This window comes from Otolemur garnettii, unplaced genomic scaffold, assembly GCF_000181295.1.
Source record: "Otolemur garnettii isolate 467f Iridium unplaced genomic scaffold, OtoGar3 scaffold00037, whole genome shotgun sequence".
In the NCBI taxonomy this organism is placed as follows: Eukaryota; Metazoa; Chordata; class Mammalia; order Primates; family Galagidae; genus Otolemur; species Otolemur garnettii.
The window spans coordinates 1,677,451-1,747,626 of NW_003852432.1; the positions used below are offsets into that span (position 1 = coordinate 1,677,451).

The 70,176-nt window shown below is 44.4% G+C and overlaps 4 protein-coding genes across 4 annotated transcripts; 2 read left to right on the forward strand and 2 right to left on the reverse strand.

Annotated features, from left to right (window-relative positions):
* The first annotated feature begins 22,094 nt into the window (after positions 1 to 22,094).
* PAX4 (paired box 4) lies at positions 22,095 to 26,248 on the forward strand. The gene is made up of 10 exons (XM_023513205.1): positions 22,095 to 22,107; positions 22,443 to 22,573; positions 22,866 to 23,081; positions 23,387 to 23,462; positions 24,026 to 24,151; positions 24,342 to 24,424; positions 24,911 to 24,980; positions 25,312 to 25,367; positions 25,597 to 25,738; positions 26,073 to 26,248. Exons 1-10 carry the CDS (start codon positions 22,095 to 22,097, stop codon positions 26,246 to 26,248), a joined length of 1,089 nt encoding a protein of 362 aa, XP_023368973.1.
* A 7,055-nt stretch (positions 26,249 to 33,303) lies between these two features.
* On the reverse strand, positions 33,304 to 41,439 carry FSCN3 (fascin actin-bundling protein 3). The gene is made up of 7 exons (XM_003789764.1): positions 41,091 to 41,439; positions 39,377 to 40,073; positions 38,906 to 39,024; positions 35,805 to 35,964; positions 35,158 to 35,328; positions 34,680 to 34,885; positions 33,304 to 33,478 (listed from the first exon to the last, which is right to left on the reverse strand). The coding sequence occupies exons 1-6, from the start codon at positions 41,232 to 41,234 to the stop codon at positions 34,680 to 34,682; spliced, it is 1,497 nt and encodes a 498-aa protein (XP_003789812.1). The 5' UTR covers positions 41,235 to 41,439; the 3' UTR covers positions 33,304 to 33,478.
* A 1,534-nt stretch (positions 41,440 to 42,973) lies between these two features.
* Positions 42,974 to 46,033, reverse strand: ARF5 (ADP ribosylation factor 5). Its single transcript, XM_003789766.2, has 6 exons — positions 45,811 to 46,033; positions 45,211 to 45,291; positions 44,779 to 44,888; positions 44,240 to 44,311; positions 43,579 to 43,704; positions 42,974 to 43,455 (listed from the first exon to the last, which is right to left on the reverse strand). Exons 1-6 carry the CDS (start codon positions 45,875 to 45,877, stop codon positions 43,369 to 43,371), a joined length of 543 nt encoding a protein of 180 aa, XP_003789814.1. The 5' UTR covers positions 45,878 to 46,033; the 3' UTR covers positions 42,974 to 43,368.
* Positions 46,034 to 49,176: 3,143 nt separating this feature from the next.
* On the forward strand, positions 49,177 to 54,127 carry GCC1 (GRIP and coiled-coil domain containing 1). Its single transcript, XM_003789765.2, has 2 exons — positions 49,177 to 50,588; positions 51,442 to 54,127. The coding sequence occupies exons 1-2, from the start codon at positions 49,557 to 49,559 to the stop codon at positions 52,735 to 52,737; spliced, it is 2,328 nt and encodes a 775-aa protein (XP_003789813.1). The 5' UTR covers positions 49,177 to 49,556; the 3' UTR covers positions 52,738 to 54,127.
* Positions 54,128 to 70,176: the final 16,049 nt, after the last annotated feature.

A 70,176-nucleotide genomic window follows, 5' to 3' on the forward strand; every position in this document is an offset into this window, starting at 1 on the left:
CAAGAGAGATGGGAATCAGGAATGGGTGCTAGGGTGACCTGAGCATTGAACCCCTTCTTTGCTTCTGGGCCTGTTTTGCCCTCCTAGAGCTCTGTACTATTTATTCCCAAGCCCCATTCCTGGGGCTTTTATCAAGGCAAAATCCTGGTCCCTCATTCTCTCTAGACTAACAAAACCTAAAGCAGTCAGATTGAGTTTCTTCCCCGTCGTCTCCACTCCTAAAGGCCAGCCTCCTGAGTGTACGGGCCGGGGAGCATGGGCTTCCTCCACTTCTGTTTATGGGAAGGCTTCTGTCCGCTGGAGGACATAACCCTGTGTGCATTGCCCTCTGCTGCTCACCGTGGGTCCGGCAGCTCTAGCCATACTAGGAAAGTCACCCCAAACACACCTAAGGGCTTTCTGTCCCTCTGTTTTTTCCCTATCCATTTCCCTCCACATGAAATGCCCTTTCAGTTCAGACAGAGCTTTTCCCATGAAGTCTTCTGCAATACCTCCAACTAGAAGTGAGCCCTCTCTTCCCTGGATCCCCTTTGACTGATACTTTTCGCACGGTGTCTGCTGCCTTGTCCCTGTGTCACAGTTACTTGTATAACAGTTGAACTCACCTGAAATTTTTTGATAACAAGCTCCTATGAGTCTTGTTAATTTTTGTTCTCTGTAGGCCTGGTACTGCCTTATAAAGAATAGGCATTCCATAAGTATGTTTTGAATTCAATTGACATATTCAGTCTGTTTGAATGTCTGTGATGACTTATTTATCTACTCTTTGCATTCTGTATATATATCCTTTGTGTTTTCTGGAAATTGAACTAAGAATTTTGAGGGCATTCAGGTGAAAGTTGGGCTTTAGAGTAGAGATTATTGGTCATTGGACAGGTGCCAAAATAGGATACTTCATTGAGTGACAAATTTCATTTAACTTCTGCCAATAATAGATTGTGTCTCATCCCTCCCCCGTCCTGAACTGGAAACTACATATGCCTTAACTTTAGCTTGCCAACAACTATTCAGTGACTTAAATAATATAGATGTGTATTTCCCTCTCACATAACAGCCCAGGATGCTGACTTTCCTTTTGTAATCGTCCAAAGACAATAGCAGCTCTCCCATCCATTAACAGGGATTCTAATTTAAAAAAAAAAAAACTTTTCTCATTAAAGTCAAAAGCAAATGAAGAGGGATCTTGTGATGATGCAGAAACATTCTGAGGAGGAAAAGAAAGATGTTGAGATGGTCACACTGGATTTTCTCAATCTTCTAAGTAAAGTGGGAAGTCTGGGCAATCAGAAGACAGGATAAGTTTCTATAAAAGCAGTGACTCAGGATTAAAGACGAGGCCCTTTCCAGAGAAAACAGTGCCCTGGGGCTGATCCAAACCAAAGCCGGACTGACTTCTGGAGTGGATAGGCATGTTGTCAGCTGTCAGAGCTTGGGGACCTTTGGAGGAATAAAGACAAGTAAAGCAAGAGGTCAGGATCTGAGTGGTTGGTGAAGGTTGGGAGTGCAGGGACAAGCCCAGAAGTGGAAAAATAGGCCCCAGGTTTTGTGAACAGAAGCAGGGTGGGCTGGAGTGTTGGTTGTAGAGTAGCCATGGTGAATGACCAGAGTCCAGACAAACATGTCATTGCTGGGAGTTGAGGGGCAGAGTGGAGCTGAGGCAGAAGGCCAGGCTTCGGATAGCAGCTTGAGGGCACAGTCCACTCAGGGAAGTTTTCAGGAGCATTTGTGCATTTTTTTTTTTCAGGTACCCTTTTCTGAATCTCCTCCTAATTAATCCTCCCAAAGGATGACTATTTCAGGTGGAATAATACTCCATTCCAGCCACATTCCACATAAATATCACAGAGATACCAAAAAGCAGAAAATCACCTCTCTTTCCTCTTTAACCCAAGTCTCTGTTTCCATGTATTTGAGAGTGGCATAAATTTCAATAAGAAACAATTTTATGAAATGGCAAGATAATTCTAAAATTATACTACACCCTGTTGTTTAGTGGAGAACAGTTAATAGAGTTTGCACTCATAAGAGTGCTTCAGAGGATAGGATGTTATTTTATGCTGCAATTGAAACAGGCTAAACAACCAAAGAGTTATGTGATGTTTATATCCTTAAAAAAATAAGAAAGAAAGGAAGCTCTTTCCCAACACCACTGAGCTCTTGTGCTATTTCCCTCTGCCTACAGCCCTGTCCCTAGAACAGGGAAGAAAAATGGACAAAAATCTCTACCTCCCAGGAACTCACATTGTAATATCAGAAACTCAAGATGATTAAACTTTAAACTTGGATTAAAAGTACTTGCAACTAAGGCAAAGACAAAAAAGACACATTAAGGTTATATAATTCTCACTGTCTAATCAAAGAAAGCGTATTATTTAATGGGAAGAGAAACGTTTCCCTTGACATTGAATTCTAGAAGGCTTTCATTACATGACTCTTTATCTAAAGAGCAATGAGTAATAAAATGGGCACTGTTTTTAACAAAGTTTTATAAGAGAGGCAGAAATGTGGTTATTTCTTATAAAAGATCACATAAAACCTAAAGGAATCCCAGTAGATTATTTGATGAGAAAGCTCATGGTAGGAAATAGTGATCATGAAAGAAAAAAATCTGCTTATAAAAAATAGGGCCAAAATACCTACTTCTCTCTGACAGTCAACCAAAATATGTATTCTTATCCATCCAGTGACCTTGAAATTGCTCTCATTAAATGTCCCTTTCCCTTGATTCTGGGTGGGGCTTTGCTCTGCCTTAGCCAATAGAGTACAGCAAAATAGACTTCTGAGGGTATATGGTAAAAGTGGCATGTGCTTCTCCCTTGTTCCTCTAGGATGCTTGCACTTGGAACCTGCCAGTTTCCTTTGAGAAATCCCATAGCCATGTTCTGGCCAGTAGGTCCAGATGAGTTCTTAGACAATAGCTGGCATTAGCAGCCAGATAGACATGTGAATGAACACATCTTTAGCTGACTCCAGACCCTCACCACTGAGTCACAGCCTTTGAGTCTTCCCAGCAGAGGCGTTGTGGACTGAGACAAGCAATCCCTTGTAGGCCTTCTTTTAACTCTTGATCCACAGAATCCATAAGCATAATAAAATGGTGGTTGGTTTATATCACTAAGTTTGAAGTGGTTTAATACCCAGAAATAGTATCTGGGACAAGGTTGTATACAGAATTTAGTCACTACAAATAAAACGTTCATATTCATGCATTTCTTTTCTTTTTTTTTTTTTTTTTTGAGACAGAGCCTCAAGCTGAGCCCCTGGGTAGAGAGCTATGGCTTCACTGCTCACAGCAACCTCCAACTCCTGGGCTCAAGCGAGTCTCCTGCCTCAGCCTCCCAAGTAGCTGGGACCACAGGCGCCCGCCACAATGGGCTATTTTTTGGTTGCAGCTATTATTGTTATTTGGCGGGTCAGGCTGGATTCAAACCCACCACCTTGGGTGTATGTGGCTGGCGCCCATGCATTTCTTTTGGAAACATATAAGGGTCATAAGTTATGAAGATATTTAGCTTTGGCAGTTAATGCCAAACTTTTCCCAAAATTATTGTATCAAGTTTTACTTCCACCAGCAGTATATGAGAGTTCTAGTTCTGCATTCTCCCTAACATTTGATATTGTCAATCTTTTTAAATTTTGGCCATCCTGGTGGATGTGTAGCAGTATCTCATGGTCATCTTAATTTTCATTTCCCTGATTTCTAATGAGGTCAAGCATTTTATAATATGTGTATCTGGCACATGGTCATAAAGATATTTTCCTGTATTATTTTCTAGGAGCTTTATTATTTTGCCCTTCACATTAAAAGCAACAATTCTAGAAAATACTATAATAGATATAATTTCATTTATATTCCCTTCAATCTTTCTCTTATGGCCATCTTAGCCTAATCCAAAATGAGGTAATAGAGTGAAAAAGAATCTGACTGTGGGATAGTCTCCTATTTCCAGAGATTAGAATTTCTTAATTACAAACCAAATGATAAACTCAAATGCTGGCCAGAACTGGTGGCTCATACCTGTAATCCTAACACTCTGAGAAGCCAAGGCAGGAGAATTGCTTGAGGTCAAGGGTTTGAGAACAGCCTGAGCAAGATTGAGACCCCCATCTCTACTAAAAATAGAAACATTAGCAGGGTATTACTGCAGGAGCCTATAGTCCAGGCGTCCTCACACTATAGCCCATGGGCCACATGCGGCCCGCCTAGGACATTTATCCAGCCAGCCAGATGTTTTTGCCACCGCTGCCTGTCCTGCTTAGTAGCTGACTTGTCCCGGGGCCTGCAGTCCAGCCCTCCAATGGTCTAAGGGACAGTGAACTGACCCCCTGTTTAAAAAGTTTGAGGACCCCTGCTAGTCCCAGCTACTTGAGAAGCTGAGACAGGATAATTACTTGAGTCCAGGAGTCTGAGGTTGCTGTGAACTATGATGACACTATGGCACTCTAGCTAGGCAACAGAGTGACACTCTATCTAAAAAAAAAAAAAAAAAAGAAAGAAAATGAGAGTCCGTCTCATGTCACCATAGAAAGCAGCCCGGAAAAGCAGCCAAAGGCTCTTTCCTACTATGAGTTTTTGCTTAGCCTTGTTTTGTTGTGCACCATTTCTGTATACCTGTATGTTCCATATGCTCATAAGTTTTGGTAGCTAAACAGTCTCTTCTTGTCTTGTATTAGTGCTTAAGTAAATTATGAACACTACCATTTATTCAGTCTACTGAGCAGGCACAGTTACAGGTACTTTATATAGATTATCATATTATCTCATGAAACAGCTGTAATAACTCCATAGGGAATGTGTTATTTTCATTTTAATGGCGATAAAACTGAGGCTCAGGAGGACAAGATTCCAACTCAGTCTATTTGTCTTCTACATTCAAGCTGCTAGTCCTTCTACCAGTTAATCTATTCATGAGGCATCATTTATGGAAGCCTCAGAGAGCACCCAACCCTGCACAAAGGCTAGTGTGATTGGTGAAGATCTCTTCCATTTCATGATGTTCACCATGCATGCTCATTTTTTCTTATTGCCCACTCATCTTTATTTCCCAATCCCATGAGCCCTTTTTTCCTTCAGTCCTAGAAACAAAACACTAGGCTGGATGAATCATTGCTTCAAGTTACTGTGGCAATTCTCTGTGTTCCTCCTACAGAAACTTCTATCTAGAACCTTGAGTAATTCTTTCCATTTTATCCAGCTTGATTATCCTTTATTTATCTGCCAAGAAATTTTTAGTTCCTAAAAATCACAGATTAGATGGAATCTTCTCTAACCGCCTTTATTAGTTAAGACAGCACTGACAACATCTGAGAAGTTTCAGAAGACCTGGGAATGATTTTTAAGATAAGGATTTGCTTTTATAGTCCTTGATTATCTCAACCCCAGATTCATTTGCAGGGGTTTGCCCTCTTTTTAGGGATTTCTCTTTCCTAGGTCCTTAATAGCCAAACACCATCCTGAGGCTGCCCAGCAGACACTCTGTTGGGAGGTCATGCCTAGTACTCTGGCCAATGGCCTCACTCTCCTCTCTAACTCATATGTCCTGGTCCTATGGTCAGATATTTTCAGGAGACAGCAAGTAACTTGAGGACTTTGTTTATCAGATGAACCCTGGACACCTCTTGGTCTTCTATTTACCCTGGGGCCTAGAATTTTCAGGGGAAGACAGGATGAATCTAAATTGAGGTCTAAAAGTGCTGATAGCAATATGATGACCAACAGAAAGTGGTGTTGGCTCCATGGTCCCCAAAGAAGAACCTGCAGTGAGGGTAAAAGGAGAAATGGCACATTGGTGAGAGCCAGGGGAATTATTGCCTTGGTAGGCACTCACTCTACTATCCCTGCCCAGGAAGTAAGGTAGGACCTGATCCTGGGGGGCAGGCAGGTAAGGACAGAGCAGAAGGTGTTGGTTCTTGGGATGTGGCTTGGAAGGGGCCTCTCTCCTGGTCTCAATGCTTAGGGATTACCATACGAGAGGTCCTAATGAAAACAATAAAATCATTCATGTTAGGGGTTCAATGTCTCTTTCCAAAATTCATATGTTAACATCCTTATACCTTTGTTGCAAATGAATACAATTCCCTGCGATGAAAAGAAAAAAGTGAACTAGGATTAGTTTATTCATTAGACAGTTGAGATCTCACTGCAAAAACAACAGCAGTTTGTTCTAAATCTCAGTTTTTCTAGGCAATGTGCTCCCGCTCTACACACTGGATGGTAGTGTCTTCCCATTCTTTCTTGATGGGACAGGTGAGAAGAAGCCAGAAATCCAGAGGATGAAGTTTCCTGCACCTTCTCTTTCTCCATTCCCCTTCTACACACTCCTTCCTCCTACTTCAAAATTTCTTCCTTTGTCTCCTACTCCATGAATTTTTGAGAATACATCTTAACTGTCTTATAAAAGGTGAGAATGGATAAGGAGAGAAAGAACTTAGAAACTAGGACTTAGGACTCACTCTGGCATCTTAATTGCTGGTTTGCCCCTCTCTTTGTGGCCTCTCTGAGTGGATCAGAGCTCGGGGGTCTTTACTCCTCAGTTCAGAGAAGTCCAGGCATCTGGGATGTAGGGTCCCCCAGTTCACCCAACTTTCTTTCTGTGTTCTGACTGAGAATCATAAAGTGTCCTGACCACTCTTTGACTCAGCCAGCTGCAAGTTTTCCCAGAGGCTTGAGCCAAACCTGGATTCTTGAACATTCCCAAGTACTGATAAAGGTATCCAGGTTGTTGCCCAAAACATTGAAAGAAACTCCCCCTATCCGTGAGCCAAATTCCTTACACCTTTTCATATAAACTCTATGCCTTGACCCCTCACTGTGGAAGAACATGCCTTTTTTAGGAACAATATGCCTTTTTTCTTGCTGTCTGTCTGAAGGATACTCTGCAGTCCACTCTGTATGTATGTTCCCCTAATAAATGCTTTGAACTGGTCACTTTGGTGTTTAGTGCTTTTTTCTTTGGAACCCAGACTGGCCTCAGGACAGTCTCAGGACACTTTGAGTCACTCCCTTGTGGGAAGTCCCTCATGGGGTTTGGTGGGAGGAAACATGGGGAGAGAGGCAAGCTACCATTTCCCATTTGAATTGACTCTGTGGGCTGGCTGATGAATTTCTCTTGCCTTATTTTTTCTCTTGTGTGTGGCTCTCCCAAAGCTCCAGATGTGTGAACTCTGAACTGTAAAGGAGTCTGTTCCTATTTCATAGCCCAGAACCTTTGCACACTTGTTTTTTTTCTTTTTTTAACCATTCATCTTCATAGATTGACGTCTTTGTTATTTATTGTCCAAGGCTCCGTTCTTCCTCAAGTCTCCAGAAGCAGCTTTCATTTTTTCTTGAGCCTGTGATATTAAAGAAGAGGAAATGTGAAAGCTGGATGAGAACTCTATTGTGCCTATAATCCCAGCAGTTGGGAGGCCAAGATGGGAGGATTGCTTGACGCTAAGAGTTGGAAACCAGCCTGGGAAACATAGTAAGACCCTAACTCTATAAAAAAAAATTGTTTTTAACTAGCCAGGTGTGGTGGCATGTGTTTGTAGTCCCAGCTACTCAGGAGGCTGAGGAAGGAGGATCTCATCAGCCCAGTAGTCTGAGGCTGTAGTGAGTTAAGATCAGGCCACTGCACTCCAGTCTAGGCAACAGAGCAAAATCCAAACAAACAACAACAAAAACCCATCGTGCTATGTGAAATAAGCCAGATACAAAAGGACAAATTCTATATGATCTCATTTATATGTGGTATCTAGAATAGGCAAATTAAATTCACAGAGCTAGAGAGTAGAATAGAGGTTCCTAAGGGCTGTGAGTGGGTGGGGGCTATTATTTAATTGGCTCAGAGTTTCTGTTTGGGAGGATGCAAAAGCTCTGGAAATGATTGTACAACACTGAGAATGCATTTGATGTCTGTGAATTATACACTTAAAAATGGCTAAAATGTCAAGTTTTATTGTGATTTATATTTTACCACAGTTAAAAAGAAAAAGAGAAGAAAAGATAATTCCAGAGGCAAAAATCAGCATTCTTTACTGTAAATCCAACATAATTACTATTCTTTCTGAGTTACTAAGATCAGCACCTTTGGGTAATGGTGTTAGATAATTTGATTGATCTTTTTACTGGTTGTTTTAAAATACATTCCTCATTTTCAAGAAGACAAAGAATTCCATTCTCAGACCCAGCTTCCTCTAACAATGCCAATAACACACAAAGGCTTTTACTCTGCTGGGTTCCAGAGCCTGTCTTTTCAATTGCATCCCTAGAGAAAGTCCAACACACAGTGCAGGCTCTGGTCCCCAAGAACACTCACTGCAGTTCTTCCCCAAGCCTGCATCTCTTTTTGCCCCTTCTGTTCCGGTGCCAAGTCCCCTTCCAGCCGCAATGCTGAGAGGCGTGAAGAGGGAGCCTGGGTTGCTGACAATTACTCTTCTGCCGGGTCCGGACAAAATGCGCATCACTGGGCAGGCTGCAGGGGGCGCTCCGGTGCTGAGCCAGTGGGACCGTCCGAGTCAAGGCTCCCAAGCGACTGATCCAGGTTGGAGACAAGCCGCTGTAGCACGTGTTCTCTCCAAACACTGGTTGTTGGAACAACTATAATTATACATTCAATTATGAGAAATACAAAGGCAAGTAAGAGAAAGAATTCAAAATACCTGAGCCTAAAGAGCAACCAGCATAGTAGGTGGAGAATGTGATGCTGTGAAAGGTCTAAATGCTGGAGAGTGGGGGAAGAAAGAAAATAAGAGGGTAAAAAAGAGGTTTCCAGACGGGTATTGGGCTGTCTTCCAGAGGGGGGACGGTGAGGGACGTGTGGAGCAGCCCAGGGAAGACTAACATTGTTGATTTTTAGGTAGTGGAGACTTCAGAAAGTAAGAACTGTTTATCTAGAACCAAGAAATGGACCTGAAGACCGGGAAGAGAAACTAGGTGAGCTGAGGATTAGCGGTAGAGGAGAGGCCAGCTGCGCTGACCATAAAACTTGGGACAATGGATCACTCAAAGTCTGGGTGTTTAATGGTGCCAAGCCCGAGACAGTAATGAGACTTTATTTATATTATCTATCTCTGCATAGCTTGTCCTCTGGGTAGTGCAGTGCTTCTGTTGGGCTGAGCAGGTGTTGCTCTGGGGGTCTTTGTGGGCACAGTAAAGATGAAGAGCTCTGGGACAGAGGAGGATTCTTATCCTTAGGGAGTGAGTTTTATTTCCCATTTCTTTTGGGTCTTGTTAAGCAGTGGAAAAGTACCCAAGCTGGACTACTGAGTTTTCCTATAAGGAGCTTGTTATAGATTTAGTTTCAGTAATGCCTAGAAAAAACCAACACCGGCCTTTTCACGCTAACCTAGGCCAGGATAAGACTCCACAACCTTCAGGAAGCATATAGGTAAAGATCTTGGATCATTGGTGACTTATAATCCTCTTCTCTCTAAAACATGCAAAAGTTGGCCAAGCATGGTGGCTTATCCTTGTAATCAGCACTCTGGGAGGCTGAGGCAGGAGGATCCTTTGACCTCAGAAGTTAGATACCAGCCTGAGCCAGAGCACCCCACCTCCACTAAAAATAGAAAGAATTAGGAGGGCATCTATAGTCTCAGCTACTCAAAGAGAAGTGCTTGAGCCCAGAAGTTTGAGATTGCTGTAAGCTAGGCTGATGCCATGGCACTCTAGACTGGGCAACAGAGCAAGAATCTGCCTAAATAAATAAATAAATAAATAAACAAATGACATGAAAAAGTTTTGTTGTACACATTCTCTCCAAGCAGCAGGAAGATAGCCTCACTCAACTATCTCCTAGGCAAAGTAGGTAACCCTCAGTCAGAGAAGGAATTTCATATAATAGGCTGACAATCATGAGGGCCAAGTGAAGAAGCAGAGAGACAGACATGACAGCAGCACAGAGTCAGGGCAGGGAGGGTGGCTTAGTCATCTTTTAGAATGTAACTACTAAACTCAGTCAATAGGTAATAACAGTATCTATTGGTGTATAATAGTAGTAGTAATAATAATATCAAATATTTACATAGAATGTTCTTACATATGGTAACATATATAATTCAACAATTCTTTGAGGTAGCTACTACTGCCATTTCTATTTTATAGAGGTAGAAAATTGGCATACAGAAAGCTTAAATACGTAAACTTTAAAAAAAGGATATAAGCTCCAAGAGGGCAGAGGTTTCTAGGGTTTTTTTTTATTTGCAGCTGTTATCCCAGTGCCTGGCACATGTTCAGTAATTATTTGCTGAATTAACAATTACCTGATCCAAGATCATACAGATGGAATGGCAGGACTGGGATAAGAAATGAGGCTTGATGGCTCTAGAAGTCCCACTGTTAATTACTGAGCCATACTGTCCTAGATGTTATTATAGGAGAAGAGCTTTGTGTCTTTCAACCAAAGTTATATCTGCTTAATAAATCCTGCCCTCACCCTCAAAGCTGGCTATCTGAGGAAACATTTCCTAACTCATTTTATGAGGCCCATGTTACACTAATATCACTAGGTAAAGACATTAGGCCAGGCGCGGTGGCTCAGCGCCCACCACAATCCCAGCACTTTGGAAGGCTGAGGCTGGTGGATTACCTGAGGTCAGGAGTTTGAGATCTGCCTCAGCAAGAGCAAGACCCCATCTCTAAAAAATTGCTGGGCGTTGTGGTGGGTACTTGTAGTCCCACCTAATTAGGAGGCTGAGGCAAGAGAATCACTTGGGCCCAAGAGTTTGATGTTACTGTGAGCTATGATGCCACAGCATTCTGCTGAGAGTGACAAAATAGACTCTGTCTCCAAAAAAAAAAAAAAGAAGAGAAAAAGGAGATAAAGGCATTTCAAGAAAGGAAGACTATAGACCAATATCTCTCATGAATGTAGATGCAAAAATCCTTAACAAGATATTAGCAAATTGAATCCACAACTTACAAAAAGTATTATATATCATAGTATCATAATATAAAACACAAACAAGTGGGATTTATTCCAGGCATACTAAACTGGTTCAAAATATTTAGAAGTCATTCATTATAACCCACCATGTCAACAAGCTATATAAGAAGAAATCACATAACCATATCAATTTATGTAGAAGTAGTATTTAGTAAAATCCAACACCAGCTCATGATAAAAACTGTCAGCAAACTACGAGGGAAGGGAGAACTTCTTCTACTCCATAAAGAAAATGTACAAAAATCCTAAGTCCATCAATTGTAACAAATGTATCACTCTGGTGGTGGGAGCTATTCATAATGCAGGAGACTATGTGTGTTTGGGGACATGGGACCTCTCAATTTTGCTGTGAACTTAAAACTGCTCTAAAGATAAAGTATGTTAAAAAGTACATATTGCACTCTGGGAGGCTGAAGTGGGTGGATCACTTGAGCTAACAAGTTCAAGACCAGTCTGAGCAAGAGCAAGACCCCATCTCTAAAAAATAGCCAGGTGTTGTGGCAGGTGCCTGTAGTTCCAGCTACTCAGGAGGCTGAGGCAAGAGGAATGCTTGAACCCAAGAATTGGAGGTTGCTGTGAACTGTGACGCCAAAGCTTCTACCAAGGGTGACAAAATGACACTCTGTCTCAAAAAAGAAAATACATACTGCCTTGGATAGGGAGTCCTGATATTATAAAGATGTTAATCTTTCTAAATTAATATATATCAAAATAATTTTAACTTGTTAAATTAATACTAATGCTCAACTGAAAAATAAACTTAAGCAGGACAAATAAAGAATTCTAAATAAAGAATAATGAAAGGGGGACTAGCTCTTTCACCTATTAAAATGTATTAAAACATAATTATAAGTCTGCAAGGGTAGTGGCTACGTGGAAATAGAGAATAAAGCTGAATAGAATATCCAGAAGATTAAAAAAAAAATGCCTACAACTAGCATCATAATTAGTGGTGAATACTTACTCAAGATAGGGAACAAGGCAAGGATGTTCTCTCTCAGCACTACTATTCAACATCACATTCAAAATACTAACTGGTACAATAAGACAAGAAAAGGAAATAAAAGACATATAAATTGGGAAGGAATAAATAAAATTATCTTTGCTTACAGAATACATGATTGTTTTGTGTGTAAAATCCCAGAGAATCAATCAAAGAAACCTGGGTTAATAAGTGGGTACAACAAATTTTCAGGATACAAAGTTAATTTGCCAAAGGCAATTGCCTTCTTTTATACTAGCAAGAAACAGTTGGAATGGGAAATTTAAAGCTGATACTATTTACTAAAACAAAGTACAAAAAAAGTTAAGTAAAGTATAAATCTATCAAAATACTTAAGGCTTCATATGGGGGAAAACTATAAAACTCTGATGAAAGAAATCGAAGAAAATCTAGATAAAGAAATAGTCCATGTTCATAGATTTGTACAACTCAATATTGTTAAAATGTTGATTCTTCCCAACTTGGCCTATAGAGTCAATGAAATCTTGATCAAAATCCCAACAAGGTATTTTATAGATATTGACAAACTGATTCTAGAGTTTATATGAAAAGGCAAAGACGTGGATTAGCCAACACAATATTGAAGAAGAGTAAAGTTGGGGAACTCACTTTACCCAATTTCAAGACTTGTAAAGCTACATATTCAAGACAGTATTCTGTTGATGAAAGAATAGACTTACAGAACAAAGGAACAAAATTGAGTACCCAGAAATTGATCCACATAAATATAGCCAATTAATCTATGATAAAGGAATAAAGGCAATTCAATGGAAAAAGGATACTCTTTTGAAATAAAAAATGAACCTAGATACAGATCTTACACATTTTATAAAATTACCTCAAAATGGATCATAAACCTAAATGTAAAACACAAAACTACAAAACTCTAGGAAAGAACATAGAAGAAAATCTAGGAGACCTAGGATCTGGTGACAAGCTTTTAGATACAAACCAAAACATAATAAATAAAAAATTGACAATGGGATTTTATTAAAATGAAATGTTTCATCTCTGCAAAAGACACTTAAAAACATCAAAAGACAAACTACAGACTTAAAGAAAATATTTGCATTACACTAGGTTATTTATTGCAGCTCAATTTACAGTCTCTAAGACTAAATTCCCCTCAACTCAGGAATGGATTAACAAATTGTGGTACATGCACACCATGGAATACTATTCAGCCATAAAAAGATGGTGACTTCACATCTTTTGTAATATCCTGGATGGAGTTGAAACATTCCTCTTGGTAAGGAATCACAAGAATGGAAAAGTGATTATCCAATGTACTCAATACTAATATGAAGCCAGTAGATGGTCTAATGCATGCCCACATAGGAGAATAACTCATTTCAATTCAAGTTGGGGGGAGAAGGAAAGGGGGGGTTGGGTGGTCTCACTGAATGGGCAGGGGGTGATGGTGTTTGGCACACCTTTTGTTTATGGGACATAACCACAAGAGGGACTCTACCTAACAAAATCAAATATTTTGAACTTGTTGTTTATACACTCACATTAACCTGAAATAAATTTACTTTAAAAAAAAAGAAAATATTTGCAAAACAGGTATCTGATAAAGGATTTGTATCCAGAATATACAAAGAGCCCTTAAAACTCAACAATAAGCCAGGTCTTGGAAAGATGACGCAGGAGGATTGCTTGAACCCAGGAGTTTGAGACCAGCCTGGGCAACATAGTGAGATTCCAAATCTTTTAAATCAATTAATCACTTAAAAAACCCAATGATTAAAAACTGAGCAATCCAACTTTTTAAAATGGGCAAAAGCTCTAATCAGACACTTCACCAAAGAATATATACAAAAATCAAGTAAGCATATGAAAAAATACTGAAATTAGGGCAGCACCTGTGGCTCAAAGGAGTAGGATGCCAGCCCCATATGCCGAAGGTGGCAGGTTCAAACCCAGCCCTGGCCAAAAACTGCAAAAAAACAAAACAAAACACAAAAACTCAAATTATTTGTTACTAGGGAATTGCAAATTAAAATAACAATGAGATTCTACTATATACCTGATAGAAAAGCTGACATATAAAAATTGAGGCAAAGATGCAAGCAACTATTGTTGCTAGGAATGCAAAGTGGTACCATAACTTTGGAAGACAGATAGTTCCTTCTTCTTTTTCTTTCTTTCTTTTTCTTTTTTATTTAGAGACAGAGTCTCATTTGTTGCCCTTGGTAGAGTGCCGTAGGATCACAGCTCACAGCAACCTCCAGCTCTTGGGCTTAGGCAGTTCTCTTGCCTCAGCCTCCTGAGTAGGTGGGAATACAGGCGCCCGCCATAAGGCCTGGCTATTTTTTGTTGCTGTTTGGCTGGGGCCGGGTTTGAACCTGCCACCCTTGGTATATGGGGCTGCTGCCCTACTCATTGAACCATAGGCACCGCCTGACAGTTTCTTACCAAGTATGCCAACATACTCTCGGCATATAATCCAGTAATTGTGCTCCTTAGTATTTACCCAAATGAGTTGAAAACTTATGTCTAAATAAAACCTGAACATAAATGTTTATAGCCCAAACTTGGAAGCACCCAAAATGTCCTTCAATGCCTTTCAATACATGAATAAACTAACTGGTACATTTGTACAATAAAATATTATTCAGCAATAAAAAGAAATGAACTATCAAGGCTTGAATATACATGGATGAATCTCAAAGAGAAAGAAGCGAACCTGAAAAGGCTATGTACTCTATGATTCCCTTATATGACATTTTGCAGAAGGTAAAACCATCTTCTCCAGGTGTTTGGGAAGCATAGGAGGGTTGTTGAATAGGTAAAGCACCAGGATTTCTTAGGGTGATGAAACTACACTAGAACCTCCGTAGTTGACTACCTCCCTGCATTGACCACCTCCTAAAGTTGAGCTAATTTTCATAGACCAGACATACACCACATGTACATATCAGTACAGTAGGCCTAGTTCCTCATGTTGACTACCTCCATATATTAACCAGTTTGTTATAGTCCCTCAGGTGGTCAACCTACAGAGGTTCTACTGTATTCTGTATGATACTGTAATTGTGGATACATAACACTATGCATTTGTTAAAACCTATAGAATTTTAGAATGCAAAGAGTGAACCTTAATGTATGCAAATTAAAAAAATCATGTAAGAGGTCAGGGGCATTCCAAGATAGAATGCAGAATGTGACAAAATAATCAAACTGTATTATCATATATGAAACTACCTCCACTGCAGGGGGTAGCGTAAAGGTGTTGATTTAAGTAACTTTGGGAATGAGTGGAGCCTGTAAGATGAAAGGGGAAAGAAATTGTACATGAGCATTATACCCTAGGTGGTAAAGATTTTTCCTATGAGGGTTAGTGTTAACAATTCTGATGCTATAATTGTACTAGAGCTGAACAATTAAATAAATAGATGGTGGATTAGGGATTCAGGTTTCTTACTGTTGGAGTGGGAGTTTTAAGCAGAAAGGAAACTAGAATTATCCATATAATAATGGATTAGCTCTGGGGACATCAGTATAAATTTGTGTTTAGTCTAATATAGGTACAAATGGTTACATACAGAAATATTTATAGATACATGTATACACACAGGCTAGGATAGACACATATACACATATTTCTTTGTCCTGTCAGCTGTAAGAACTAAGAAGCACTGACACCCCCATAGCAATGAGGTAGTATCCAGATGCTGGTTTCTTATGCCATTTTTCAATAAAAGGAACCCAGGGAACCCTAGAGAAATGGCTGATAATAAAACTGGGGCAGGAAATACACAAGATGAACTTGGAGCATCTGGTAGTGTCAGAAAGTTAGGAAAGGTTGGAAACAATCAACCAACCAACCATACCCCACAATAATGGAAACATGTCAAAGGACACAGGAGCCAACTGAGTTTCCAATGGCCAAGCTGAAACAATTTGACAACAAAATAAAGTAGTCGATTGGATTATAATACCCCCCAAATATCCTTCCTTATAAATAAAATAAGCCCATGCTAATATAAATAAATTATTGAATGAGCTAATGAATGAATGAATAAAAGAGAAGAGACAAATTTCCCCAGCAAAAGAAATGCAAAGGATTTATGTAGATACTTGAGTCTCAAGTAAGTGGAGCATGACTCCTTACTCCTTAAATGTGAATTATACATGATGACTTTCTCCACAAAACTACTGTTTGGACAAATCTGACAAACACTACCTCAGCCAGGTATTCAAGGTCAGCATCAACAGTGATAAATCATTTTCACGGTATGGACCCTCCATATGATGCAATACAAGTGATACTTTATCTCTTTGGTCTTCTTCCCCCAAATCGATAAGCCCAGTCTAATCATGACGAAAGCATTAGACAGATCCCAATCAAGGGATATTCTATGCAAACCTGACTCTTTAAAACTGTCCAAGTCACCAAACAAAACAACAAGAAACTGTCACAGCCAGGAAGAACCCAAGACATGATTAATGGAACATAGTCTCCTGGAAGGGATTCTGGAACAGAAAAATGACATTCGGGGAAAACTGAGAAAATCTGGACAAAGTATGGACTCTATGTAATAATAACGTTAATAGGAGTTTATTAATTATAACAAATGTACCATACCAATGTAAAATGTTATTACTGTAAATGAAACAGTGTGGGGTGCGGTGAGAACTAGCTGATGCTGAAATTTCTCTGTAAATCTACAATTATCTTAAATAATAAAGCTAATTAAAATAAAATTTATTTAAAAAACAGACAACTGGCTATCTGCTTCCTGAGATGCTTTGGCGCTAAGTACTGAGGAAAGCTTCTGAGCGCGCAGAGCCGGCAGTTCGTAGGGAACGGTCTGAACTTCAGGTTTCCAGTTTCCAGTTCCCAGGTGTTCTGAAAACCTTCCCCGCATTGTCGGTGTTGGTGCTCACACAGACCCAAGGAGGCACTCTCCAAGCGTGGCTGGTGGAGTGTCATTTGACTGCCCTGGTCCATCCACCGTGGTGGGGGCTCACAGTGCCTGCCTGTCCTGGTAATCCTGTGCTGGGTTTATCACAGGCTGTCCTTTACATCCCCATGGGCTTCATTTCCTGGCCTCCTTAAGTCCTTGGTTCTATCCCCTGAAATGCCCAGCCCTGCTGGGAGTTAGTCTAGGAGTGTGTGACTCACCACCTCCCCGGACTCACCTTAGTTTAGCGAGAAACTGGAGGCAGGATTGAGCGCAGAGGTTAGGGGCTTACGGTGAGAAAAAGGGAGGAAAGTGGGTTTTTTTGTGCCCAGTTCAAAGGCACGGTTGGCAGGGTGTGCTCTTCCTACCTCCCCACAGGCGTTTAGAGGGAGGGAGCCAGTTGCCAGCTTCCCAGAAGCAGAGCTGAAAACCGCCGGGATTTGCAGGGGAAGAGAGTTTGATGTTAGAGCAGAGTCTGGGCAGGGACAACAGGATAACTGCATAAAGCTTGGAGTGGAGTGTGTTCAACATTAGCGTGAAGGTCCCAAGCTCAGGAATATCTATGGAATACCCATGTTTTTGTAGCAAGAAAACCGCTTTGAATGTGAAGTGGGAGGTGCCAGATGCCGGAGAATGGTTTTTGGACAGGTAGCGCGTGCGCTCTGGATAGCTGAGGGATGGGATGGGGCTTTCTACTGAGAAGAAAGGGGAACAGGACCTCGCAGCCTACCAAAAGGCTCCATAGAAAAGGGTGGAAGCAGCCTGGAGCTGGTGTTACCTCCCCCGGTGGGTGCTAAGAGCCTATGTCGAGGTATCAGATCAAAGACAGCGGGTCCCTGCGCTGACCGCGCCCTGTCCTCTCCAGTTTTACGCACGAGCTTGGCTCGCCTTCTGGCACCGTGAGGAAGTCAGGGGAACTCCAGCCACCTCTCCTGAGGACAGGACTTTTTCCACAGCCGTGGGCCTTTATACCGGGGGCTCCCAAGGGAAGAAGAAACCAGCGCTCAGCGCTCTGCATCAGGGCGAGGGACAGGCTGGAATGGCCACGGCTGGCCCCGGAGAGGGGCGCACAGCCTGGTTGGCGGGTGACAAGACCTATGAGTTAATGTATAATTGTGAGCAGATGGCGGGGGCTGGCGGCAGCCTGGGGCCTGGGCCCAGCTAATGAGGGACAATTAGCCCTAGACCCGGTGGGGGTGGTTGAGAGAGTCAGACAGTGAAGGCAGATATTTGCTCCTCAAACAGTCTGGCGCGCTGGGCAGAGGGCTGAGTGGCTGAGCCTTTGGGCTCTCTAGGCCCCCCTGCCAGGTCCATTCCCCCCTTTTCCCTCCCTTCATCACCTCTGGGTCGAAAGCCTCTGTTTGTTCAGACCTGAGAGCATGTCGTCATAAAGGCGGAGGGAGAGGGTAGTTTATGGGGGAAATCACTGCCACCACCATCTGCCAGGGCTTGTCCCTTCTCCCCCCCTCCCCCAGCACCCCTATCTCTGCCTTCAGGCAGCTGTCTATGGGAACAGCTGATCAGAACATGAGCCTTGAGCCCCCAGATGCAGGGGCAGATACATGGGGGAGGGATGCGCCAGGCAAAGGGGGCTAAGAACAGGACCACCAAGGGCCCTGCTGGGGACCTGCTCTCACCCAGGCATGGCTAAGCAGAATGACCAGGAGTCCCCAGCTGCCCTGGGATGGAATGGGCTTTACAGGCCAGGGACATGTGCTATTCCGCTTGCTGAGCTGAAATCACCTGCTGCCCTCTTCCCTGTACCCCAGGGCTCTGGCCCTGCCTAAAGAGGCTGGAAGAGGAAGAAAGGGAGTTAAGTGTCGGGATAAAGTAGGAAACCCACTTTTGTGGGACGTTTGGCTTTTGAGAACAAGGGAGGCTCAACCTTAGGATTGAGCCGAAGGTACAACACCCACTCCCACTTCCCCCCAAAACCTAAAGCATTTACCAGTGGAATTTTGTTTTCTCTCCTCTGACTTCTGGGTTTAGTCTTATTGCCCTAAATCTTGCTTACTTTCTGCCTGACTTCTGCAGCACTTTCATGGAGTCTGAGATATGGAAGGGATGCAGAGGGCTTTCCATGTTGGCTTCTTCACGCACCCCCCCACCAGGGGTCTGCCCAGGACTGAGCTGGCAACAAAGCTTCCATGTGCTGGAGGTCATGTTTCACTTCTAGCATCCCACTCTCCAGGAACCACTACCCAGCAACTGGGGCCCCTCATCCCACCAGTGGTCCAGATAACCTGTGGTGTCTTTTGTAGGAACAAGGGTGCTATGAATAACTTAGAGTTTAAAAGCATCAGATCCCTAGTGGATCAGAGCCTCATAGCATCTAGAGAAGGCAGAAGGAAAAGCAGACTGCACATCTCCTCATAAACCCCCCACATGCCGTCTAACTACCCTCAGAGGCTCATTCCCACCACCACTACCATGTCGGTGTTCTGAAGTCCACATCCCCTTGTTTCCAAGAAAGAGAGAACACATCCCTGGGGTCACCTCAGTCTAGGAGCCAACTGGAGAATTGGTGAGGATACTCTCTGGGGAGAACTGATGCTATATGATAATCTTCCCCATTTACCCCCATTCTCTGGAGTTTTAGGTACCAAGTAAGTCAGTGTTTAGTTATCAGTCTACATACCCATCCACCTTTCGTAGTAATACACAACGTGACCCAGAGGTTGGCCCCAAAGCCCAAGCATGTGTGCTCTGACTAGGCAGTTGTGTTGGTGGTGGTGCTGGAAGGCTCCTTTATGCTTCTGTGCATTCAAAGCATTCTGATCATTGTCTAAAGTTCTCCATCTTCCATGTCCCCTGTCTCTTCAGGAGTACTGGTCCCTGCGTGGGTGCTCTCTGGGCCCAGGGACCCTGTGTGAGAATGGTTCTGTCCCTGCTTCAGGGTGAAAGGTGGACAGAAAGCGAGCTCTGAGGACTCCCCATAGAAGGACACAATGGGTCATTGGCTGTGGTTTGCCCTGCCTCAGGGCCTGTGTCAGCCAGCCCATGCACACCTCCCTCCTCCTTTCTCCTTTGCTCATGGCCTGTGACATCACTGGCTGCTCCCAGAAGGCTGCCCTCTGTTCCAGAGCACAGGCTTTCTGTAGCTCTGGACCCTCTGGCAGGACTGAAGCAGGAGCAGAGTGGAGGCTGTTACCAGGACCAGGACACAGCAGCCCTGGAGACTGCAGGGTCTCAGGAGCCCAGCCCAGGAGACTGAGATCTCCCACTGATGCTCCCACCTCATTGCCTCCACACAGGTAGCTCACCTGCAGGCTCATTGTCTGCTCTGCTTCCCATGCTGTCTCCATGTCTTTGTGTGGCCAAGCCCAACTTCTCTCCCCTCTGTCTTTGCAGCTTCCCATCCTCCGGCTCTTTCCATCCTCCATCCTGCTTTCCCCTTTTTCCAGAACTGGTCACTTTTTCAGACAAGTTAATATGAATGTTGGGAATGTGTGGGTGGCTATTGGAAATGGGATTTCTCTTTGTGAGTTGGAGCATGATGATTTTAGGTTTGGAGATTACTTAGGTTTTGATATTGAACTTGCATCCCCACTGCTCCTTTGAGTTCTGGTCACTTGAGAGGACGAGTCCTATCAGGGATTTAAGGTTTGGCTCATATACTGAGCTCCTTTTCCTTACCCTGGCACAGCCGTTTGGATTCCCAGATCGACTCCCTTGTTTTGGTGGCAATGACACAAACATGGAGCAGGGGTGAGGGGCAGAGAAAGAGAGCTGAGGATTAGGAGCTGGATAATTTAGCTCCTGGTGAGAAACTGTCTTCTAAACCTTGAGTTTTACTCTGAGTGGCCAACTAGTGGGACTCCCAATCTGTGCCTCAATTTTCTCTTTGGCAAATCCTCTGCCTTTCTTCCCTACTTTCTGGAAAGATGAGAGATTAAAGGGGAATGTGTCTCTACCTGCCTAGAAAAGAGTGAGTAAAAGCTAATTTTTAAATAGCTACTGATATTTGAAAGCAGGCTTTGGATTCCATACTCCCCGGAATTCATTCTTGTGTGCCTGTGCTAGTCTCCTTTCCTGGAGTGCCCTGTCATCTCTTAGAGACCAAAGACCTTGCTCCTTTTCTTTTTATTCCCTTCATTCTAAACAACCTGCAGTAAGCTGATGCTTAATACTTTATTTGGTAAAAAATTGAAAATGAATTAACTGAACCAAGATGTCATGCTTATTACAGGAAAGGTTCTATGCATAAGCTGTTCCCTCCAGCCCTGCCAGCATTCCAGGCATGAAAGGAGGTGGCTTCAACTCCCATTAATTTCTGATGGAATCAGGAAAGACATGGGGGCCCGTGACCTGTGTCCCTTGCTGATCAGAGATTCTCTTGTACTCATGATGGGTCACAGACAGTCCTTTCTGACTTCCCATTTCCTCCCTTCAGTGTGCTTTCAATAAATTTGAATAAATGGGTGTGGATGCAAGAAAGGTGGTCTCTAAAACTGAAGCTTCACTATGAGATCTAGAACTCTTCAAAGTTAACAGGAATCAACAACCCCAGCCTGTTAGAAACGCCCAGAGATGTGTTTTCTAGAAGCCAGTACTTCAGGCTTCTTTATCTCTACCTCCAGTGGGAGGGATCAGAGCCCCAAGCCTGGGGGAACAGAGCTGAGCCCCATGATTCTCCAGAGCTTCCTGAAAAGTATAACGCACAGGAACAAGCCCTTTCTCTGAAGTGTTCTGTATGACACATCCAGCTGGTGGTTTGGAGAACATAATCCAAGACTGTGTGAGAGTGAAGGTGGAGCCCTGAACTTGGAGACTCCAGGGTTCCTGGTTCACATGTGTCAGCCAGGGCAGAGAAGGATTCTGAATGGTCAGAGACAGCAGTTGCTCATTTGGAAAGGGAAAGCTTGAGCCTTCGGGAACATTACCCCTTTCCACTTTCCTGACTTTTTGTAATGCATATGTGGGAAATGAAAACCCTTCCAGTCCTCCCAGCCTCTTGTCAGTATATCCAGAAAGATCCAGTCCTTAGCCACCTGTCATGTTTCAGTTCATTGCATCAGGGTTTAAGTAAAAGGAATCCTAATTTTCTAATTTGGGCCAACTTCCTGGCCAATTTTAGAGACTTGACCATCTACCACAAAATATTACATCTCAAGACCATTCCAAGCAAGGGAAAATCCAAATAACCTCCTATTATTGCAGACCTTGCCCCTAAACAAGAAAAGAAGCTCCTAGAAGAGACTTACCTTCGCAGTCTTCCCAGTCAGCTTATCCCTCTGTGGAGGGTCAGCCTGGAGCATGCAGCAGGAAGGTAAGCATGGGGACTCTGGAGATGGGACCATCTCAAGGCTTTGCTTCCATCAACATGGTTTTATCTGCCATTGGCCAAAGTTCTGGCGAAGCTTTCTCCAGTCACTTCCTCCCTACTCCACCCCGATTCCCCTAGATCAGGAGAGTCACTCAGGAGCCAGCATCCAAAAACAGTGGCATGTTTTGAGAGCCTAGAAGTGGAAGAGGGGGCATCCTCCTGAGGGAGGACTTTCACTATAGTAGGAAGCCAGGCTGGAGAGGCCTGAGTGACACTCTGTACAGGTGGGTGGGGCAGTGGGGAGAGCTGGGGTGTGGATGTCTCTTTCTCATGCCCAGGGATTAGCAGCATGAATCAGCTGGGGGGACTCTTTGTGAATGGTCGACCCCTGCCTTTGGACACCCGGCAGCAGATTGTGCAGCTGGCAGTCAGCGGGATGCGGCCCTGTGACATCTCACGGAGTCTTAAGGTAGTGTGCTAGGGCCTTAATGAGCAGAGAGAAAAGGCTTCTCTGAAGGCAAGAGGCTGGGGCTGCTGCAGACTCAGGGCTTTTGGGGCTTGTGGGGCTTGTGTTACTTCCCTAGAAGATCCTTTTGGAGGTTGGGTAGGGGAGCTTCAGGCTCTCAAAAGTGAGGCTAGACTCTGAACTTCATGGCATGGTCTAGTAAGTCTCACTTTGCCTTGTAACCACCTTTTGTTCCAGAGACACTCACTCTTCTGCCCATTCAGACTCACTCATCCCTGCTTTTCACCTGACTCAGGTATCTAATGGCTGTGTGAGCAAGATCCTAGGGCGTTACTACCGCACAGGTGTCTTGGAGCCCAAAGGTATAGGGGGAAGCAAGCCCCGTCTGGCTACACCCCCTGTGGTGGCTCGAATTGCCCAGCTGAAGGGTGAGTGCCCAGCCCTCTTTGCCTGGGAGATCCAACACCAGCTTCGTGCTGAAGGGGTTTGCACCCAGGACAAGACTCCTAGTGTAAGTATCCCCCCTGCACTGGGGCTGGCAAGCAGGCTCTCTGGGAAGAATAGAAGCCCTTCTAACTTGGCAATGTGGGCATGCCAGGTTGGGGGGAAAGGTTCCTGGGCCCTTCTGACCCATAAGTTTCTCTTCTAAAAAGTGGTGGCAGAGAGAAGATGCAAGCATGGGAGAGAAAAGGGGCTGTCCTTGGGAACAATATGTGGGTGGAGACAGAAGGGAAGAAATGATATTGGGGTGAATGCTCTCAGGAGGCAACTCTGGGTCTGTGCTCCATCCTCCCACTCAACACCCTGATGTCTCAGGTCTCTTCCATCAACCGAGTCCTGAGGACACTACAGGAGGACCAGGGACTGCCCTGGGCACAGCTCAGGTCACCAGGTGGGTCTTGGAGTTGCCCCCAAGGATCCTCAGAGCCAAATCTTTAGCGTTTTACAGTTCTCATTCTTTCTTGGACCACCCTCATAACAACCCAATAAGGGGGGCACAGACAGGGAGTCTAATTCCCTCCCTCAGTAGAAAACTGAGGCTCAGAGAAGTGAAATGACTTACTCAAGGTCACCAGCTTGTTGATAGCAGGGACTGAAACTGAACCCAGGTCCCCAACTCCCCAGGTTCTGCTAAAGAAGAGGCAGAACTGTGTATTTCAAATCCTTCCTCTGCCTCGTGCACATCCTTCATATTCTTTGGGATCACACGAACCTGGATCAATCCTGCTGCTGTTTCCCCATCGAATGCTAAGAGTGGACCCCACCAAGGCATTGAGTGCATTTCTCACCAAGAACCCTTATGGCCATCTCCAAGTGACTGTGAACACTCCAACCAGCTCAGCTGTGCTCTTGCACCCATGTTGTCCCCCGGCACAGGCATAGGCACTAAATGACCCCATCTGATCAGAGGAATCATGGTCACAAACTTCCATCAGCCATTGTTCTCCTTTACAGCTGTTTTGGCTCTGGCTCCTCCCAATCCCCAAAGTGGCTCTGAGGCTCCCCGGGGTCCCCACCCAGGGACTGGCCACCGGAATCGGACTATATTCTCCCCTGGCCAAGCAGAGGCACTGGAGAAAGGTGCTGGGCTGGGGCAGATGGCAGATCAGAGGGTGCTTGGGGTGACATGGAGAGAGCAGCCTGAAGGCGGGAGGTGCAGACCGTGGGTAGACCTGCCTGGGGAGGAAGGCAGTTTAGGGTGTGGCGGGGGGGAGCAGGGCCAGGGAAAACTTGTCCCTTGTGCCCTTTACATGAGCCCTGATCTCTGCAGAGTTCCAGCGTGGGCAGTATCCTGATTCCGTGGTCCGTGGAAAGCTGGCTGCTGCCACCTCTCTGCCAGAGGACACAGTGAGGGTGAGTGAGCCCTGCAGCACAGTGTGCACAAACTACAAGGAGGAGTCTGTGCTGGCCAGGGATTCAGGTTCCAATGAGGTGGAGAGGAGGCAAGAAGATGGAAAAAGCTACTCAGGAGACTGAGGCAAGAGAATCGCTTAAGCCCAAGAACTGCTTAAGAGGTTGCTGTGAGCTGTGATGCCACTGCACTCTACCAAAGGCAACATAGTGAGACTCTATCTAAAAGACAAAAGGAAAAAGAAGGTGGAAACAAAGTTGTATGGAAAAAAATCAGAGATGAGACTGTCCTTACTCCCTTTCTGCATATTGCTCTCCTCTCCTTCCCACCCCAGACCTCTGAGTTGAGGAAGGAGCTGGAGAGCATGGGTTAAAGTGTGGAGGAAGGAGGCGAGGGCTGAGGAAGGGCCATGTTCTGAGACAGGCACATGGTGAAAGCAGGTGCTGGGCGGAGAAAGCACAGCGGTGTTGTTCTCGTCCTCCCCTCAGGTCTGGTTTTCCAACAGAAGAGCCAAATGGCGCCGGCAAGAGAAGCTTAAGTGGGAAATGCAACTGCCAGGTGACTTCTCTGCTCGTGCATCCATCCCACACTTACACAGCACATTCCACCAGCCAGGCTCTGGGCCGGATGCTGGGCACACACAGTGCCTGTTCTTAAGGGCTGCCCTATTCCCAGCGCCAACCCTGGGATTCAGTTCTCCTTCCCTGTTCCCCAAGGCCCTGCCTTGTGGAGGACTGTTTAGGGCTGTAACATCCATCTCCTCCCAACCCTGCCAGAAATTGCTGCCCTTCCTAGAACCTCCTTATCTTTCACTGCCTTCCTGCTGTCCCCCCCGCACCCCCCACCCCACCAAATCCTCCCTCTGAGCAGAGCCACCTTCACCTTACAGGTGCTACCCAGGGTCTGACTGTACCGAAGTTTTCCTCAGGGATCATCTCTGCACAGGTACTCCAGAGGAGAAGGAGGGCTTGCTGCCTCTTGCATTTCTAGGGAAGGCTTAAGCTAGGATCCATGATTCCCTGGACCCCACCATGCACATTTCTAGAAAATGCCATCCACATAGTCTATGTGAATGGTGCCCTCTGGAGTTGTGCAGGATACGGCCAGGGTGGTCCCACGACTTCTGAAGAGGAGCCATCACTAGCAACTGAGGGCCTCCTCTCACTGTTTCTAGCAGGCCCCTGGCAGTGTGCCCACAGCAGCTCTGCCTGCCCTGGAATTACTGGATCCCTCCTGCTGTCAGCTATGCTGGGCAATAGCACCAGACAGGTTTCTGAGTGACACTCCACCCCAAGTCGGACTCAAACCTTGTTGGGGTAAGAACTCAGGCCAGGCCTCAATCCTGAAAGGTATGAGGGGGAACTGTGGGGACTCCTTGACCTCCAGAGGGCATGGATCTCCAGTTGGGATCATCAAATCAACCTTGATACAGTTCTCCTCATTCCTTGTATGGCCCACAAAGTCGGGGAGACTAGTACCCCCTTGAATCTGTAGCAGAACTGATGGGAACAGTGGGTAAAGTGGGGTAGAAGTGGGATTCAAGTGTGCACATCCAGGGTAGGCAACTGAGGTCTCAGCCCTTCCCCTAAAGTCACTTTGAGGGGTGGGGCAGGAATGGTAAGCCAAACTCCCTTCTCCTTGTCCTTGCAGGATACTTTTCCCCACAGCTGAGTTCCCAAGACTCAGCACTACTTTATTGTCCTCGTCCTTCCTCACCAGCTTTGGTGCCCCTCAGGCCCTGTTCAGGCCTGGCTCCCTGCTACTGTAAGACCTGGGATGAGGCAAGAGGCCCTGCCTGGGAAGGAGATGGAGTAGGGAGCATCTAATACCACCAGTGCAGTATGCTGCTTCCTCCTTCCGGTGGTCTCCCCTTCATGTGTGTGGACCTTGCCTGACCCTGCCACCTGATTGAAGGGGCTGGTGAAGCAGCACCCACCTGGATCTCACATTGACCTTAAGAGGCGTTTACACTGCAGTAATAACATTGTTTATGGCTCAGCGCCTGTGGCTCAAGTGGCTAAGGTGCCAGCCACATACACCTAAGGTGGTGGGTTTGAATCCAGCCCGGGCCCGCCAAACAATGACGGCTGCAACCAAAAAATAGCCGGGCATTGTGGTGGGTGCCTGTGGTCCCAGCTACTTGGGAGGCTGAGGCAGGAGACTTGCTTGAGCCCAGGAGTGGGAGGTTGCTGTGAGCTGTGATGCCATAGCACTCTACCCAGGGGGACAGCTTGAGGCTCCTGTCTAAAAAAAAAAAAATTGTTTATTAGCAGTGGTTCTTGTCATCCATCATGTTCTCCCCACGAGCACCCCTATGCCCACCCCTGTATTTGACAATTATAAACAGTTGGCTCTGTGCCTGTACTCAAGTGGCTAAGGCACCAACCACACACAACAGAGCTGCCAGGTTCAAATCCAGCCCAGGCCTGTCAAACAACAATGACAACTACTACCAAAAAATAGCGAGATGTTGTGGTAGGTGCCTATAGTCCCAGCTACTTGGGAGGCTGAGGCAAGAGGATCGCTTAAGCCCAGGAATTAGAGGTTGCTGTGAGCTGTGACGTTATGGCACTCTACCCAGGGTGACAGCTTGAGACTATGTGTCAATATATATATATATATATATATACAGTTGTCCCATCATCTATCTATACCTATTGTCTAATCAATATGTATATGTATCTAATCGATGTGTTCATCTACATATTAATGCATCTATGTACTCATACATGTATCCATGCTTGTATCTATCTGTCTTGGTGTTTGGGTGCTCATGTGCCCACACATATGTGCCTGTGCACAAACACACACTAATGTATCATGGCACTTTGTTCCCAAGTCTTCCAGCATGTGTCACTAAAAATAAGGATTTTTTTCTTACCTAACCACAATACCCTATCTACAGCTAAGAAAATTTGCTTTGATTCCTTAATCTAAGAAAAATAGATGTCAATTCCCTAATTGCATATGTAATTTTTGTCATAGCAGTAAATAAATAATTTTTTTTCATATTCTGCTTTTCCACTAAAACATGCTCCAGGGTCATAGGGTCTCTTGGTTCTTCTTGGCAGTGAGTTCCAAATCTTCTCAATTCCGTCTTCCTGCAGAGAAAGCTCTAGGCCCCTCCTGGGAAGTCTTGGGATTCAGGGAAAAGGCAGAATGGGGGAAAGGAGGTGAAGAAGGGAATATTCAGAAAGGAGCATGGGCTCATCCTTCCAAATTCTTTTCCTTTTGAGAGGCAGGGGGAAATAGGTAATGATGATGGAAAAAGGGATGGGAGTGGGGAGTGATGGCATGTTTGACTACTCCCATCTGGGGACAGGTACTGACCTGGATGTTCTTCAGGAGGTCTCTTGATTATCAAATACTCTTGAGCTGTGCTGTTCAACAAGCAGCCACCAATCACCTGTGTCTATTTAAATGTAATTACAATTAAACAAAATGAACAATTCAGCTCCTCACTGACCACACTAGCCACAGTTCAAATGCTCAACAGTTTACATGTGGCAGCTCATGGCTGACTTGGATGGTTAGAACTATGCAGCCTTTCTAATCAATGAAGAAAGTTCCATGGGACCACAGGGCTGTAGAATGAAACCTCAAGGGTATTGGAACTTACTCAGCTTGTGCTCTGCCTTCTTTATTTCAGGGTAGAGGCCTTGCTGGGCAGAACTGTCTAGGGACATAGTTGAGGTTTTATGGGGGCGACAAAAATAAGACATCACAGCCTTAGAATAAGCCATGCACTTTGGTGACAGGAGTGATGTTGGCAACAGAAGGAACTACTCAGCGGAGGCCCCATGCCTGGCCACTTGTGGGAACCTGGCATAAGACTGTGTGTCTGTGTCTGTGCACATGCTTGTAATATGCCCAGGCATCTGAGTGTGTATAATAGTCTCCCTTATCCATGGTTTAGCTTTCTGGGTTTTAGTTACCTGTGGCCAACAGCAGTCTGAAATATTAAATGGAAAATACCAGAAATGTTTTTTCTGGTATTATTTATTATGGTATTAAAACAATCCATAAGTTTTAAATTGCATGTCATTCTGAGTAGTAATGAAATCTCACATCCTCATATTTTGCTACCCGCCTGCTAGTCACTTGAGTAGCCATAGTCCCAGTTATTGGATCAGCTATCACGGTATTGCAGTGCTTGTATTCAAGCAATACCTATTTAACTTAATAATGGTCCCAAAGTACATTAGTAGTGATGCTAGCATATTGTTATAACTGTTCTACTTTATTATTAGCTATTATTGTTAGTATCTTACTGCCCCTAATTTATAAATCACACTTATCATAGGTATGTATGTTTAGGAATGTCGTGTATATATATGTAACGCATTTGGTACCACTGGTGTCAGCATCTGCTGCAGGTCATGTAATGAATTCCCTGCAGATAAGGGGAGACAACTGTTAATGAATTTATGGGGTTCTGAGGAAGAGATTCTGTATTAAACAACCTCTAAGTTCCTATCTCTCTGAAGAATGTACACTCTGCACATCTTGGCTTGTTCTTAATGCTGTCTAGGAAAGAAGATTCCCTAGTCTCTGGTATTCTCAACCTTCACCTATTGGATTAATTTTTTTTTAAAGTTCTTTTCTATCTCTTGGGAACAATATGAGCTCATTTTCCTCCACCCAAACTGAATCTCTGTCATGTTCAGGTTTCAGCCTTCTCTTCTCAATGGATTTAAAAACCAAGCATTTATTATAATATGGGGCAATTTCTTTTTTTAAAGTGGGGGACAAGCATCACTGTATTTGAGAACACTTTAGGAGGCAATGTGGATGCTGCTTTAAATAATACAGAGTCAAAAGTTAGAAAATGATTTTCTTTTCAACTCCCGTTTAATTCTGGTTGCATCCAGGAGAAAGTTTCATTTTGGTCATTTTCTCTTTAATCATTGTTAATCTCCTTTATCAACAAAGGGAAAGAAACCTCAAGCTCAAAGCCTCGGGCCAGGAAGGAAAGTCTTAATAGGATTTGATAACATCACTTTGTTATCATTATACAGGCATACCTCATTATATTGTGTTTTTTATAAATTAAAGGTTTGTGGCAAGTCTATCTGCACAAGTTTTCTAATAGCATGTGCTCACTGCATGTCTCTGTATCACATTTCATTCATTCTTGCATTATTTCAAAACTTTTTCATTATTATTAAATCTGTCCTGGTATCTTTACTGTTACTATTATAATTATTTTGGAGATGCCATGACTTACACCATATAAAATTGTGAACTTAATTGATAAATGTTGCATGTATCTTTTTTTAATGTTGCATGTATTCTGATTATACCACCAAATGTCTGTTCCCACTTTTCCTCTCTTGCTCCTCTAGCCTCCCTATTCCCTGAGACAAATGAAATTAAGCCAATTAATAACCCTACAGTGGCCTCTCAGTGTTCAAGTAAGAGTCACATAATGTGCATGATGCAATGGCACATTTCAAAACTACTAAGAAATGAGTATAATTGTAATGGATGTGTTACTTAGTTCAATGCAAGCATTTCACATTGTATATTGAAGCAGTACCCTGAACCCCAAATGCATCAATGTATAAACTTATGATTTAATACAAAATAATAATAAATTATGTGTTTTATCTTTAAAAAAAAATAAATCAAAAGCTAGAAATAATTAAGCTTGGTGAAGAAGGCAGATTGAAAGCCAAGATAGGCCAAAAGCTAGGCCTCTTACCCCAGTTAGCCAAGTTGTCAATGCAAAGAAAAAGCTCTTGAGGGAAACAAATACCACTACTGCAGGGAACATATGAATGATAAGAAAGAGAAATAGGCTTATTGCTGTTAGTGGTCTGGATAGATCAAACCAGTCCTTGACAACATGTCCTTAAGCCAAAACTTAACCTAGAGGAAGAACTCCTAGCTCTCTTCAAGTCCATGAAGGCCGAGAGAGATGAGGAAGCTTCAGAAGAAATGTCTGAAGGTAGCAGAGGTCAGTTCATGATATTTAAGGAAAGCAGCCATCACTATAACATAAAAGTACAAGGTGAAGCAGCAAGTGCTGATGTAGAAGCTGCAGCAAGTTATCCAGAAGATCTAGCTAAGATCATTGGTGAAAAGTGCTGCACTAAACCATAGATTTTCAATGTGGACAAAACAGCCTTCTATTGGAAGAAGATGCCACCTAGGACTTTCCTACCTAGACAGCAGAAGCCAATGCCTTGCTTCAAAGCTTCGTAAGACAGGTAGACTCTCTTGTTAGGGGCTAATGCAGCTAGTGACTTTAAATTGAAGCCAATGTTCATTTATCATCCTGAAAATCCTAGGTACCTTGAGAAAAATGCTAAATCTATCCTGCCTGCACTCTAGAAAAGAGAATAACAAAATCTGGATGACAGTCATCCATTTACATCATGGTTTATGGAATAATTTAAGCCTACTGTTGAGACCTACTGCTTAGAAAAAAAATATTTCTTTCAAAATATTTCTGTTCATTGACAATGTGTTTCATTACCAAGAGATCCGATGGTGACACACAGGGGATTAATATTGTTTTCATACCTGTTAACATAATATTCATTCTGCAGCCCCTGGATGGAGGAATAATTTCAACTTTCAAGTCTTATTACTTAAGAAATTTATTTTGTAAGGCTATAGCTGCCATTGAAAGTGATTTCTCTGATGGATCTGAGCAAAGTAATTAAAAACCTTCTGGAAAGGATTTACCATTTTAGATGCCTTAAAGGAGATGAACAGTGCTACTCCAGAACATTTGTGGTTCACAGGAGGAGGTCAAAGAATCAACCTAATAGGAGTTTTGAGGAAGTGGATTCTTACCCTCATGCATGACTTTGAGGGGTTCAAGACTTCAGCGGAGGAGGGAACTGCAGATGAGGTGGAAATAGGAAGAGAACTAGACTTAAAGCCTGAAGATGTGACTCAGTTTCCATAATCTCATGATAAAACTTTAACAAGGAGGGAGTTGCTTCTTATGGATGAAGTGGTTTCTTGAGATGAAATCTACTCCTGGTGAAGGTGCTATGAACATTGTTGACACGACAACAAAGGATTTAGAATATTTCAAAAACTTAGTTGATAAAGCAGCAGTACATGTTGAGAGGATTGAGTCCAATTTTGAAAGAAATTCTACTGTGAGTCAAATGCCATCAAACAGTATTGCATGCTACAGAGAAATCATTAGTATAAGGAAGAATCAATCAATGTGGCAAACTTCATGTTGTCTTATTTTAAGAAATTGCCACAGTAACCCCAACCATGAGCAACCACTATGCTAATCAGGCAGCAGTTATCAACATCATGGCAAGACACTCCAATAGCAAAATGATTATAAATCCTCTGAAGGCTCAAATGATCATTAGCATTACCATTTAGCAATAAAGTTTTTTATTTTATTTTATTTTGGTGACAGGGTCTTGCTTTGTTTCCTGGGCTAGAGTATGGATGTCATTGATCACTGCAATCTCAAACTCCAAGGCTCAAGCAATCCTCCTCCCTCAGCTTCCTGAATAGCTGGGGCTACAGGCATGTGCCAACACACTCAGCTAATTAAAAAAAAAAATTATTTTTTTTCAGAGATGGGTCTTACTATGTTGCCCAGCTGGTCTTGAACTCCTAGGCTTAAGCCATCCTTCCACTTTGGCGTCCTAAAGTGCTGGGATTATAGCATGAGCCACCATATCCAGTATTCAAGTATTTTAAAATTAAGGCATATACATTGGGTTTTTTAGACACAGTGCTATTGCATACTTACTAGACTATAGTATAGGTTAAAGATCACTTTTTTTTTTTTTAAGAAGTATCCCATTCTGTTGCCCAGGCTAAAGTATAGTGGTGTAATCATAACTCACTGCAGCTTTGAACTTCTGGGCTCAAGCAATCTTCCCAACTCAGCCTCCCAAGTAGCTGGGCCTACAGGCAGGCATCTCCTCTCTTGGATAATCTTTTCTATTTTTAGTAGAGGTGGGCCTTTGCTGTTACTCAGGCTGTTTCAAACCCTAACATCAAGTGATCCTCCACTTCAGCATCCCAGAGTACTAGGATTACAGGCATGGGCCACCACACCTGGCCATAAACATAACTTTATATGTACTGAGAAACTAAAAAATTTGTGTGACTCACTTTATTGTGATATTTGCTTATTGCAGTGACCTGAAACAGAATGCACAATGTCTCTGAGCTATGCCTGTATTTATTTCTATAGTGACGTTTCATTTATGACAAGTGATTGTGGTTCTCCATTTTAGGACAAGGATAAAAATATGCCTTTCTAAATAAATATATTTAGGATTATATGTCAATAAAAACATTAATAGAGCAGATGAGAGGTAGCTAATGGCCAAAATCATGAAGACAGTGCAAGAATGACAGGCAGTTTAGAAATCATGCTTTGATGGAAAGAATAGTGAGCATTAGAGTCAGAGATATGAATTAGAGGCCTAGCTCTATTGTGATTGTCATGGAACAATGGGCAAATCCCTTCAGCTCCCTGTAAAAGGTGAGAAGTGGTGGAGGAAACACTCATCTCACTGGATCAAAGGTAATGATGGTGTAGGGAAGTTTGGTAAACTATGGTAGAGGAGATGGGGGAGGCTACACAGTCAGAAGGCATTCCTACTATTACCCTGTGCCCTCAGAATTAATAATCCCTCCTTCTTTCTAAATCAGAACCACATTTCAATTTACAACTGGATTCTGAATCTTTCAGGGCAAGGACAGCTCCTCATGGAGTTTGTTGGAAAAAGTTTGTTGGTTCTGGATGGGAATGGGGACAGATCACGGAAGTACTGGGGTACTATTTACTTTCCCCTCTTCTGGAAAAAAAATAGAGCAGCCAGCGGCCTCAATCTCCATCTGCATTCAAACCTCTATACTGAGTCAGATTCACACTAGGATCTTGGAGGTGGCCTGTTGTTTTGTATTATTCCTTGAAACAGGTGTTTTGCTAAACTGGGTAGGAAAAGTTGTATAACAGATATTCTTCTCTTGGCTCTTGACTCTGGGGTTCCTGTTCTTTTTGGTGTAGTACTTTTTCCTGGAGGATTGGATTTTGATAAGGGTCTCCCATTGACCTGTGGAGGAGAAAGGAAATAGAATCCCTTCATCAATTAGTCAATACTTTGTTGATTACTGGCTTTTAGAACACTGGATAAGACCCTGTGGGAGAAGTGAGAATAAAGTAGTGATTTGTCCCATTCTTGATGAACAAGTTAATTTACAGGAAAAGGCTTCCTTGCTCTTGATTTCAGGTCTGTCTGACGTCAAAACTGAAGTGCTTTCTGCAACAAGCAAGGACAAGGAGATTGACTATAAAGGGACAGGACTAAGAGCAAAGAGGTGGCAAGAAGAGTTTGAATGAGGAATGATGGAAGGGAGGCAGCATCTGAAGAAAGCAAAGTTGGTGTAGCGATGACACTGGATGGGGCCAGATCTCATAGTAGGGAGCACTCCTGGGGAGCCTGGGAAGCCATACTCCTGCTGGTGAATAGCCTAGAACTGAGGGGTGGTGGTGATAATCATGAAAAAAGCACTCAAGAGGCATGTTAAGGAATTATTCCAAAATTTGCAGGGTATGGTGAAGGAAGAGAAAGAGAGGACGGAGAGATGATGCTGAGGTCTTGAGCCTGAGCACTGGGAAGGTGGAATGTCTGGGGATGGCAGGAGGAAGAAAATTGCCTTAGGAAGGAAGGCTGATTTCCAGCTATGTGAATTTTGAGGGACTGGCAGGACAAAGAAAGTCAACTATCCATCAGGAGGTTGGAAGGAGATGATGTTCAAGTTCAGGAGGAGGGTCAGGGCTGGAGATAAATGTCTTAGAGCCATCTGTTCCCCAGGGATCTGGGGTAAGGATAGGAAGTGCATAGGATTAAAATCGTATCTTTTTTTTTACACTTATACACATAATCAAAGTCATCTGTTTTTCCTGAAAATGGGGAAGAATTCTGCATCATAATGGAGACAGAGAGAGAGGGACAAGAACACCTTACCCTGTCCTCTCCAGGCTTCCTTGCAAGCCCACATGTCAGTGCAGCGTAATAGCAGGACACCTATATCTGATTTCTTCTCCTCTCTCTACCAAGTTCAGATTTAGAAGCCCTCAAGGAATACACAGATTTGGAATAAATGTCTAGAGTCAATCAAATTGTGGGACAGAAGTGGGCCCGGGAGTGCATTTTGGTCTTCCCATCGCATGTCTCCTCAGCCACCTCCTTTTTCCTCCCACCCTTGGCTCCTGCTCCCCCAGACCCCACACCCTTATCCTCTTTCTCTTACCTAAAATTCCCAGATACACTCTTTGGTAATGTCCTCGCTGTCTGCCAATAGGGTGCCACTGCGGTCTGCTCGCAAGTAGAAGCCATTGGGTGCCAGCACCGTGAGCAAGTTGCTCCCATGGAGCTCTATACAGAAGTTGAGGGCAAACTTTCCCCATGGGCGAAAACTGCCAAAGGATGTTATTGACCAGAAGGATCCACCCTGTGCTGGGGAGGGAAGAGCTCAGGTTCATGGGCCATTCCTGGAGGCAGGCCACCCTCCCATGGTCCCATCCTGCCTGTGTTGGCAGGTCAGCCTATGGAAATGCAGGAGGGTCAGCAGGGTTTCCCGTGGTGTCTATCTGACAACCCACTGTGGGGCTTTGAAGTGTGAAAACAAACAGAAGCTCTTTTTTCCTTTTATGATGAACAGGCCTGAAGTCTGAGTTAAGGCAGGGGCCAGCCTGTGAACCCAGGGGCAGGGCAGAGGAGCCACTCACCTTGGAAATGATAGATGCCCTGGCGGCAGGGTAGTAAGTGAATGCAGTCAGGCTGGTCCATATTGCACTGTATGAGGTCATGGTCTGACGAGGAGCCCACATACCCATACCGACCGCGTAGCGCAAGGAACGTACGGTTGGCTAATCGAATCGCAAATTCCTCATTTGAGCCTAAAATGAAATAGGAAGGAGTTATGTGGATGGGCTGCCTCCAGATGTTTCCCCAGATGGAAGCAGGAGGGGGAACACTAATTGCAAAGGGTGTTGCCAGTATTTTAACATTTAATGAACACCTACTCTGTGTCAGGTCTAATGCTAAATGCACGTGAATCGTTTGTGAGAGCATCTAGTACAGTGTGGCACCCGAGACATTTTAATATTCTTTCTTCCTTGAAATGTGTTGATTTATTCAATCCTCGTGACAACTGTGTGAGGCAATAGGGTGAATATTATCTCTACTTTGACAGACTATGAAACTGAGGTGGTACGCTCAAGTGATGACAAGAATTCAACAAATGAGAGAGTATCCAGAGCAAAATCTTCTGACACAACTCCAGGGCTTATTTTTTTTTAAAATATCATATTCCAATTCCCTCTAAAAGCATCCCTGACTTAGAACAACCTGGCAGGAGGGCTGCTTGGCTCACCTGGAAGGGTAGCATTGGCCATCAGCAGGCCATTGTTTGCAATGCCCAGGTACCGGCCATTTGAGGACTGCATGATGATCTTGCCACAGCTCCAGTGCACACGGAAGAAAGTTTCAGGCTCCATGGGGTGTCCATCAGCCATCACCATCCTGTGGCGCCTCTGAAGAGAGTATCAGGAACAGGGACAAGGAGTAAGGCTAGGGGTGGTGGCTCATGCTTGAGTGGATTGCCTGAGCTCTCAAGTTCGAGACCAGCCTGAGTGAGAGAGATTCCTTGTCTCAAAATAAAACAGCTGGGCAGTGTGGTGGGTGCCGGTAGGCCCACGTACTTGGGAGTCTGAGGCAAGAGAATTACTTAAGCCCAGGAGTTTGAGGTTGCTGTGAGCTGTGATGCTCATAGCACTCTGGTGAGGGTGACAAAGTGAGATTCTGTCTCAAAAAAAAAAAAAAGGAGTAAGGATTGACAACTTCAGCCTTCTTTCCATCATTTTTTACTATCATATTGTCTTCCCACATCCTACCACCCTGACCCTTTTCTTTCTTTCTTTTTTTTTTTTTTTAAATTGAGACAGAGTCTCACTATGTTGCCCTCGGTAGAGCGCTGGGGCCATAGCTCACAGCAACCTCAAATCCTGGGCTCAAGCGATTCTCCTGCCTCAGCCATCTGAGTAGCTGGGACTACAGATGCCCACCACAATGCCTGGCTATATTTTTGTTTTAGCAGGCCGGGCTGGGTTCGAACCCACCAGCCCTGGTGCATGTGGCTGGTGTCCTTACTCACTGAGCTATGGGTGCTGCCCACCCCCCAACCCTTTTCATTCTCCCAGAGTACGCTTTATGCCTTCAGATCCTTTTTGGAAAACATGCTGTGGCTTTAGCACTCCCACTTCCCACCATCTGCGTCATATCCCAGAACACAGCATAAAAAGGGGGCCAGGATATCATATGTAGAGAAATGAACCTCTGCTCTGACTCCAAAATTATTTTGAAATGGATCATAGACATAAAAAAGTGAAAGCTAAACTATAAAATGTCTCTAAGAAAACATATTATTTTGCCACTTTGGGGCATGATTTCTTGGGTTAAGAAAAATAGTAACTTTAAAATGTTGACAAATTGGGACTTCATTAAAATTAACAATTTGCTTCTCAAAAGACACCATAAAGCAAGTGAAAAGGCAAACACCAGACTGAGAGAAAACATTTACAATACATACACTTGGCAAAAGACTTGAATTGAAAAAAATATAAAGAACCCATACAACTCATTAATAAGACAAACACCCAGTATCAAGTGGCAAAAGCCCTGAACAGACAACTTTCAGGGAAAACATACAAATGAGCAATATGCACATGAAAAGATGCTAAAAATGACTCATAAGGTAATTCAAAATTAAAGCCACAATAAGAAGCCATTACACACCCACTAGGGTGGCTAAAATGAAAAGGACAAACACTATCAAGTGCTGGTGAGGAAATGCAGCACTCGGAACCTTCATACATTACTAGCGAGAATGTAAAGGGGCATAGTCATTGTAGAAAGCTGATTTCCTTACAAAGTTAAGCATGTGTCTATTATATGATTTAGTAAGTCCATTCCTGGGTATTTATCCAAGATAAATGAAAATGTAGGCTCACAAAAAGATTTGTTCACAAACGCTCATAGAAACTTCATTCATAACAGCCCAAACTAGAAACAATCCAAGTGTACATCAACAAGTAAATGAATAAACAAATTTTGTTTGTAAGTGGTATTATAGAATACTACCCAACAATGAAAAGAAATGCAATGTCATGGGTGAATCTTAACATCATTGTGCTGAAAAAAAGGAGCATACATAAATACAGATCATATATACACTGTATGTTTCTGTGTATATGAAATTTCCACATGGGCAAATCTAGTCTCTAGTGAAGGATGCAGACCAGTCGTAGCAGAGGTGGAGGTAAGGAGACGAGGAAGGATGGAGGGAAATTGCAAAGGGGCAAGAGGGAATTTTTGTGGTGACAGAAATATTCTCCAACTGTGGCATGACATGACATGGCTGTATGAGTATGGCTGTTTTTCAAAACTTGCTGAATTTTATACTTAAAATAGGTGCATTTATAAGAACACCATATTATACATAATATATTTATATACAGTATACATATATGTATCTTATAATTTGCATATATTTAAATTAGGCCTCAGAAATTTTTTTTTTTTTTTAAAGAAGCTCCACTGAGGCTCAGCGCCCATAGCTCAGTGAGTAGGGTGCCAGCCACATACACCAAGGCCGGTGGGCTCGAGCCCAGCCTGGGCCTGCTAAATAATGACAACTGCAACCAAAAAATAGCTGGGTATTGTGGTGGGCGCTTGTAGTCTCAGCTACTAGGGAGGCTGCGGTGAGAGAATCGCTTAAGCCCAGGAGTTTGAGGTTGCTGTGAGCTATGACACCATGGAATTCTACAGAGGGTGACAAAGTGAGATTCTGTCTCAAAAAAAAAAAAGAAGTTCCATTTTGGTGAAAATGAATGTGTACAGATAAGGGCCTCCCAATTCACCTCACCATCTGCTCATCTGTCTTGAAGAAAGAGAAAGGGGGTTTGGCACCCATACATAGCACAGTGGTTATAGTGTCAGCCACATACACTGTGGCTGGCAGGTTTGAATCCAGCCTAGGTCAGCTAAACAACCACGTCAATTGCAGCAAAAAATGGTCAGGCGTTGTGGCAGGCACCTGTAGTCCCAGCTTACTTTGGGAGGCTGAGGCAAGAGAATTGCTTAAGCACAAGAGTTTGAGGTTGCTGTGAGCTGTGAAGCCATGGGTGACATAGTGAGACTCTGTCTCAAAAAAATAAATAAAATAAAATAAAAATAAGCAAAGAGAAAGAGTATCTAGAGAGGGGGAGCTCAGAGCTTAAATTTCTTTTTTCTTTTTTTCTTTTTTTAATCCACATTAGGTTTCTTTCTTTCTTTCTTTCTTTTTTTTTTGTGGATTTGGCCGGGGCTGGGCTTGAACCTCCCACCCCCAGTATATGGGCCAGCACCCTACTCCTTGAGCCACACGTACCACCCCCAGAGCTTAAGTTTCTTTTGCTCCAAAAGGAAAGGTCTCACCTGGGCTAGGTAGCAGCCAGTGGCTGAACGAAGCTGCAAGGTGGAGTTATCACTGTTACATTCAAACTGGAACATGGACATTGGGATTAGGCGCTCAGAGGTACCATGTACCTCACCATCTGCAGAGGAAAAAAAATGTCAGTAGAAGCCTGAGTCTGGTCTGGCTGTGAGTCTCAGTCTTTCCTCCATGCTTTATACCCAGGGCTTTCTTTCTTCCCCTCACTTTTCCTTTTCAACTTTAATCACCTTATGTCAGACCATGGTAGTCTGCTGAAGACCCAGGTGACTTTCTTCTACAGTTCATAACCCTACTTTTCTGTTGTTCTCCATAGCAAAAAATGGTCCCCGTGATACCCCAGAATCCTCCTTATTAGCAGATTCAAAAAACTCTTGCTGATCCTGAACACATTTTCCTTTTCCCAGCCCCCAGCCCCCTTCCCCCTCCATGGCTGTATTAGACCCAGCACTTGCCGTAGGTGATGGAGATGAACCTCCGAGCCTTTGACCTGAGGGTGACCCAGGTGGGGCAGTGCTGTAGGATGAACCACTCCTCACCCCTTATAGGATTGGAGCCCAGGCCCAGCAGCAGATGTGTGCCCTGTGGATATAACATGCCTCCTTCTCCATCGCACAGTGCCACGAGCCCTCCAGGCCGCACTTGCATGTGAAAAGCTGTCTGTGATGAGGGTTGGGAGAAAAGCCGGTCTACATGGGACAAGAAGTGGTGTGTAGAGGTCTCCAGGTGGTAGCATCCATCTCGGAAATGCAATAGGAAGCCACATTCCTCCAGGCAGGGAACTTCTGCATCCACCCAGACGCGGCCCATGGTGGGGTCTGTCCGCGCATAGCAGCGGTGGATGGGGTTATAGAGGATTACATGGACATGTAGGGCTGGCTGGGGGGTCCACATATGGTAAGCTGAGAGGACCCGGGAGTTGCAGAACACATCCTCGCCATTGGACTCCAGATAACGACCAGAAATTAAGCACTGGAGTGTCCACTTGCTGTTACGGTGAAAACGGAGTAGGAAGCATCCATGGTGGCTGGTCCTTGGCCGGCCATAAGCCACACTGCCATCTGCCTCACATAGCAGGTAGAGCCCCTGCAAGCTCTTTAGTCGTACCACGGCCTGTGTATCATGCTCATTGCTCACCAGAAGCTCCCAGGTCTGGAGGCATTGGGAGAAGAGGAAATTAGGATTGCTGAGTGACTAAGCTGAGGAGCCCTCACCATCACCCGGGCATTACTCCAGCACCTTCATCAGGGCCAAGCACTTCTGCCTCCATTACAATTAGCACTTCCACCCTCCCAGTCAACAGAAATTAAAGGATCTCTGGGTCTCTCCATCACTGGAGCCATAGGGCTTCTCCAGGTCCAAAGAGAAATTCTAGATGGCACTTTCAGAAGGTAAACCTCCCCTCTCCCTTCCTTGATCCATCCTACAATACCTAATTTCCCAAGAAATGCTGTGATTTAAGAGCTTACTTTTTCCTTTCTCACTGTTGCCCCTGAATAGCACACTCAGCCAGTACTTCCATCCCCAAAGCCTGCCTCCTCAGCATGGTAGGAGAAAAGAAAGAGCTTTCGTAGGCAGGCTGGGGCTCCAGGGAAAAAGACCAGAGCATGGACAATTGAGAGAAATCATCTGGTTCAGCTGATCAACCTTGTTATAAGTAAGAGAACTTTGCTTCTGCCTAACTCTGACACCCATTCTGGAGGTGCCTATTCCTCTCTCAAATTAAGACCAGTTCTGCTAGGGCTTCTTGAGATCCCCACTCTCAACCAGAACAGAAACAGAGGCCTTGCAATAAACTCCACTGGCCCGACTTCCTCTGGATGTCCACAATTCTGCCTTCTAGCCTGGCTCTCCACCTCTCTCCTCTTTGCAAAGACACAACCATCCTGTGCTGAGATGGAGATAGGAAGCAGCCACAGCAAGGCCAGGGCTGAGGCTTCATCTTGTGGAATACATTTAGAGGATTCCACAGTGGAGCAATGGGGACTGTGAGCAAAAGTCTGGAGTAGAAGGGTCTTGGGCTGTCAATGACAGAGGCTAGAAATATGATTAGGTTGAGAATGCATCCCTGCTGACACACACACACACAGACACACACTCACACACACGCCCCCCACCCCCACACACATACCCCAGGAGAGCTTGGCCACTAAACTGATTCCAGTTTACCTGTCTCCTGCCCAAACTCTTTGCGGTAGCAGTGACTGTGTTCTTGCATGACTCATAGGTAAGGTAGGTTCCTGCCCAGCTGATGAGCCCAACCCTTAGGTCCTCGACCCTGGGATGTCTTTGTATCCATTCCACCCCATCCATGGGGCCGGTGTGACAGGTAATGACTCTGTCTGGCCCAGCCTTCCCCCCAGTGGTGAAGTTCCACAGGCCATAAGGCCTGGAAAAAGGCCCGTAGTACTCACAAGATGTTTCCAGAGGGAACTTCCCAGGCAGAGGCTGGCCTAGGGCCCAGTGCCTCTGTGACCCGGGAGCATTGTGACTGTGAGGCCTGCCCCTTATCCTACCACAGTGGCAGAGGGTCCTGGCTCAAATTGCGTCAATCTATGGCCTAGAGGAATTGGGTCCAGAGCTTCTGGTATACGCCTTCCTACGCCACTCCAGGCAACAAAATAGACTGAGCTGAGACTAGGAATCAGAACCTCAACTTGTGACTTTAGGCAAGTTCTTACCTTTCTTTATCTCTGTTTTTCAATTTGATAACAGGATAGAAACCAACCTCTTCCTCCCTTAGGAGTGGGTTCTGGGCAGTGTCTGTGGCTCAAAGGAGTAGGGGGCCGGCCCCATATACTGGAGGTGGCGGGTTCAAACCTAGCTCTGGCCAAAAACTGCAAAAATAAAAGTGGGTTCTGCTTGGCTCCCATCCAGCTCAAGTTTTTTTTTTTTTTTTTTTTGCAGTTTTTGGCCAGGGCTAGGTTTGAACCTGCCACCTCCGGTATATGGGGTCAGCGTCCTACTCCTTTGAGCCACAGGCACCACCCAGCTCAAGTGTTAAGTTCAAGAGATCCAAGGAAAATCTATCAGCTTTTATGGTGCTTGAGAGGATGAGGCCAAAATATCCCAGAAGTTACTTTGCAGGTAGTGTAAGGAAACCCTAGATAGATAACCAGCAAGGATCAAATTACCCACACCAATTAGGAAGGCTGGCTCAGAACCAGGGTAAGGAGAGTGGCCTAGGCGGAGAGAGCACAGAGCACCCCACCTCATCAATGCCCAGCCTTAGTGCTGGTAGGTAGGACAGCTGGCTGGCAGACAGCCAGAGTTCCTATAAGAATATCAGCCTTTCCTATTCAAAGAGTCTCTGTTGTCTAGGCGTCTCTGGGACTCACTTCCACAAAGCTCAAGGAGAGAAATCCTAGCTCAGAATCTGAAGAAACTGACAACATGAAAAACCAGAGAAAGTTAAAATAATAATGGTGATGATAGATTTTGTTTAAACCTTGCTGGGATCCAAAAGCAAATGGGTAGAGTCAACCACACTTGGAGAATAGGTCACCCTCTGAATCTTACACACACTTTCCTAGTCCCCCAGATGGGATCTTCCTGGGTAGAATCCCAGCAGTGCACAGTGAGGAACTGCAACCCCTAGGCTCCATCAGTGTTTTCTAAAATAAGGCTAATAGTCTACTAGTACCAGCATCATCTGGGAAATTTTAAAGACGCATGCTATTGGGCCTCATACGAACCCTGATGAAAAAGTCAGTTTTCTAAAGTGTACCTCAGGACCTATATTTTAAACACACATTCCCTCTCCCTCAAATTTTAATGTGCAAAGCAATCATTAAGAACTACTGCTCTAAGTAGCTAGGACAATGATGAGGAGTGGAACTATGTGGTTTATGGATCCATGCTTCAGCAGAGGTTCCTTGGAGTCGGGGAAGGAATGGTATTTCCAGTGTAAGAATATGCAGGGAGACACGAGTGAGATGAGGGTATGTGTGTTGGGGAGTGCGTGACCTTGTAGCTTTAGTTTGAACCTCTCCCACATTATCTCTGCACCCAACAACCCAGTCTCCCACTTCTAGGCTACAGACAATACCATATACAAACCACAGCAAATTTATTACTCAATATCCAGTGCCACATCATAGCACCACTCGGAGCCCTCACCTTCCCCCCTCACCTGGCCCAAAGGGTTTACCCAAAACCGAAAAAATTAAAGTAAACTCAGATCCCTGCTCCTCCTCTGGAAGAAGGGGCCTTGGCCAGGAAACCTCTTCCACAGGTCCCAGCAGGCAGGAGAGTGGACCCCTCTGTGGCCAGAAAAGAGGCTCCAGGCTCCAACAGAGAGAACATGCAGGCAGGAGCAGGGGCAGAGGCCACTGTCTGTGGGAGTGAAGAGTGGGAGGGAAGGGCACTGCCTGAGGAGTCCGGGAATCTGGTCATCCCGGGGATGCACGCGGGAGCTTCTGGGCAGCAGGGGCCTGCCCCTGGCTGGTTAGCGCTTTGACAGCTCATGGGACAGCCAGTCCAGCCCATCATATAAGCCTGTGCCTTGGGTAGCACAGGTAGCCTGGACGTACCACTGTGGGAAAGAAGGAAAGAAAGAGGTCAGCAGAGAAGGAAAGGGGATGTTTTGCCATCCCTGCCCCAGCCTGTGGCTCCCCTGGAAAGGCAGGATCCACTGTGATGTGAGCAGGACCCTTACCGTGCGGCTGCGCAAGTGCTGTAGCCCCAGCTTGTCGGTCAGCTCACTCACAGGCATGGCATTAGGCATGTCCTGCTTGTTAGCAAACACCAGCAGCACTGCATCCCGTAGCTCATCCTCTTGTAACTGAAAGGGGAGAGGAAAGGGTGGGACCCTGTGGTTCCATTTTCCAGCAAGGTCCCCAGGCTCCCCTTACTCTGCTGTGTTGGGGAGGGGGTCCCCTTTCCTGTCTTCTAGCTTCTTTGTGGGATAAAAATACAGTATCATTTACTGCTGCACACAAGACAGAGTTATCAGTGAGCTTGAGGTCACCTAAGCCTTAAGTCTAGAAAAGGCCTTTTTCTAATCTGAGTACTTGCCTAAAGAAAAATGACAAAATTTCCAAATGGACAAACCAAGAATGTAAGATGACATTTTTCTTTAACACATAATTTCCTCTCCCCACCAGCTTCTCAGATTCAGATGTAAAGGCACGAGAATTTATAGGAAAAGTCAGTCCTATCCAAAATAAGGCAAGATATACAATGTCTTTGCGCCCATAAAGATAAATTTACATTCCTGGCCTTTGATGCCTGTGGAGGATTCCCTGACTTCCATACCACCACAGAGATCTCTCTGTACCCAGGCCAAGGGCTCAGTTCCCAGGACTTTGGGTACTCACCATCTTCTGGAGTTCATCGGCAGATTCTTGGACCCGCTCCCGGTCATTACTGTCCACCACAAAGATGAGGCCCTGGGCAGGAAGGAAGTATCATTCCCACCTGGGACATACCCACTTCTGGCCCTCCCTCTCTTCTTCCCATCTTTAATTGTGCTAACTTTTCTTATCTAGTAAATTTCTACTAAGGCTCTGCAGAAGTCCTAGCCCAAACTAGAGATGCGACTGCAAGAATACAGCCTCTATTCTCAAGGAGAAAATAATCAATTTAAAGATGTGCAAGGGAATAGGAGGGAGGTATGTGATGAGAGCTAAATCAGGCAGCATGGCCCTAGATCCCTGCTTCTCAGGGGAAGTTCTAGGTGGCTAAGTCTATGAAGACTAAGCTGAGTTTTGCGAGATGAGTAAGGGCTGGCCAACTAAGGGAAGCATAAGCAGGAAGGGGTTTTTCCTGGCTTCAGAGGGCAGCCCAGGCCAGTATCTCAGTCCTCCCAGTTCTAACACCTCTTCCCCTGGAATTCGTGGTCCCCCACACACTCCACCTGAGTGTTCTGGAAGTAGTGCCGCCACAGAGGCCGAATCTTGTCCTGGCCTCCCACATCCCACACTGTGAAACAGATGTTCTTATATTCCACTGTTTCTACATTGAAGCCTGCAGATAATTGGGAGAAAAATATGAGGAAAAGTCCAGAAAAGAAGGAACTCACTAAAACTACTAGGATCTTAGCAGGGACACAAAACCAGAAAGCATTGATCAAGGCCAGGAGAACAGAGTCCCAGAAGAACAGCAGTCAACAGACAGGGCGGGGCTGGGGGACATCCACCCTGCAGGCACATAGAGATACCTTGACCCACTTCTCAAGTGGCCATATCTGATGTCAGGGTCAGAGCCAGATAAGAGGCAGAACCGGGAGCAAACCCAGTGAAGGCCCGCCACAGCGTTCCCACTCCTCCCTTCCTCCCCCTGGGCTCACCTATGGTTGGGATGGTGGTGACAATCTCCCCCAACTTGAGTTTGTACAGGATTGTGGTCTTGCCAGCCGCATCTAAACCAACTGCAACAGAGAGGGGCATAGGGATGGAGAGGGGAGCAAGGGAGCCCCCTAGGGACCAGAGAAAGGGAGAAGCCAGGACAGCTGATGGTGACAGGGGCGGAGAGCCCGAGCGTCTCCAGGTGTGCGCTCTTATCTACCTCCGGGCCTTGAGGGCAGTCTGGGTGGCTTGCGCCAACTCCTGCCCAAAGTGGGCAAGGGACTGGAGAGGACTGGGAGGTAAGGGGCAGGAGACGAAGGCCGCGCTCCTTTTAAAAGTCGTCTCCAAGGGCGGAATCCTCCCTTCTTGCCAGCCGGGTTGGGGCGGAGGGAGCTTCACCCCACCCAGGCCCACAGCACCGGGTCTCAGGCCCCACTGGCAGCGCTGCAGACCCGCCGAGAACAGAGGCCCAGGGAGTAAGGAGGTGGGTGATTCTGGGTCAGAGACCCAGGTGAGCCGGGCTGGAGGGACGCGGGGGCGGGAGGGCTGAGCCGGGGCCGGGGCCGGCGCCCGGTCCGGGCCGCGCGCTTGGTATGCCTCACCCATGAGAATCCGCATCTGCTTCTTTCCGAAGATCCGCGAAAAGAGCGCGGACACGGTGAGGCCCATGGCCCGGCCCGGGGGAGGGGTGCGGACACGGACGCGGGGTTCGGGCTGGGACCGGCCGGCCGCGGGGGGATGGGGCGCAGCAGCAGCAGAAGGTGTAGGCTCCGCCGCCGCCTCCGCGCGTCCCGGCCCGCCCGACGTCACCGTGGGCCCGCCCCCGCAGGCCCCGCCCCCAGCCCGGAGCCGGGAGCCACTGAAGCCCTGCGATCCTCTGCAATCTGGCCGGGTCCCGCGCGGCCCTAGGGAGAGAACGCGACTGGGCTAAGCTTATGGCCGCTGCACCGGTAGTCCAAACCCGCATCGCTGCACAGCGGCCCCCGCCCCCAGTGGCCGGACTCTGGAGTCTGGTTTGTTGGGTCCAGCCCGCTCCGACTGGCACCACCGACTGTGTACACTTGCGTGCAGGGTTCTTAATCTTTCCTTTTGGCTTCTATGGAGGGCATTTACCTTAGTGGTGGGTGGTCGTGCGAGCGTGCCGAAAGTAGGGGAAGAAGATACCCGAGAAGTCTCTGCTAGCTTTCTTGGTTCCTTAAAACCCTTAATTCGATGATCTTTAATCAGCAGCGCCAGTGGAAGATTCCCAGCCTTGGGCAGAATGGTCACACACCAACTCCTGGACTACTGGAGAACTCCACTTTCCCCTGATCGCCACGCGGGCACCGTCTTTCAATCCAGGCTCAGTCTGCCTTTCTGAAGTTCTTTCACTTTGCTAAAGATTTGCAGACCTATATTATTATGCACACCTATTCTGGATTTTGTGAAGATCTTGCCTCCCTAGAGCCCAAGAGCCTGACATGTAATTCTCCCCCTCATTTTAGCATCTGAGGGTAATAGTAAAATAGAAATTACATTTTTTCTATGGCTGGAACTAGCTCAATGCCAAGCATTTAACAAATTTGCTTAACAGGTGCCTATTGGGTTATACTGGACTAATAAGTTGCTCAGTGGAGTAAGGGCTGGCATTGTGCCCTTTCTGGATTCCTAGTCGGCTTCTAAGAATTGCCAGTGGGCTGGAGGTGAAGCTGAACCAAGAATCAGAAAACTTTTACTTCATTCATTCACTGTTCCAACAAATATTTTACTGACCATAAATAAATAGGACAGCATTACTTCAGGCCTTACTCCATATCTTAGTTCTGCCATTTATTGAGGATTTGGCTTCAGTGGTACAACTCTTCCATTATTTTCTCAGATGTAAAAGAAGACATATTTGTTCTAACTCAAGGAATTATGGTGAATATTAAGATGATGAAATAATGTAAATGAATGTTATACATAGCGTAGCTGGACATCATATGAGGCACTAAGAAACTGGGTCTGAACAGAACTCTAGGGCCTGCCCTATTCTACCTGCAAAGAACAGAATTTGGGAAACCGGTGTGAGTGAGGGCATGAATTTCCTTTTCTCTTTAGTTATAGATTTGCATTCCTAAGAAGGCTTTTACAAAGTTGAAGAGTATGGTACATCCTAGAGTCCCAATATAATAACTAGAGATAAAGTCAAGTCAGTTTTATATTTAGCTCTTTTATCAGCATCTTTCTCTCCATCTCTGTTGTCACTACTTTATTTCACTGCTTTCTCTTCCCCTTGACTGAAAGAGCCTCCTTTCAGGTCTGCCCTTTGGTATCTCTACCCTATCATATAAGTCTTCACAATGCTTCACTTTTCAGATTAAAATCCTTTTAGGCCTATATCACCTAAGATAAAACCTAAATGGTAGAATTTGGATTTCCACTGATTGTGCCAGCCTCACTGTTGTCACCTGTTTTGCATACACTAAGCTACTGCCTTGAGATTATTCTTTTTTTTTTTTTTTTGAAACGGAGCCTCAAGCTGTTGCCCTGGGTAGAGTGCCATGGCATCACAGCTCACAGCAACCTCCAACTCCTGGGCTCAAGCGATTCTCTTGCTTCAGCCTCCCAAGTAGCTGGGACTACAGGTGTCCAGCACAATGCCTGGCTATTTTGGGATGTTGTCATAGTTGTTTGGCAGGCCTGGGGTGGATTTGAACCCGCCAGCTCTGGTGTATGTGGCTGGTGCCTTAGCCACTTGAGCTACAGGCGCCGAGCCGAGAGATTATATCTCTTGGGTGAGTCAGACTTTTTGATACTCCAGAAGTCCTTGCAATCTTTTCCAGATGCCTGGAATGGTGGTTTCCCTCATCTCTGGTTAGATGGGTGATCATTATTCATTCTTCAAAATTCAAAAGTATTTTTCCTGAGAGCCTACCTTCTTTTAACTTTCATACCACTTTGGATATACCCATACATACTAGTATGATAGCAGGACTTGTTTGCATGCCTGGTTCCTTACTGGACTGTGAGCTTCTTGAAGGCAAGGCCATGTCTCTTTACTGTGTTATGACCAGGTACAGCACTTGTATGTTCAGAATCAGATTAATTTGGATAGAATTCCTAATCTTACTAGCTGTGTGACTTTGTGCATGTTTACTTAGCCTTTCTATGCCTCAGATGCCTACATCTGTAAAATAGCTAAGGATACCCCCTGAGCACAATTATTGTAAAGACTAAATAGCAATACTCTTGTGAAGCTCCGGGCATATAGTCAGCACTCAGGATAGATTTCATGGCTGTAGGGTGCTGTCTATAAATACGTAGGTTGCCAAAAAGTTGTATACACATTTTAAGAAAAGAAAAAAAACTATTAAAATTCTAACACTCAAGTCACATTTAACTCTGCAATTACAAGAGATACAGATACAATATACAAGATAACAAAAGGGCATCATATACAGGGTATCCATAAAGTTCATATGCATCTAAAATAGTATACTGTATATTGCGTATTACAGTTTTAATAGTTTTTTTCTTTCTTAAAATGTGCATACATTTTTTTGCCACCTCCGGGTATTTACTGTATCAACTCGGCAGAACAAAGGGTCGGAACTATTTTACTATATGCCTACTAGCTACCAAGGACTGTGCTTGAAAGGGCTGCAGTTTTCGTGGTCTAAATAGGAGTCTTAATTGTTGCCCTTTAGGGGCATAGCCTCGAGCCCCAAATTATTGGATGCTTCTAAGTGAGAACGCAGTGCGACGTCGCCCTCTGATCACAGTCCAAGGTTAAGTTGTGACGCGCTCACTCCTGCGTCTTGAACTTAACTTGCTCCGCTCTTCCCCTGGCCGGTCCTCTTCGGTTTGGCACCCACTAGGTATTATACAGGCCGCCTCCCACCTACAGACGAAGCGGCCCCCACACACCTTGGTACCACTGGGGGTGGAGCCTGCGGCGTCGCGCTTACGTCACTTCCAGCGAACCCGGAAGCGCCGTTGTCGCTGGGGGGCCGTAGTTAGGAAATCTTGATGGAGCTGCGCTGAGCGTAAACCCTTGGCGGACTGTGGGCCCAGGGACCTGGCCCTGGCTGCCGTGGCCCGGACGAGCTGAGAGTGCGGATTGGCTTTGGGTTTTAAAGGGAGAACCCTGGCAGCGTTGCCCGCCTCTCGGGTAGGACCCGATCCAGCCTTCCGGGCCTGGGACCCAGCGGACGCTTTTGCGGCTGTCCCACCGACCTGCTTTTGGTCGCAGACAGCTGGGTGGAGCGGATGTGCGGGCTGCAGCTGGACAGCCCTCTCCCTGTCTCTTTAAGCCCCTACCCGCGTCTTCTAGTCCCTTCCTCGGGCTTCCGGAACGCTGACGTGAAGCATTTCGCTCAGAACTGCCATGGAGAAGTTTGGGATGAATTTCGGGGGCGGCCCGAGCAAAAAGGACCTGCTGGAGACCATAGAGACGCAAAAGAAACAGCTCCTCCAGTACCAGGCACGGCTCAAGGATGTGGTCCGCGCCTATAAAAGCCTCCTGAAGGAGAAAGAGGCATTAGAAGCCAGCATCAAGGTGCTGTCGGTGTCCCACGAGGCAGATGTGGGCCTCACAGGTGTCCAGCCTCCAGGCCTCCCCTTTCCTGACTCTGTAGATGACCGGTGCTCCACTCACAGCGAGGATAGCACTGGCACTGCCACCAGCTTGGATACTGCAGCCAGTCTCACCAGCACCAAGGGTGAGTTTGGGATAGAGGATGACAGAGCTGCCCGTGGACTACCACTTCCAAAGTCTGAAGAGGCCAGTGGGTCAGAGAGTGGTGTTAGCAGTAGCAGTGGGGATGGGCCATTTGCAGGTGGGGAGGTGGACAAAAGACTGCACCAGCTGAAGACTCAGTTGGCTACTTTGACCAGCTCTTTGGCTACAGTCACCCAGGAGAAGTCCCGCATGGAGGCTTCTTACCTGGCTGACAAGAAGAAAATGAAACAGGACTTAGAGGATGCCAATAAAAAGGCAGAGGAGGAGAGGAGCCGTCTGGAGGGAGAATTGAAGGGGCTGCAGGAGCAGATAGCAGAAACCAAAGCCCGACTTATCACACAGCAGCATGATAGGGCCCAAGAGCAGAGTGACCATGCCTTAATGCTTCGTGAGCTCCAGAAATTGCTGCAGGAGGAGAGGACCCAGCGCCAGGACTTGGAGCTTCGGCTAGAAGAGACGCGAGAAGCCCTGGCAGGGCGGGCATATGCAGCTGAACAGATGGAAGCATTTGAATTGCAGACCAAGCAGCTGACCCGTGAAGTAGAGGAGCTGAAAGGTGAGCTGCAGGCTGTTCAAGATGAGAAGAATCAGCCAGACCCTCGGCTGCAAGAACTTCAGGAAGAGGCTGCCCACCTTAAGAGCCATTTCCAGGCTCAGTTGCAGCAGGAAATGAGAAAGGTAATTATCCTCATCTCCTTCAAATATTAGTTACTTACCTACAATGAGAAATATAGTTTTTATTTTTCTCTTTTGACAGAACTAAGTGGCTGCACTGTCATTTTTGATGCTGCCTGGAAAGTTCCACTAGTGAGTCCTTGGAGATCCTGTTCTATATAGTGTTGATGATATGCACAGGGTGTGCCTCCACCAGGATATGGAGTTTCAGAATGTAGGTTGAGTTGGAGCCAGACAGCTCTGAGCTCTTGGGCATTGGCATCTTACCAGCTGTGCTCTATGAAGCAATATAGTGGCAGTTGTACAGTGAAAGGTGGTGTGTATGCCTATAGGTATGTACCTGTAAGTAAGGTGGCTGAAGGCAAATCATCTTCTCTCAGGAAAAATAACCTCTTATAATTGCTTTTAGTCAAGATTTGCTTATTTTGGAAAAGTGCTATTTTAATATGCCTCTTTTCTACATGGAGAGGGAGCGCCAACTCAGTTTTGAACTTCCAGGAATATAGAACAAGGAAAGGAATGTCGTATGATTTCTTAATAGGATTTGGGGAAGCACATGATAACCGAGAGAAGAGAGTACACTTTATATATGAGTTAGCGGGAAAGTGAAAGTTCTAAAGCAAAACAACAGGTGCTCAGTATTGTTTGGTATAATATATGACTTGGAGCAGAACCCAAGCAGGTTATAAGAGATTTTGTTAATACCTGAATCAACAGAAAAAAAAACCTAGTTCCTATTCCTGCTAGGCCATCCCAAACCTGTGACCCTTTTGCTCCCTTTCTTGCCTTCTCACAGTTTGGTATAAGGCTTTGTGGCTTTTCTGGATGTATTTTTGTCTGTTCCCTTGTTTTGCAGACAGCCCTTGCAGAGGATCAACTCCGTCAGCAATCTCAGGTGGAAGAGCAGAGGGTAGCAGCCCTGGAGAATCAAATATCTGAAGTGTCTGAGCTGCTGGGCACCTACGAGAAAGCCAAGCAGAAGGACCAGCTGACCATCCAGAAGCTGAAAGAACGTGTTCTGCAGCTGGACCTGGAGAATAAGACATTGGCTCTAGCAGCCTCCAGCCGTTCCTCTCTAGATAGCCATGGAGAGGAGTCCAGTCTGGATGTCAATGTCCTGAAGGATAAGATGGAAAAGCTGAAGAGGCTGTTGCAGGTTGCAGCCAGGAAAAGCCAGGTGACCTTGGATGTGGAGAAGCTCTGTGATCTGGAGATAATGCCCAGCTCAGAGGCTGCCGATGGGGAGAAGGCTACTGCACTCTACTACCAACAGGAGCTGAAACAGCTGAAGGAAGAGTTTGAGAGGTATAAGATGAGGGCCCAGGTTATTCTCAAGAGCAAGAATACCAAAGATGGTAACTTGGCAAAAGAGCTGGAGGCAGCCCAGGAACAGCTTGCCGAGTTGAAAGAGAAGTACATCTCTTTGCGGCTGTCCTGCGAAGAACTTGAACACCAGCACCAGCAGGAGGCTGAGAACTGGAAGCAGGAGCTGGCCCAGCTGCAGCAGCTCCACCGGCAGGAGCTGGAGCGAAGTCAGCTGGACTTCAGGGACCGCACACTGAAGCTGGAGGAAGAGCTGCACAAGCAGCGGGACCGTGCCCTGGCTGTCCTTGCTGAGAAGGACTTGGAGCTGGAGCAACTGCGTTCTATGGCCTTGTCCTCTGGGCTGCCAGGACGCAGAAGCCCTGTGGGTGGCGGGGTTCCTGGGGACCCAGCTGATACATCTTCCCCAGATAGCTTGACCCAAGCACTACATCTTGCTGCAGCCAGTGAGCCCACTTTCTTCCTATATGCTGAGCAGTTGGCCCGCAAGGAGGTGGAGATCACATCGCTGAAGAAGCAGAAGCACAGGCTGGAAGTGGAGTTGCACCAGCTGCAGGACCGACTGCTGGAGGAGGGGGAGCGGCACCGTGAGGAGGTTGGAGCCCTGCAGAGCCACATTGAAAAGAATATCAGGGATCAGAGCAGGGAGGGAGCCAACCTGGAGTACCTCAAAAACATCATCTACCGCTTCCTGACCTTACCTGACTCTCTGGGCCGCCAGCAGACTCTCACAGCCATACTGACTATCTTACACTTCAGTCCAGAGGAGAAACAAGTGATAATGCGGCTGCCAACCAGTGGTAGTTGGTGGCTGTCTGGCAAGAGATGATGCCATTTTCATTAACTCTTGAAATTTCTGTGCCTCTTTTATGTGGGAAGGGGGCAGGCTCTGATTTTTACTGCCTATTCTGTTGGATTATCATTTATTTCTTCATTGTGTGGAATTGGGAGGAGTCTTCACTGTGGGATGGGATGTTCTGCCAAATGCCATTAATGCTGCTTTAGCTTTCGGCTCTTAAAGATACTGAAAGTGTTGGGATGGCATCTTGGGATGGAGTGTATGTGAGAGGAAGAGGGGAGAGAGGTTGGGACTTAGAGGTGGAAAAGCTGAGGATGTAGTAAGAATCTTTTAAAATATTTTTTTGTTTTAATATTATGCTCTTAGCACTTTTAAGCTAGGAGTAAACGTGACTCCAAAGGGAGTTTGGACTATTTCAGAACACGCACAAGAGTGGCTAATTTCTCCATCTCATCACAATCAGAGGTTGGCCCATTGCTGCCCCAATTCTCTGGGGACAAAGCCAGGCTGAAAAGGGACCAGGAAGTTTGAAATAGTGACAAATTATTTACTAGTACAAAGGGCCAAGGAATAGTGAGTTCATTCTGGAACCAGGAAGCTTGGTCTAGTTAGGACCTGGGGACGATCTATGCTGTCTAGACTAAACATACCACTTGTGACCTTCCTAGAGAGGGCTCTGAGCACCACTTTGATCTTAGGGATTTCCTGGGTGATCGGCTTTTGGCCCAGATAGGGTTAAAATAGGCCTCTTGCTTTTCCCTGCCTTAACTTGTCTGCGTAAGATTGGCTTGAGATTGTGAGTGAATGACTGCTGTCTTTTCTTCAAAGTTGAAATTTCATTAAGAAATAAGATCCAAGGTTCTTACAGAGAGGAGTTTGAACAGTAAGCTCTGATCCTGCCTGGATATAAGGAACTAGTGCAGAGATTTGCTCCCAGCTACTTCTGCCTTTGTAGTGACAGGGAAGAGGAGGACGATTCCAAAATTTTGTTCTTACGGTGAAGTGGTGGAGGTTCAGCTGAAGCTGGGCTGGGTGCCTTTCTGCCCTCTGGTTCTTGGCATAAGCAGTTAACTCTGCTCTTTAAGGAAAGGCAACATATTATTCAGGCAGTCTGGAGGAGGTTGTCAAAAAACTTAGGTTCAAACAGTATCAGTCAGTGTCTCTGTTCTTTCTCCCATCTGCTCTTACTGTTCATACAGGTTTTTGGACAAGAAAGGAAAATGCTTGGCTACTAACTGGATTAATGTATATCTTTCTGTTATTTTATCATAGTGGTCTGTTTTAGAGGGTTTGAAGTACACCCAAATTTGATTAAATGTTCTGAATGAGAGGGTAGGTACCTGGAATATTTACAGTGAGCAAGCTTAAATGGAACAGAAGACGGGTTCAAATGATGATATATAAACTATGAAACATCAGATTTGACTTGTGTGTTTCCTTATTGGTGTCTGTATCTAGACAAAAATAGAGTGAATACAAATGAGTGAAAAAGATGGAGATAGTATTTCTATATATTAATCTATGAGCTTAAATCCATCAGTGTTGTAACAACATCAGAAATACATCAGAGTTTTAACTACTCAGTACAACCCAAGTTTCTTAGCCTGGAATTGTGTAGGTATGTGCTTGTGTGTGGGCAGCTACACTGGAAAAAGTTTTTTCATGGGGTTAGTGGGTGGGCTTGAAACTTCCATAACTACTGTTTCAAACTCCAGAAGTAATCTATTTACTTATCCTTAAAATTAGGATTCATGGTCTTCTGGAAAAGTATCTCAGGACATCAAGCTAAACTAAATAATGATAATAGACTTCCTTAGTTTTCTTACCTTGCTGCCTGTAAACACAGGATATCTTGTGATTGTTAATTCTAAGTGACTATGGACATACTCAAAAGACCCAAAGACCCAGTTATCTTGTTATGAGTAATAATTCTTGTGCTTTTGACTTTTGAGAAGATACCAAATAGACAAAGAAGCAAGTCAATTTCTGATTAATAATTTTAAGTGTCTGGATATATATAAAGCTGCGAGTGTTCCCAACTGGAACTAAGAGATTTGGTCCCATCCTTCCTTTGGGGACACGTAGAGACTAGAAACAGACAATGTTAATTCAAACATGCTGACTTCAACATTCATTCTTCAACATTCTCTACACCCTCTTCCCTGAAATATGTTTTCCAGTTTGCCTGTGCTAGATACTCTTAAGAAAGGAAAAGGAGAATTGAAATCAGAAGGAGTCATAGAAAAATATTCCTCAGGCCCTGGTCTCAGAGTATTAGACAGTGTATGAGGTGTGTGTGAGGTAATGAGACTGAACCTAATTTAACTATTACTACACAAATCAGAGAGGTTCATGGTGAAAGAGAGATGGAGGGAGAAAGTGGAGGGAAGCCTCTCTGACTACTCAACAGTAAGGATTTTCTGCCACTTTTTCCCTCCCTTTTGGGTATCTCCCATCTACGGAACAAATGTCCATAAGTCATCTCCTAGATCAGTGATTTTCAACTAGTGTACGGCACTCTGGTGTGTCGTGAGAGGATCTTAGATGTGCCATGAAAAATTTTGAAGATCATTAATTATTTTCAAAAGAAGCTCAAAGCACAGGTATTTAAAAAAATTTTTTTTCATCAACATAATTTAAATGTGCCATGGTATAACTATGGGTTCAAGTGTGCTGAGAGATAAGAAAGGTTGAAAAACACTGCCCTAGATGTTAAGTTCCTGTCTATTGTCCAGAACTCCGAGGCTCAAAATGTTCTCTTATGAAGCTGCTAGTATGGATCATTTTTGCTAATTCTTGTTTAATATGTCAGCATCATGTTGAGCCATTTATACCATTTTATCATTTATCCCCCTAGATTTTCTTATACACCATTTTGCAGGTGTTAAATTTGATTATGTCTCATTAGCTCCAAAGCCCCCTCAATCTAGGTGTGCGCCTGCCTCCTTAGCGTTTGGGAGGGCCAGAGCATGTCTTCATAGATTTCTAGGTATGGAGAGACTGTCTTTTGGGCTAAACTGGGCTGGTTCAAATGGAGAGAACTTCTCTAGCTGTAAAGTTCAGCCACACAAAGTTGCTATGCTATATATTGGAACAGGAAACAGTGCTTCTTCATAAGAGCCCTAAAGCTGCCGTGTCCTCAGTTTCTAGTTTGTTGCTAAGTTTAGAACTCAAATAATTTTGACAAAAAGGGAGAACTGAGCACCAGGGCTGCAGTGCCCTTCAACTATCCCCACTGGTAAATCTGGGGAAACAGCTTTGGGAGTTGGAAACAATCTTCACGAATGGGTCAGCTTACACCCCCTTACATCCCCGCCTGCCCCCATTTTCCCACCTTCCTTAGGCAGCTTGATCACCTCAGATAGGTAGATAGTTTTTGGAACAAGGAACTAGTTGAAGCCCAAGTTCAGCCCCCCAACAGCTATGTGACCTTGGTAAATTTCTTAATCTCTTTGAGATTAGTTATATATATATATACACTTTTTTTTTTAGATACAAAGTCTACTCTGTAACCCAGGCTGGAGTGCAGCCTCAAAGCTCACAGCAGCCTCAAACTCCTGTGCTCAGGTGATCCACCACACCCTCCTGATTAGCTGAGACTACAGGCCTGCACCTGTCTAAGTTTTAAATTTTTTGTAGAGATGGGGTCTTACAGTGTTGCTCAGTCTGGTCTTGAATTCCTGGGCTCAGGCAAGCCATCCTCTTGCCTTAGCCTTCCAAAGTGCTGGTATTATAGGCATGAGCCACAATGCCTGGCTGTGAACTTTATTTTCTTATAATGGAGATAATACCTCAGTCCTCAGATTGTAGATAAACTAAGTACATATAGAGCCAACACAGAATCTGAAACAACGTACATGCTAAAGCACATTCGGTCTTTTTTTTTTTCTTTGAGACAAGATCTCTCTCTATTACCTGGGCTACAGTTTAGTAGTGTCATCATAGTTCATAGCAATGTCAAACTCTGGGCACCAGTAATCCTCTTGGCAAGCCTCTAAAGTAGCTGGAGCTACAGGTGCATGCCTGGTTAATTTTTTCTTTTTTTAAAAATAAAGATGGGAGGCTCTTGCTGTGTTGCTCAGGCTGGTCTCAAATACCTGGTCTAAGTGATTCTCTCACCTCGCAAATTGCTAGGAATATAAGCATTATGCACCACACCTTTCTCCCACCCCCCACAAGAATGTTAAGTGGGCAGACTTGGAAATCAGACTGACTTCTGGATTTAAATCCAATGTTTCTTTCTTTCTTTTTTTTTTTGAAACCAAGTCTCACTATGTTGCCCTTGGTAGAGTACTATAGTATCATAGCTCATAGCAAACTCCAACTCTTGGGCTTAAGCCAGTGGTTCTCAACCTTCCTAATGCCACGACCCTTTAATACAGTTCCTCATGTTGTGGTGACCCCCAACCATAAAATTATTTTTGTTAACAAAAATAATAACAAAAATAATTTTATTTAAAATTTTTATTATAAAATTATTTTTGTTAACAAAAATAACAAAAATAATAATAAAGGGTTGTGGCATTAGGAAGGTTGAGAACCACTGGCTTAAGTGATTCTCTTGCCTCAGCCTCCCAAGTACCTGGGACTACAGGCACCCGCCACAATGCCTGGCTATTTTTTTAGTTGCAGTTGTCATAATTGTTTAGCTGGCCTGGGCTGGGTTTGAACCTGCCAGCCTCAGTGCTGCACCGTAACCACTGTGCTACAGGTGCCGAGCCTAAATCCAGTGTTTCTTGATCACAAAGGTTGCTGTAAAGAGAAGGGAAAATGACTGTCTCTCTTTTTTTATTTTCTTTTTATCATTAGGGAATCATTGAGGGTACAAGAAACCAGGTTACACTGATTGCATTTGTTAGGTAAAGTCCCTCTTATAATTGTGTCCTACCCCTAGAAGCTGTGTCACACACTGAGAATGACTGTCTTTTATCAAGTGTCTACCATGAGGCAGAGAATTAGCATTTCCCCTATGTTATTTTACTTGATTGTCACTACTGCTTTGCAGTTGAGGAAATGAAAGCTTGGTGAGATGATACGGATGGGCCAAGGCCCGGTACCAGTCTCAGCAGAATCAGAAATCAAACCCATTTGTTTTTATGGGGCAAATGGCCGGGGCCCTTTCTGCTGTCTGTGCTGTCTCCCAGCAGAGGGCAACACGGAATACTGAAAAGATGTTGCTCACTGAGACCTTAGTGGGTTGTGTTTCTGGCACAGGCTGGGGAAGAAAGGGGTCCTTGTCCAGGTAGTCTTCCCTTTGGAGGTAACTGACTATCTCATAATTTCTCAGGAAGTGTCCACTTTCTCAACAGTCCAGCTATTTCACACCAAAAATTACAAAATGGACTACTGTTACAAGTTAGTTTTATGTGATTGCGTAGTGACAGCCAGTTTCTCCTGGGACCCAGAGCTCCTGGATAACCTAACTATCAAAGGGGCTGATAGACTCACAGTATAGGGTGCCCTGAAAAGCAAAGGAAGTTTGGAGGCCAATGGCTCTTATAAGAAGGAAACCTTGTCCCTTGATGTTAGCAAGGAGGCCATCTCTGGTTCAGTGTAAATTCATCCATCACCACGGTTTACTGCCAAGGGACCAAAAGGTATCTCTTTTATATCTGAAAGAAGGAATCTGAATATTGATACTACTTTACACGAATGTGTTTTTAATGTAGATTTACACATACATTTTATATTAATTGGGGCTGGGCCGTTGATAGCCAAAATACTGTATTTGGAGGTTAATATTTAGAGTAGGGTCTGTTGTCTTTCTCTTTGTTGAACACCCACCAAGCCTCTGAAAATGAGGCCTTCTTCTAGGTAATTTCACAGGCACTTTGGGGATGTCTTGCCCTGGTGTCCTGTCTATTTTTCTGGGGTAGCTGCCCAACAGGGAGCCTCAGCCAGCTGAGATGTGACTTAAGATGAGTCTGGAGGCCAAACTTCTTTGGCTTAGTGTTTTTTTAAAGCCCTGCCTTGAATGCCCTGGTGTGTACATTTTCCAATTCTAGGATGCTGAGGAGCACTGTTGCCTTCATCTTCAAAGTACCTCCCCCATCCTGACCCTCCGTAGTATATCCTATTCTTTAAGACTCAACTGAAATTCCACTTCTTCCATGCTGATGCTTGTGAGACCCAAAAGATGTCCAAGTGCTTCAACCTCTGAGGTCCTTCAGCAGTTTATTCATACTGACCTTGGACACACTTTCAGTTTTCAGTTACTTCCCTGTCCCTTGACTACTCTGTAATCCCTTCAAGGTCATGCCTGTGCCCCATACGTCTTTGGGGTTTCAGGCCTTTCATATAGCCTTACACAGTACCTAGTAAGTGCTCAAACAGCTGAATGAACAAGAGACTAAAATATCATGTACTTTCAGAGCGGAAGATTTAATTTTTTGCTAATATCATTTTCTCTCATTAGTCATCTCTTTAGCTGTACTAGCCAGTGGGCTGTGCTTTGTTTCTCTAGGTCCCTGGGAATATGACTAGACGGGACTTAAAGTAAAATAGCTCCCTTTTGTTGTTAGAGGAGTTGAGGGGCTAGCTTTATTCCCATCAGGGAATTTTTTCCAGAGCTAATAAGACCACTGAGGAGAGGACAACATAAGATATGCATGTGCTTTAGGCTCAGCCACAAAGCCAAATTTGGGGCTGCAGGTCTTACTCTTGATGAAGACCCCGGCAGTAAGCCTCTCCTCAGTATGAATCTGTACTTGGGTGGCACCTGCATGGGGCCTGTGTAGAATCAGCACCTCCCCTGCTTAATCTCTCAAGGGGGTTAGGAATCTGCCTTTCCTCTCGTGCTTCTGTGGCAGAGGCAAGTAGCATTTTTTCTTCCTCTTTCTGGTGCCTAGTCTTAAGTCATAAATGAAAAATGTTGTTCTCTCTGAGTTGACACTGGGTCCTTCAGACCAGCACCCAGATTCTGGAGAGGGGCTAGCCACAATACGCTTGCCAGAGTTAAGAGTGGCACAATCTTTCTCTTCTGAATTTTACCAATGAGCTTTCTGGGAACCCCTCTAGCACTCTCGTCAGTACTTGTGTATGTCATGTGATCAGTGAGGCTCTGGATATGGAAGGAAACAGCATTTTCAGTGATTAGTGAGCAATGCTTTGGAGACACCTGAGGCAAAAATCACTCAAGCCAACAGCCTCTGGTCATTCACCCACTCATCGATGTCTGGGTGTCATACAAGCAAGAAGTGTGACTCCTGCAATCCTTTCCAGTTGTGGTGGCCAAGTTGGCTGAGAAGCCTAAGGAAGCTGAGTGGATCCTTAGGCTTAGTGGATCCTATCAGAGTGGATCCTCTAACCTGGCATGAATGATACTACTGCACCTGTCTCCTCTCCTGTCCCCTCCTATCTCTCTTTCTGCCCTGATGCTTCTCCAACATAAATCATGATTCCTGCCCTGAAGCTTGTGGAGGTTCACTCAGCACGTCCATCCAAACTGCAACTCCAGGAGGACTCTGTACACTGAGAGGATGATCAATGGCTCATAGGAGGATGAGAGGCAGGAGTGACCCAGGGTGAGAGAGAAAGGCTTTAGGATATGCACCTGACTATGAATGAAGATATGACCTGCATTAGGTGGCTTAGGTGAGGAAGAGCAACCCCCACAGAAGAAAAGCAAGGTTTGATATTGAGGGATGGTAACATTTATGGAATCACAGAATATTAGATCTGAAAAGGTTATTAGTATTTGTTCAGTCATGCCCCTCTCTTAACAAATGAAGTAACCAAGACCTGCACGGGACAAACTGGCTGTATCTCAACTGGAGCTTAAGAGTAAAGTAGAAGCTCTTGTCCAGAGCGCTGATTAGTGGCTGGCAGAGCAGGGGGTCAGGTGCACAGTGGGTTTGTACATTGTCAGCCTGAGCACTGAGGGAGGGGATAGGAAGGCTGCAGTCATAGGTAGCAGTTTCACTGATGTCTCCTGCCTGTGCTTCTGGGTCTGTTAAAGCAACAGTCCTGAACTGTTTTGGCACCTGAGACTGGTTTTATGGAAGACAAATTTTCCATGGCCCAGGGCATGGGGGAGGATGGAGGGATGAGACAGGAGGCAGACTCAGGCTGTGATGCTGTGCAGCCTGATTCCTAATGGGCCAGGTGTTGGGGACCACAGTGTTAAAGAGATACAAGAGGGGAAAGTGGAAAGACCAGCGGGATGGGGCTGTTGATTCAGACAACTAAGGATGCCTTACCCAGGAACTCCCACCTGTCAGTGCTAGTGTTTGTGGACCAAAATTTTAACCCTATAGGTGATGCCTGGAATATTTAGGTTATACATATAGGTTACACAGTCATGTATTACTTAACTGCTGGGATACATTCTGAGAAATGTGTCATTAGGCAATTTTGTCATTGCACAAACATTGTAGAGTGTTCTTATATAAGCCTGGGTGGTATAGCCTGTTACACACCGAGGCTATATGGTATAGCCAGTTGCTCCTAGGCTACAAACCTGTACGGCATGTTACTATAGGCAATTGTAACACAATGGTACATATTTGTGTCTCTAAACAAATCTGAATATAGATAAAGTACAGTAAAAATATGGTATAAAAGATAAGAAATGGTACATCTGTGCTGGGCATAGTGCCTTATGCTTGTAGTCCTAGCATTTTGGGAGGCTGAGGCAGGAGGATTGCTTAAGGCTAAGAATTCACAGCCTCAGAAACATGGAGAGACTCTGTCTTTACAAAAAATTAGAAAAATTAGCTGGGCATAGTGGAGTACACCTGTAGTCCCCAGCTACTTTGGAGGATGAAACAGAAGAACCAGTTGAACCTAGGAATTTGAGGTTGTAGCGAGCTATGAGGATACCAATGCACTCTAGTTAGGGCAACAGAGTGAGACCCTATCTCAAACAATAATAACAGCAGCAAAACAAATAAATTGTACATCTGGAGACCATCCATGGAGCTTTCAGGACTCTGAGTAGCTCTGGGTGAATTAGTGAGTGAGTGTCGATTGATTGTGAAGGCTTAGTACATTACTGTAAACTCCTCTAGACTTTAGAAATGCTATACGCTTTGGCTACATTAAATATAGATGAAAATATTTTTTCCTTAATCATAAATTAACCTTCGCTTACTTTATAAACTTTTAGATTTTTTAACTTTCTTTTTTGTAATACACTTAGCTTAAAACATGAATCCATTGTACAGCAGAACAAAAACATTTCCTTATTCTATAAGCTTTTATCTATTTTAAAAATTATTATTTTTTTAGCTCTGTATAATTATTATTTTTTAAACTCTGTATCTTAGTTTAAAACTAAGACATAAACACACACATCAGCCTAGAGCCTTAGGCCTATGCAGGGTCAGGATCATCGGTATCACTGTGTTCCACCTGCACAACTTGCCCCCTGTAAGGTATTTAGGGGCAGTAACACACATGGAGCTGTCATCTCCTCTGATAACAATGCCTTATTCTGGAATATCCCTGAAGGACCTGCTGAAGGATGTTTTACAGTTAACTTTTTTTAATAGATAGAAGGATTAGACTCTAAAATGACGATAAAAAGTATGGTATAGTAAATAAATCAACACTATAGTCGTGTATTAACATCAGGTATTATGTACTCTACATAATTGAATGTGCTATGCTTTTATATGACTGGAAGTGCAATAGACTTGTTTACACCAGTATCACCAAAACACAAGAGTAGTGTGTTGCACTAAGATAGGAGTTCTTAACCTGTGGGTTGCGACCCCTTTGGGGGTTGAATGACCCTTTCACAGGGGTCGCCTAAATACATCCTGCATATCAGATATTTACATTATGATTCACAACAGTAGCAAAATTACAGTTATGAAGTAGCAACGAAAATAATTTTATGGTTGGGGGTCACCACAACATGAGGAACTATATTAAAGGGTCACGGCATTAGGAAGGTTGAGAACCACTGCACTAAGACATTATGACATCAGATAGGAAACTTTCCGCTCTATTACAATCTTACAGGACTCCCATTGTACACATGGTCATTACAGAAACATCATGTGGCATGTGACTGTATTGCTGTTTGTTCATCCATTCAGTGAACGTATGTGAGCCCCACATATGTTCAGGCACTGTGCTAGGCAGTATGAATGCATCCTATTAATATCCTGTTAATATTTAGAGAAGGATATAGACTCAAAGATTAGTGATTATAATTCAATGTGGCAAGTGTTATAATGGAGGAATACAAGGGAGGGACAGGCCGTGAAATTCATTCTGCAAGGAGTCAGGAAACTAAAGTGAAGGTGACACTTGCATGGAGCTTTGGAAGACTAGGATCAACTGGTATTAGCCACATGGATGAGCAACAGTGATGACAATGGTAGGTAGGGGGACAGGTAGCAGATAGACTAGATTAGCTCACCCATTTGTTTCATTCTCCTTGTGGTTCAGTCTTCCTAAACTGCAGAGACTAGCACGTCAAAAACAACGTTTGCCATTTCCTCTTGCAAGAAGGAAGGTAATTGAAGCTTTGTCAGAGATTAGAATCAGGAACTGAGTTGAATAGGAGAGAGTGGGAGAGAAGGCGTGGCACATGAGGCTCCCATTTTTCTGATGTGGCTCCTGTAGGTGCTGCGTCTTTCCTGTTCCCCAGAGGTGGAAGACGAGGTGTAACTCCCAGGTCCATGCTGAGCATTTGTGGGGAGACCGGTACTCATCTCAGAGAATCAAGAAGATGCCTTCAGGACGGGGTGGGTATTTAAATTCAGGCATATCTGAGTGGAGATGTCTAGAAGTGAGTTGAAAATAGAGTTTGGGAACTTCAGAGTACTGCTTTGAGTAGATGTAAAGATTGATGTAGTGTGAGACATTGGCATTAATTGCTCAGGAGATGTGTAGAATTTGGAGAGAAGTGGGCCAAGTGTACCACCTAACTGCTTTAAGAAAAACTTTTTGGGGATCATTTCACATTTACTGAAAAGTGTAAAGAATAGGGCAAAGAACACTCATATATCCTTTACCCGGCCTCATCTATTGTTAACATTTAATCCATTTCCTTTATCCTTTGCTCTCTCTGTGCACATGTATGTATATTTTTTCTGAACCATTTGATAGCAAATTGCCTACATCATGGCCCTTTACCCTTTACATCTTTAGTGAGTATTTCCTAAGAACAAGAATATTCTGTTCTATAACCACAGTACAGTTATGAGCTTCAGTAAATTTAACATTCGTACCATTCTATGATCTAATCTACCATCTGCATTTCAATTTGTTAATTAACCCAATAATATCCTTTGTAGGATTTTTTTCCCCTCTCTAGTACAGAATCCTGTCTGGGATCACATATTACATTTAGTTGTTATGTCTCTTTGGTCTTGTTTAACATGGAGCAGCTTCTCACCTTTTCGTTGTCTCTTGATATTGACATTTTAAAAAAAGATTGCAGCCCTCCCCATTCCTTTTAAAATAGAACGTCTCTTCTTTAGGGTTTTTCTTATTTTTCCTCATGATTAGATTTAGGCTATATGTCTCCTGTCAGAATATTACATAAGTAATGTGATCTTCTCAGGATCTCACATCCAAAGGCAAATTATACCCATCTGTCCCTTCACTGGTGATATTTAATTTTGATCACTCAGACAAGGTATCCAGTTTCACTATCTAGTTAACATTTTCTGTTTTTGCTGCTAATAAGCCATCTATGAGGAGATGCAAATCCACACAAATGTCCTGCTTCTCAGCAAAATTTCCCCCCTAAGTTGAGCCTCTGCTGCTGATAATCCAGTGGTGACTGTGAGCGGTTGAGGAATGATGGTTTTGGAACTCTAGCACTGTGCTGCATTTGCCTTTTAGTCCTTTGCATTCTCTAAGCCAGTGGTTTTCAACCTGTGGGGTCGCAACCCCTTTGTAATGATGAAAATACATCGCAGCCTCAGGAAGGTTGAGAACCACTGCTAAGCAAAAGCCCTGTCTTCTATGCCACTTTTAATTTATTTATCTATTTATTGTAAGTATGGAGTAATGGATTCTTATTTTTTAGTGGTTTATAATTTGTTGTTTCACTTTATAGTTTGGGTGCTCAAATTTCCCCAGATTTCAAACTCCTGTGGCCTTGTGACATACCTCTATTACTTTCTTGAGCACTTTCTTACTTTCTAGCAGAAAAACATCTTTCTGGTTCATCCTATACCTTCTGCCCCCCAGCTCTGGAACTAGCTACTTGTCCAGGGATCCCTGGTTCTTTTTAGTGGCAACCAGTATTAGAAACCAGCATCTGGGTGCTGCATGGGTTCATTGTCCCTGCGGTGTCTTTGTTTCCAGGTTCTTATAGCAGACAGAGCTGAGAAATGTATGTTTGCATTGTATACACACACATGCACACATGTAGCTATACATACACATACGTGCACATAACATTTTAGAAATAAGTCATAGGTTTATACCAATCTCTCCCATTTCAATTCACGTTCCCAGAGTTTTCCCTGCTGCCCCCGACCCCCCTCCCCCCCCCCGTTCCATATTTGTTTTTCCTTTCTTTTATAGCAAGAACTGTTTCATTAACATTTAAAAAGTAGGTGTGAGGAGAGCATAGAAACAGACAAGGAACAACTAGAAAAGGAGGAGAAAAGCAGCAGAGGGAATATCCAAGGCATCCAGGCAGAATTGAGTTTCAGCCCTGTCAAATTTCATTTCCACTAAAATAAGAGACAAAAGAAGAAAGAACACATTTTAGGGGAAGACTTTGGCCATAGTAAGATCAATTTTGGATCTACTGAGCTTGGTTATATGGAAAATGAAAGGACCATGGGGGATCCAGGTGAAGTTGTCCCGAAAATAGGCTCAAGAATACATCTGGAACTCGGGAGAGTGTTCATGGCCACAGATGTAAATTTTAGAGCCTTTATTCATTTACTGAACAAATATTTATGAAACATTCACTCTGCAGGTGCTGTGCTGGCCATTGGTAATATCCAAAGCCACTGGCTGTCATGGAGCTAATCCATTGCAGCGATTCTGGTGGTGGGGGCAGGCAGGGAGACAGGACATAAACATATAAGTAAATTTATGGGATATAATTTTAGATGGTGGTAATTACTATGAAGAAAGTAACAAAGAATATTTGATGAGGGTATAGACCAATGGTTCTCAATCTTCTTAATGCCTTTAATACATTTCCTGTGGGTCACGACCCACAGGTTGAGAACTGCTGGTATAGACAAAGGGTGAATGGAGAGTTGAATACTTACTTAGCTTGATTAAGGAGAAACTTTTCTTTAAAAATCTTTTTATTTTTATTTTCATTGCCTTGCATCCTGTTTATTTTTGTTTTTGTTATTTTGTTTTTAGTAACATAGTTTACTGAAGAAATATTTACTGAGTGTCTACTCTGTGCTAAGAACTGTGCTGGGCACTGATAGAGAAGTGGTCCCTCTCAAGGTGACTGTCTGGTGTTATGAGGGATATATATTAAGCAAAGAATAAAACATATAGATGTATAATTATCACAAAGCTATCAAACAAACAAATGAGTTGCTATGTGAACATCTAGTTAAGAAACTCCTGGTGGCCCCTTCTTGTTTGCCTACCCAGGATTCTTTGCTCCAACTTCCTGTTGTTCCTGATTGGGTTTGGTGATACACATCGTCAATCAAGCACCAAGGATTGATTTTGAAATAGGAATATGCCCAGAGTCAAGTCATCCAAGCCAGTAAGAGTGATTCCTGGGACTTTTTTTTTTTGAGACAGAGTCTTACCTTGTTGCCCTTAGTAGAGTGCTATGGTGTCATAGCTCACAGCAACCCCAAAGTCTTGGGCTTAAGTGATTCTCTTGCCTTAGCCTCCCAAGTAGCTGGGACTACAGGTGCCTGCCACAATGCCAGCTATTTTTTTTAGAGACAGGATCTCACTCTTGCTCAGACTGGTCTTGAACCTGTGAGCTCAGGCAATCTACCTGCCTCTTCAGCCTTCCAGAGTGCTAGGATTACAGGTGTGAGCCAGTGTGCCTGGCCCCTGGGACTTTTTTTTGAAACCCTCTTGGAGAAGTAAACCCACTCTTCCTTCTAGGCTTGAATGTGAGGGAGGAGGCTGGAACAACTGCAGCCATTTTGCTACTATGAAGGATGAGACTCTCTGAGGATGGAGCCAACATGGAGGAAATGAGACCAAGAAGTGGAGGAATATGTAGGTCCTGATGACCCTTCTGAAGCCCTGGTTCAAGCTTGAAGCTGACTCTGGACTTTGTGGTTACCTGAACCCACTTGGGCTGTCACTTGTGACCAAGATGAATTGAAACATAATTGAGTCAGGGAAGGTTTCCTTAGGGAAGAGACATGAAACCTGAGACCTGAGGGATGAGTAGGAATTAAGCTGGCCCAGAGCAGAGGGAGGTGAGGGAAGAAGTAGAAGCAGAGCAAATAGCACCACATGCCCAAGGGGCCTACAGCAGGTGAAGCAGCAGAACGTTGGAGGAATGGGGAGTGGGCCTGCATGCAGGGAGGGGACGGATTCTTGACAAACCTTTTTAACACAAGAAACTTCAAATGTATTAAAATGAGGAGAATAGAATAACAAACACCCAGGAACCAATCACCCAGCATCCTTGAAACCTACATTTCTGATTCTTCCTTGACTTCTGGCTTGATTGTTTTTAAGCCAAGGACTCCAGTTCCTCCAGAGTTATTGCTTTGGAGATGATGTTCATAGTATTATGCTATAACATCTCTCTAGAATGGCATCATTCTCGGCTGAGTACCAGTGCCCTGGTGCCCTGTACTTCTCCCTTTTTAGAATTTGTTGTTTAGTGTATGTGTGCATTCCCCAATAGCCAGAGGGAACCAGAGGCGAGAGACTGAGGCTATTCTTGCCTGTTTCATTCTAGTGCCTTGTAGGGTATGTAAAATAAACATACCCCTGCAGGAAAAAAAAAAAGAAGGAAGGAAGGTGAAAAGTGGAAGGTGAGAGGTGGGGCATAGGCTAGGGACAAGAAAGGCAGGTGAGGTAAGTTGTAGAAATGTGTCTAATTTGTGTGGGGATTGGGCTTTGAGGAGCTGCCAACAGGGTGGTATCTTCTATTTTATGTGTCCAGAGTAGGATAGGCTTTTAGGATGGGTGTGATGAGCTCAAGGCAGAAATTCTGAGTGTCTATCAACTGGTGAACGCCTTTCGGGGCTGGGATTGGAGTTCAGAAGCAGGTGGAGGTGCTGTGGTAGGGGTGAACCTGAGTGTCTGAGGGCTTCCTTTGGCCCTGACAAGTACATGTACAAGTACAAGTTGTATGGTACAAAGGTATGCCTACAACCTGTTAGACCTGCCTGTCTACCAGACTCCAGGTCATTGGCTGAAAGCCTGATGGTGGGAACCTTACATTGACTTGACCCCTTGGAATCTTTTCCTTAGGTGATGATTATGGCAGTAGAAAGCCTGCAAACACTCTCATGTGCTCAGGAAAGTGGACTTTTTGTTTCCAGCACTCTGGGACCTAAGTTCTTTGAATGAATAAGACATTATAAAAGACTAGGACAACTCCTAAAGGAGATAAATACAAGGTGCTGATTCTGCCACCAGTTACCTCTGAGACTTTCTCTGTGACTCATGGTTTCTTTTTTTTTTTTTTTGGCTGGGGACCGATTTGAACCCACCACCTCTTGTATATGGGGCCAGCACCCTACTCCTTTGAGCCACAGGTGCTGCCCAACTCATCGTTTCTTAACTGTCAAAAGGGAGGCAATGCATTTACATAGCTTCCCAATGTTGTTAAGGTGATCAAATCAATGTGGTGAAACTCTTTGGAAAAGCGTAAAGTACTGTAAAATGTAATTATTATCACTGCCTGTAATTGTGTACAGTAGATGACATTATAGAATGATAAATTAAGTGTACGTTGGTCAGCTGTCACCTAACCCTTCTTCCCTTTTTACAGTGTCTTCCTAAGAGGTCAGTTCACACTTTCAAAATGAAGTGGGAAAAAACTTTATTACCACATGTATTAATTTTCTATTGCTGTCATAACAAACTACCACAAACTTAGTGACTTTAAAACATACACATTTACTCTCTTACAGTTCTGGAGGTCAGAGGTATGAAAGGGTTCTGTCTGGGTTAAAGCCAAGGTGTGGACAGGGCTGCATTCCTTCTGGAGGCTCAAGAGGAAAATCTGTTTCCTTCTTTCTTTCAACTTCCAAAGGTCACTTGTGTTTCTTTTCTCACGGTCTCCTTCTTTCAAAGCTGGCAGTGTTGCATTGCTCTGTGCCTTTCTTCCACAGTCACACCCTCCTCTTCAGCTTCTCTTATACACTTAAGGACCTTGTGATTACATGAGGACCACCCAGATAATCTGGGATTATCTCTTTAAAGTCAACCAATTAGCAACTATGAGTCCCCTTTACCCTGTAACCTAACATAGTCACAGGTTCTGGGGATGGTACATGGCTATCTGTGGGGTGCTATTAATCTGACTACCACAGTGTATGTTTTAGAAATTTTCTACCTGAAAAGAACTTTGGCAAAAGCAAAATGGAAAATCAAAATTCTTCCTAATTTGCTCCAGGTACTACTGAATGAATACTAGCATTGTTCTTTTTCTTGAGAATCCAGCAACACCTAGTGTCTCTTCAGATAAATTTCAACAGAAATTATGCTCAATGACTGATGGAGAAGAGAGGAAATTCTTGCTATGCAAAGGGGAAAAGGCTGGCAATTCTTCTTCTATATGTTTCTTGGATTTATTCTGAGTCCCCACATCTGTGCTTCTATTCACAAGCCCTTATGTTAATTTGTGTGTGGGGCATGGCACCATACTGGGCTCTGTGGTAGATAGAGCGGAAAGATAAGAATGTGACCCCTGTCCTCCAATGGCTTATAGTCTCATTGGGCAGACAAGATGCATTCTGATTAAAGCATATATACTAATTTATAAAACATCAAAGACTTAAGGGCCAAGTGCACCAGTTATAATTAGGTTCAGTTGTACATAAATTAAAACCCAAAAGAACAGTGAATTAAACAGCAGATACATTTATTTCTTGCTCTTGGAAAGAACTGGTATAGCTGCTTTGGAAAACACTTTGGCAGTTCCTCAAAAAGTTAAATATGGAGGTATGATGTGACCAACTGATTCTTCTCTTAGAAATGAAAACATATATCCACAGAAAAACTTGTGCATGAATGTTCATTGTAGCATTATTCAGAAAAGCTGAAAATTGGAATAGTTGATAATTGATAAGAAAAAAGTGATATATCCACAGATGGAATATTATTTAGCCACCAAAAGGAATAAAGTATTGATACATGCTACAACATGGATGAAACACAAAAGGTCATATATTGTGTGACTCCATTTACATGAAATGTCTGGAATAGGCATATCCATAGAGGCAGAAACAGATTAGTGGTTGCTAGGGGGCTGGAAGACAAAGAAGGGATGATGGGGAATGAATGCTGATGGATACAGTGTTTATTTATGGAGGGATAAAAATGTTCTAAAATTAGTGACGATGATTGAGCAACTTTTTAGATTTAACA

What these genes read in the sequence shown, in the direction of transcription:
- PAX4 (XM_023513205.1), top strand. An exon ending in GGCACAGCTCAGGTCACCAG is followed by an intron (nt 23,463 to 24,025) that starts GTGGGTCTTGGA and finishes TCTCCTTTACAG; the next exon opens with CTGTTTTGGCTCTGGCTCCT. An exon ending in GTGGGAAATGCAACTGCCAG is followed by an intron (nt 24,981 to 25,311) that starts GTGACTTCTCTG and finishes TTCACCTTACAG; the next exon opens with GTGCTACCCAGGGTCTGACT.
- FSCN3 (XM_003789764.1), bottom strand. Translation starts at nt 41,234, where the DNA reads ATGGATGGGGTGGAATGGATACAAAGACATCCCAGGGTCGAGGACCTA. An exon ending in GTTCATCTCCATCACCTACG is followed by an intron (nt 39,025 to 39,376) that starts GCAAGTGCTGGG and finishes TTTCCTCTGCAG; the next exon opens with ATGGTGAGGTACATGGTACC. An exon ending in GGGCATCTATCATTTCCAAG is followed by an intron (nt 34,886 to 35,157) that starts GTGAGTGGCTCC and finishes TTCCCTCCCCAG; the next exon opens with CACAGGGTGGATCCTTCTGG.
- ARF5 (XM_003789766.2), bottom strand. Translation starts at nt 45,877, where the DNA reads ATGGGCCTCACCGTGTCCGCGCTCTTTTCGCGGATCTTCGGAAAGAAG. An exon ending in CACCACCATCCCAACCATAG is followed by an intron (nt 44,889 to 45,210) that starts GTGAGCCCAGGG and finishes AATTATCTGCAG; the next exon opens with GCTTCAATGTAGAAACAGTG. An exon ending in CCGATGAACTCCAGAAGATG is followed by an intron (nt 43,705 to 44,239) that starts GTGAGTACCCAA and finishes CTCCCCTTTCAG; the next exon opens with TTACAAGAGGATGAGCTACG.
- GCC1 (XM_003789765.2), top strand. Translation starts at nt 49,557, where the DNA reads ATGGAGAAGTTTGGGATGAATTTCGGGGGCGGCCCGAGCAAAAAGGAC. An exon ending in TGCAGCAGGAAATGAGAAAG is followed by an intron (nt 50,589 to 51,441) that starts GTAATTATCCTC and finishes CTTGTTTTGCAG; the next exon opens with ACAGCCCTTGCAGAGGATCA.